This window comes from Equus asinus, chromosome 8, assembly GCF_041296235.1.
Source record: "Equus asinus isolate D_3611 breed Donkey chromosome 8, EquAss-T2T_v2, whole genome shotgun sequence".
Taxonomy (NCBI): domain Eukaryota; kingdom Metazoa; phylum Chordata; class Mammalia; order Perissodactyla; family Equidae; genus Equus; species Equus asinus.
In genome coordinates this window covers 36,269,472-36,341,560 of record NC_091797.1, presented here as the reverse complement: position 1 = coordinate 36,341,560, position 72,089 = coordinate 36,269,472, and the positions used below count along the sequence as shown (strand labels likewise).

Genomic DNA, 72,089 nt, shown 5'->3' with positions numbered 1-72,089 from the left:
AAATTAGTATATTGAGAAGGAGATCTGATCGGTGGTTACCAGGGAAAAGGGGGGGTGGGGGGAGGGTACGGAGGGGGAAGTGGTGTACCCACAACATGACTAACAAAAATGTACAACTGAAATCTCACAAGGTTGTAATCTATCATAACATTAATAAAAAAAATAAAATAAAATAAAAATAAAAGATCAAAAAAAAAAGAAATAATTAAAACGGCTAAGAAGAAGATAACTATCAATAGATTATTAACAATGAGGTAAAGAAATAGCTCCTAATCTTATACTACTAAATTCCAATCTATTATCACCTTCAGTAGGGCAGTAGCATATAACAAACCCTTTTTTTTTAAATCTGTGTGTGGTCATTGGTTTGACCTGTGTCCAACTTTTAATTATTATAAAAATAAACTCCTGGGTCAACTCCAATGGCTTGGTGGTTGGATTCAGCATGCTCTGCTTTGGTGGCCCAGATTTGGTTCTTGGGTGTGGACCTACACTGCTGGTCGGTGGCCATGCTATGGTGGCAGCCCACACAGAGAATGGAGGAGAATTTCCAAGGGATGTTAGCTCAGGGTGAATCTTCATCAAGCAGAGAGGAGGATTGGCAATGAATATTAGGTCAAGGTAAATCTTCCTCAGCAAAAAAAAGTAAAAATAAAAATAAGTAAATAAAAAATACACTCTTATAGCATCAAAATCAAGCCCAAGTTAGAACAACTAACTTCCATATATTCTACTATCACAAATTGTATCTTTAACAGAGGCAAACATTTCACAGATGTGTGCTTTCCCAATCATTTAAAAAAACATACAAGAAACAGAATGTAAAATGTTTCACTGTAAGCTATCATTTCTACTCTAACCTCCAACTAATTGTCAATATATGCCATTATTGTCAACTAAGAATAGGTTTATACAAGTCCTTCATTCCATGCATGCCACTTTCTTCCAGCATCTAGAGAGTAATCCTTCCTGATTAAATAATAAAACAAGAAGGACCATATCTGCCCTTTCAGATATTAAGATCAGAAATAGTAAAATGGAAGAAGATTTGGATCAATACAAGGAAAAACTATAAAGAGTTTTCGCCCGTTAAATCACAGAATGTAGTGTCTTACAGACATATTGAAGGTCTCCAACTAGAATGTTCAAGAAGCAGATAGATGACAAGCTATATAGAAATGGAAAATAGATTTAAAATTTGGTAGGATGTGGACCAAGTTGTTCTCTAAAATTTCTTCTCTAAGATTCTATGAGTTATAGTAATATCTAAATTATAAGGATGAGAATCATAAAATCCAAGTTACTTTTGCTTTGCTGTGATACACAGAGGGAATACAATTCTTCTAAATATACATTTACTTTGAAATGAACAAATTGAAAAATGGAGTTAACTCTTGTTGTTGGGTTTTCCTGAATCTAAGCCACAAATTACAATGTGTTTCAATAGTTTAATCCAATGAACACAAACAGAAATTTCAGATAACTATGTATAATCATTAACTCAAATCAACAGAAAAATACTCCACAGGAAAACTCCATATAATTGCAAGTTTTGGTCCCAGGGTATTTTCAAGAAGCCCAAATACCCAAAGCATCCAAGGATGCTGCTCATGCCAGAGGAGCTATATAGCCTAATCTCCAAAGGACAAAGAATAATGGAAATCATCTTATTTTTCCTCTCCACAGGCCCAGATTTTACTCAAAGTGGGTGAATTACAAAGATCTGGACCTTCTGCTATGTGGTGGCCATTTACACTGGCAGCTTTTCCCTGTTTAGAGAGGAAGTTCCTGCATATGCTCTGGTGAGTTTCCTTGTTCTCTACAAAGGAAGATTATACTGAATAATGGAAAGCCAATTAATTATAGGATTTCAGCGGGTGGGATAAAACCAGACACTGTCATTTAATTCATAAAAGCTGAAATTAAAAATTTATCAACCATGGATTTTTTTAAAATAAAAATTACTAATCCAGGAGATAGAGGTTTAAACTCTATGTTTCAGAAACATTTTGTGTAATATAATTCCCATCTCCTCAGCAATTCCTCCTTTTGTGCAACTATCAAAGAAGAAATTTGGTGTAAATGGACTAAAGGATGACACCATTTGATATTCCTTCTATTCTTATTATCCATTGACCCTAAGAGTAGTTTGTAAGAGATTTGAGATCCTTCCCATATCAGAGATCCCAGATATATTGTTCAAACAGTGTAGAAAAATGAAAAAGAACTGAGGATGTATCAAAATATTGTAATGTCAGCAAAATAACCATATTTTCCATTTTCACAAAATAAGGATCAATAAAGACCCCATAGAGAAAGATTATAAGGACATGAAGATTGTGTGAAGCATGTAAGAACATTCTTCTTGTCACAACGAGTCATCCAGTTTTCTGGTCTCTTTTATTTCATAGGGATGAAATACAAGAAAATCCAGTATTTGTCAAGTTTATGGCCTATATTTTGAGAAGCATAAAAAAAGAATTTTATAACTGAAAATAAGTGGTAAAAAATCATTAAATTCTTCATATGAGGCTCCTTGTTATGTTTTTAAAACACTAATATTCATCTAAACAATACAGAGGCATGGGAATTTGAATACCCCCTTTGTTAAAAGACAATGAATAAGTTATAGAGAAAAAATTTTCAGTTTAAAGAAGTTTAAAGAAGAAAAAATAATGTAAAATTCTGGGTAAAAACTCAAAGTAGAAAGCTATAAGAGATTTGCAATTTCATTAAAGAAGAAAAGTGGCCCTTTTTTTTCTTCTTAGTGAAGAAGGTGAGATCAGATATTATAATCTTTACCACTCGAATGTGCAGATATCTTGTGAAGAAAGAGAAAAATATTTTGGTATGGTACCTAATTACCAACCAATGACACATTTGAATTCCCTTCTTTTATTTTTCTGCTTCTAACCAAGGTATCAAAGATTGATGTGACCATCAATGGATTAAATAAAAATTTAATAGACATTTATACCATATAGCATAATAAAATTATTTTCAAGTAGAGAAATTATAAATATGTATTTATTCAAGAGAGAAAATAGGAACATACAGAAAGATATAACAAAGAAAATAAAAACTGCACATAATTCCACTATATGACTACTGTATTAATCAATGTGAATAGTGCTGTGAATTAATAGAAAGACTAACACAGATCTTTTGAAGTAAATCAAGAGTATTTTCATATACTTGGAAGGAAGTCCACTGGGTTGGGCTACTTGACAGAAAAATCAGCAACACTTTCCAGGAAACAGAAATGGAAGCTTCCAGAGTCCCCAGAAACCTCATGCAGGGAGTTACAGTTGCAAGAGAATGTCTAGCTGAGTACATGTGACACTAAAATCTCTAGAAGCATAAAGTGTCATCCTCTATGTCTCTGATTGAGGCATGCACACACACACACGCTCTAATGCTGTGTAAGTTTTCACACAAGTAAGACAAGATGTATGCTGCTTATTATCTCTTCAGAGCCTGATGTCCTCCTTCCATCTCAGACTCAAACAATTTATATTATTGAATAGTGCATTAGAGAACACAGAAGTATCCATCACCCTCAGCTATGCAATCCATTCCAGCCACATCTCTGAACTTTGTGTGGAGGAACAAAAATTGAGATCAGTTTCCCGTGTGTCTCTAGGAGTCAGGAAATAAACCTTCAAGGCATCTAGAAATTATCACTCTTGCCATGTGTTATGTTTCCTTAGATTCTTTCTTCTATGCTTCTTCCTATTATTTACATGCAATGTATGTAATACATCATAATTTCCTTTAAACTAACATAGTGATCATTATCTTATTTCATGAAAAATGCTTCATAACTATAATTTTTAAAGCCACCTATGATACAATTGTGTAAATTATTAATTCGATAATTCTTGGTTTGAACATAAGATTTGCAAATGTTTTTGCCACCATAATTATTCTAAATAAACGTACTATTTTTCAGATATCCATTTTTCAGAAGATTGATTAAAATATTTAATACAAAATTAATGATTTAAGGTACAGACTTTTAAGTTTCTTGTTGAATAAGTTGTTGATTTTCAGATAGTATTCACAAATTTGACCATCTTAGCTGCGTATTTAAGATTTTGTCTTATTTCATACTCAATAGCTCTGAAAACTTTATTTTTTAATGACAAATACTATGGTTGGTACAAAAAATATATATGACTGTTGCTTTAATTTTTATTTAAGAATAAGGATAAGGGGATGGCCTGGTGGTGTAGTGGTTAAGTTTGTATGCTCCACTTTGGCGGGCTGGGGATCACTGGTTCGGATCTGGGGCACAGACCTATGCACTGCTTATAAGGCCATGCTGTGGCAGGGTCCCACATGTAAGGTAGAGGAAGATGGGCACAGATGTTAGCTCAAGGCCAATCTTCCTCAGCACAAAGAGGAGGCTTGGTGGTGGATGTTAACTCAGGGCTAATCTTCCTCAAAAAATAAATAAATAAAATGAAATAAAAAAATAATAAGGATAAATAATTTTTAGGTGTTTCTTAGCCATTTTATTTCATTTTTAAAAACATACCAGGAAAGGTCTGGCCTTTTGCCATTTCCTAATGGGGACTTAGTATTATTCAGATCAATTTATATGCCATTTTATGTTAACAGTGATGATTCTTTGACTATCATAATACAAATCAGATACTATGAAACAAAATGTATTTTTAGTGTTATTTATTTTTCAAGAAATTTTTAGGAAAAAATTGGGAATTTGTTCTCTCATATATAAAACAGAATTATAAAATTGCAGTAGAACAACCTGTGTGGTGGTGGTATATTCAGATATAATAATTAACGGAAAAGAATAGATACCTCTGGTCCAGCCCCATGGCCAAGTGGTTAAGTTCGCGCGCTCTGCTTCAGCAGCCCAGGGCTTCGCTGGTTCGGATCCTGGGCACCAACATGGCACAGCTTGTCAGGCCACACTGAGGCGGCATCCCACAGGCCACAACTAGAAGCACCCACAACTAAAATATACAACTATGCACTGGGGGAACTGGGGGAGAAAAAGCAGAAAGGAAAAAAAGGAAGATTGGCAACAGTTGTTAGCTCAGGTGCCGATCTTTACAAAAAATAAAAAAGAATAAAAGAATAGGCATCTCAAAAACTTCTTTATAAATATGTGTGTAAACTGAATGACACTTTTAATGTATACAAAATTTTGATCCACGATATTTTCCATTAATAAAATATTTTTCCTTTCCTTTGATTGAAATGAATTACATTAAAATTTCTAATCTAGTTTACACAGTCTTTCTTATGACTGAGCCAAGGTTATTTAAAATTGCTCAACACAAGTATATAAAGCTATGTCACATTTACAATGATGAACTGGTGATCTTGTCTTCATGCTTTAACTTCACTGAATAAGTGGATTAGATTGGTAAATAACAAAAACATTTATTTCTATGGGTTTCTATCTTGTCTTGCAGCTAAATTGAGAAGGCTCATGGCTAATTTTACTACATTGAAAGGATTTCTTCTCATGGGGTTTTCTGCCAAGCCTGAGATAGAAATAGTATGTGCTTCTGTGTTCTTAGTCTTGTACTTGGTGGCTTTAACTGGAAATATTCTCATTATCACTGCAACCTCTATCGACGATAGTCTTCACTCACCTTTGTATTTTTTCCTGAAACATCTCTCCTTCTTAGATCTATGCTATATTTCTGTGACTGTACCAAGGTACATTTGCAACTCTTTCATGCACAATGGCAATATTTCCCTCTGGGAATGCATTTTACAGTGTTTTGCTTTCACTCTCTGTGGTTCTTCTGAGATGGCCATGCTCACAGTGATGTCCTATGACCGCTATGTGGCCATCTGCCTCCCACTGCGCTATGAAATCATCATGAATGTCAGTACCTGTATTCACGGAATCTTGGCTGTCTGGATCAGTGGGGTCATCTCTGGAGTCATGCACACAGCTGCTACTTTCTCCATCCACTTCTGTGGTGCCAATATTATTCACCAGTTCTTCTGTGATGTCCCCCAGCTCCTGAAATTCTCCTGTTCTAATGAGTATGTCGGTGAGCTTGGGGTTATTCTCTTTCTGTCCTTGGTGGCATTTCTTTGCTTCATCTGCATTGGGCTCTCCTACATGCACATATTCTCTACTGTGCTGCAGATCCCATCTGCTGAAGGTAGAGCTAAGGCCTTTTCCACTTGCCTGCCCCACCTGTCTGTTGTCATGCTGTTTCTCTCTACTGGTGTCTTTGACTTTCTAAAGCCACATTCTGACTCTCCAACTGCATTAGACTTTTTGCTCACTGTTTTTTATACTGTTCTGCCTCCAGCACTCAACCCTATGATCTACAGCCTCAGAAACAAAGCTATGAAGACAGCTCTAAGAAAAGTTTTTAAAAGAAGAAAAGTGTAGCTCTTTTTTTCAGTCACATCTATTCATTCCTCATCAGGAGACAAACCAAAATAGATTGGAAAAATGTAACAGAGTCAATCAAGAAATTAAAGCTCAAAAAAAACTCATTGCAGGGAAAGTCATATGCATGAACTGTCTCTGAGCAAGTAAAACAGTGGCATAGAGTCATATAAAAATTGCTGTTGTAAATATATTAGATTTAAATTTCACTCCACAATGCCAAGTATGGCACAACAGTAAATTAATTTAATTGTAAAGATTCCAACTTAATTTTCCTTCCTGGCTCATTTCTATCAAAGTGAAAGAAAATTTCTCATTTTTTCCTGAGTTACTATCAAGTTTGGGATATTATATAGTACCCAAGCACTTATGAGAACCACCCGACTCTCAATGTTCTCTGACTCTTTAGGGGTCTACTAATGTTCTATTAATTTTTCAAGGCTTCAATTGGTAATATACAATGGTCACCATGGGAAAGTCCCATTATATCATTTGTGTTACATCTTTGCCACTCATGTGAGTGGGATGTTTAAATAATACAACAATCATATTGACTCAGAAAATGAATAAAAGACAATTCTTCTTCAAGCGCAATTTGAAATATGTGTGGCTCTTAAGTTTGTAATAAGATTATTCAACATAATCACCACTTCTATTCACATTTAGCCTACAGTTCCCAGCTAGCACAAAAACAAGGAAAGTAAATAAAAACACACAGAATTAAAATAATATGTTTTAAAAGGCAGATTTGAAAAATAAGCAAAAAATCTTATCTAAATATAATATATAGTGACTGAAATTTAAAACTAATTGGATAGTATAAACAGCAGATAAAACGCAAGAAAAGACAAAATTAATGAGCTGACAGTTAAGTCCAAGAATTTCTCCCAGAATGAGAAAAAAGAAATAATTTTTTAAAGATATGAAAATGATATTAGGAATATTAAAAGATAGAAAAGAAGAGTTTACTATATGTCTAATAATAGTTCCAGAAAGATCTATTAGCCATCTATTGAAGGAATGTATTACAGGCAATATTCAGAGAAAAAACTTTTAAGTTTTTTTTCCAGAATTAGTAAAGACACAGATACTCAGGTTTGAGAAGCACAACAAAAGTTGGTCAGTATAAGTTAAATGAATGAACATGTAGTCATATCATCCTAAAACTATAGAACACTGAAAACAGAAATTTTTAAAATCTTAGAACAATTGATTTAAAAATAATACCAGGGGCCGGCCTGGTGGTGCAGCTCTCAAGTTCACACGTTCCGCTTCTCGGCGGCCCGGGGTTCACCGGTCCGGATCCTGGTTGCGGACATGGCACTGCTTGGCAAAAGGCCATGCTGCGGTAGGAGTCCCACATATAAAGTAGAGGAAGATGGGCATGGATGTGAGCTCAGGGCCAGTCTTCCTCAGCAAAATGAGGAGGATTGGCAGTAGTTAGTTCAGAGCTAATCTTCCTGGAAAAAAAAACTAATACTAATAATACCAATATTATAACCTAGAAATTTTGCTTTACCTTTCATAGTTTCATAATCCATTGAAAAATAATTTTAGTGATGCTATAATGTAAATGTCATTGTTCATTTTACTCACCAAAGTCCAACTAACTAGTCTTATTAATTGGAAACCAACTTTTCCCTCAAAGAACTGCAGTTGGTGTCTTTGTAATAAATCTGGCAACTGCGTATGTATGGGAGTCTCTCATCGTTCAACTGATCTATGTATTCATGCTTATTCTATCAAGCTCTATTAATTGCTGTAGCTATATAGTAGTTTTTATATTGAGTAGTGTAAGTTTTGAAACTCTGTTCCTTCACATTTCCTGTTCTACTCTAGGTCTTTGGCTCACCCATTTAAGTTTTAGAACCAGGTTTTAATTTTTTAAAAATACCTACTAATATGTTGACTGAAGTACATTGAATGCGTAGAACAAATAATGGAGAAGTGTCTTCTTAAAAGATTGCATCTTCTAACTCATGAACAGGGTACTTTCTGCATATTTTTAGGTCTTTAAAAATTTTGTCCAAAATGATATATAACTTTGAATGTAGTTGTTTTGCATGTCTCTTATTAGATTTATTTCTATGTATTAGATGTTATTATAAATTGTAATTTTTTAATTTAATTGTCTAATTTTGTGGTCAGTTTTTAGAGATACAATTGATTTTTGTATATTAACCTTACATTCAGTGACCTTCCATATTTACTTACACATTCTAATAGATCTTTATAGATTCTTTTGAATTTCTATTTCACACTGTTATCTGTGAATAAAGAGTTTTATTTCTTACTTTCTAATATTTAAAACTTTTATTTACTTTCCTTGTTTTTGTACTGGCTGGGAACTGTAAGCCAATGTGAAGAGAAGTGGTGATTATGGTGGATAATCTTATCTTATTCCAAACTTAAGAGACACACATTTAACACTTCAGAGAGTTTACTGAAAAGGTTTTTATTGTTGCGTCATCTCCAATGGGCTCAGGAATGTTCCCAAAGAGAAAGTTGGCTTTAAATATCTGATGTGGCCAGGGGAAAGCTGCTAGAGAAAGTTACTCTGCTAGTTAAATATGACCATTCACACTCCTCAGATTCCCTGTCTATTAGCTTCAACACTGACAGAATCACAACCAATCTAGAAAGTGTGGGAAATGGCATAGATGCTTGAGGTTGGTAAATATAGAAGATGTGGCAATGAGCCCTGCACCCTCTGAAGCCTTCCATTCTGGAATAGGCCTACACTGGTTGGGGAGAGAAGCTTAACTTTGCATTACATTCAATGTTTTTTGATTATTACATTGAGTTTAATATGTAAATTACTAACATGATGCTATTCTTGTGACTAACAGCGATTGTAGGATTTTTATTAAATATGAGTGAGAATGTTAACTATAAGGGTCCAAACAGCACCATACATATTAATACCACACAATATTTTTAACTGCACCAGTGCATTGTTAAAAACAATATAGAAATCAGAGAATGGAGGCTAAGAGCTCTACATGATACCAATAAAGATAGACCATCCCAGAAGCTATCCAGGAAGGAAAGAGACAGTAAAAGAGAACCCAGCTAACATCAAAGTCATCCCTGGTTGTCCAAAAGACTGGGCATACAAAAAAGGCTGTACCCTTTGAAGAGTAACCAGAGAGAGAACTTGTGGGTTATTTAACCCTGGCTGGATACAAGGTAAACTCATAAAATCTCTGAATAGGAAAAGTCTCTAAGTTTCTAACATATTCAACAAAAGTCTGTGAAAACCTTTCTCGTTCAACAGGCTTAAGCACAACTTCTGACCAATCAGTGACTGAGCGTTAAACTGTGCTTACCTAAGTGGGGAAATCCTAGAAAGACAAACTTAAAAATAAAAGGGGAGGCCAAAAATTATCAGGGACATTAGAGTCTTTACACTATGTGGTAAATAGATGACTAAATTAGTCCAGTCAAATCAATAAACAAATAAACAAGCAAAAAAACAAAAACAAGAAGACCCAGGGTGAGGGGAGAGGGTCAGTATCCAGAGTTACTACAATGTTTATCTAGAATCTGATTTTCAACAAAAGATTTTGAGACACGCAAAGAAACAGGAAAGAAAGTGTGACCCATATACAGGAAAAACAACAGGCAAAAGAAAGTGCCTATGAGTGGCCCTAGTCATTGGACTTAACAGACTAAACCTTCAAAATATCTGTTATAAATGTATTCAAAGAACAGGCATAAACATGTTTATAGAATTAAAAATTATACGATGGCAATGTCTCATCAAATAGAGAATGTTGAGAAACAGATAGAAATTATAAAAAAGAACCAAGTTAGTATTTTGTAGGGAAAAAATGCAATCAACAAAATAAAAAATTCATGAGAAAGGCTCAGCAGTAGATTTGAGTTGGCAGAAGAAAGAATCAGCGCACTTAAAGACAGATTGATAGAGAGAATGCAATCTGTACACAGATAATGCGGAGAGGAAAGGAGAATGAAAAATGATCAGTCTCAATAACCATGCGACATCTTTAAACACACTAATATATACATAATGGAAGTAGCAAAAGAAGAGGAGAAAGAGAATGGGAAAGAAAAATATTGAAATAAATAATACCTAAAAATATCTAAAAAGTGATGAAAAACATTCATCTACACATCCAAGATGGTCAAAAAACTCCAGATAGAAGAAATACAAAGAAACACAAACCCAGACGTGTTATAGGTAAAGTATTTAAAAACGAAAGAAAAATCTTGACAGAAAGAGAAAAATATCTCATGCAAGAGAAACCCAAAAAATTAAAAGCTGAATTCTCCTCAGAAACAAAGAATATCATAAAGCAGTGAGATGAGATTCAAATTGCTGAAAGGAAAACCTGTTAAGCCAAGAATCTTACATGCAGCAAAACATTTAAAAAATCAAGGTGAAGAGGACATTAGCAAATGGTTAACTAGGGGGCTCTAGCTTTCATATATCCATAGAAACATCATATTTGACAATTATTCATGAATGAGAATGTCTTTGTGGGAACCTGAGAGCCCAGAAGAAACGTTCTGACACCTTGGTGAAGAAAAGAATTGGAGAATAAAGGCATTGAAAATGCGTTTAATTCTCTAATAGAAAGATGTAGGATGGCTGAATGGATTAAAAAAAAAAGCTCCAGTGTTATGCTGCCTACAAGAGACTCACTTTAGCCTTAAAGACACATATAGACTGAGAGTGAAGGAATGGAAAAAGACATTTCAAGAAAATGATAACAAAATAGAAGCAGTGTAGCTATACTTATATCTGACAAAATAGACTTTAAACTGAAAATGGTAAAAACAGAAAGTTCATTGTATAATGATGATGGGATCAATCCATCAGGAAGATATAGCAATTGTAAATATTTATACACTTAACATTGGAGCACCTAAATATATAAAGCAAAAACTAACAGAGATAAAAGAAGAAACAAATGGCAATATAATGAGAATTAGATACTTTAATACCCCACTCTAAAAAATATATAGAACATTAAGATAGAGAATCAATAAGGAAACACCAGATTTGAACAACACTGTTGACCAAATGGACGTAAGAGACATATGCAAGACATTCTATCAGACAACAGGAAACACACATTCTTCTCAAGTGCACATGGAACATTTTTGTAGGATAGACCATATGTTAGGCCACAAAATAAGTCTTAGCAAATTCAAGAAGGTTGAAATCATATCAAGTATCTTCCTTGATCACAATGGTATGAAACCAGAAATCAGTAACAGAAGGATAACTAGAAAACCCTCTCTAAGCTGAAGGAAGTATTGTTCAGAAGAGATAAAGGAGTAGGGGAAGACCTAATCCTGTACAAGAATGGGAAACTTCCAGTTCCCAATAAAAAAGGATAGGGGAAATGAAAATGAATGGAAAAGAAAGAGTCATAAAGGTAATAAAAGAGTATATTATGCTATATATTTTGAATTCTATTCAGCAAACTAGCAGCACCCACATCACCTGATGTCAGAGCATGCTAGAAATGCAAGTTCTCACATCCCACCCAGAAATTTGTGTGATTTCTGGCAGATGCTTGCAGCATGAATCATAGTGAATAGAGTAAAATCGGTGAAGGCAATTAAGCTGCTGATGAAATAAGCTAGAAGTGAGTTGATGAAAGAAAGTTCAATGAAAGTGATTGTGAAAATAGTGAGAAATGGACTGAAATGAGGAACATTTTATAGGAAATAAAAGTTATAGCACTTAATCTGGACTTGAAGGATAAAGAAAATGGATGAAGCAATATTTCCAACCCATGATGAAATATTGATGAATATTCTTGAAATATTGAAATGGAAGGGGACTGCTTAAAGGAGCATAATATATTGCCCTCTCCTGCGTTCAGTATCCACTAATTAATTTACTCATTTAGTAATAAATAATATCCTTTGTACACTAAGCAGTGGGGATACAAAGGAAAGGGAAAAAGGACTTAATCTCTGCCATAATGGTACCTTAGGGCCTTGTGAGGGAGACCAACGTTAATTAATGACAAATAAATATTTACACAAATAAATATGATGACTTCTTCCACATTGCAACTATGATAATCTATGAAGGTGCTATGACAGCATATAAAAAAGTAGGATTGCCTTAATCAAAGAAGCAAAGGAAGATTTTTCCAAGAAACTCACCAATAAATCTGATATAAGAAAGATGAGCAGGAATTGACCCAGAGTGAAGGGAATGAACGTGGCGCACATGAGGGAGTGCAACATAGCCAGTTTGGTGGGGGACATGAACGAGTGGACTATAGAGCAAGATGAGGCTGGTGTGCTACTTTGAGGTCAAAACACATTAAACATTGTTAGACATGGTAGGATTTTGTATTTTTTATAAAAGCAATGGTTCTCCAGAGACCTATTTTTAAGCAAGTAAGTGACATGATCAGATTTTCTTTTCTGAAAAGATTACTCTGGCTGTAGTGTGAACATATTGGATAGGATAAGAATGGACATGTTCAACCAGTTAAGAGGCTAGCAGTACTCTAGTCAATCAACAATAGCTTGAACTAAAGTAGTACTGTAGAGCAATTTACTAAAATGGTGAATATTAGATGAGAAACAAGGAGGAGGAAAGAGGTTGGAACAAAAATTCTCATTTGGATAGAATTAAATTTGTGATACCTGTCAGATATCAAATGGTAAATGACGTATGAGAAGCCTGAATATTTCAATCTGTATTTATTTTATAAGGGCTACTTAGAGTGTATATATCTGTATAGGAGTAGTTTCTATCAAGGGTCATGAAATGTTATGGCAATACATCCACGTCTTCAAGTTATTCCTGCTTAAAAGAGGAAGAGCAGTAACTAGAGAGAGGTTGTGAGTTTTAAGTACTCTTTCTGATCTTATTTCTAAGTCATTGTAAATATTAGACTTCTGCTTAATTGTTGATTATATTGCTCAACATCTTTTACAGGCAATTTTCTCAATGGAAAATTCTTCCAGATTTGCCTCTAATGAGTATCTCTGGGAACTGGATCTCCAAAGCCAGCAAAGTTTCCTGATGCAAGCAAACCTCTTCTAGTCCCAAGAGAGATGAAGATTGATAAAGCCTAACTCCCAAACTACATCTTCTCTGCCTTTGGACGTGGTCTCACCAATGTAGGCAAAGGATCTGGATTCTCTAGACTGTTTCACCTGCTCCATAGGAGTATTGAATAGAGCACATATTTCTAAGGTCATCACTTGGGTGGAGATTAGGGAAGCCAGTAGGTAAGTGTGGAAGGCAGCATTTGACAAACAGAGGAATGGGCTCAGATTTCAGAGTGGAACATAGTGGATGGAAGTTCTTCACTTGAGGGGCTAGATCTGTATCTGTTTCCAAAGCAGTATGTGTCAGTCTCATTGTAAGAAATACCTTACATGGTAAAAGTTCTAACAGACATTCATGGGGACATATCTAGCAGGAAGTTAAATATATGAGTCTAGAGTTCTTAGTAAAGAAGATGGAATTGAAGACATAATTTAAAATTATCTGCTTATGGATATTTAAAGCCTGGCACTGGGAAATACAAAAGAGATCCCAATTTTAATAAAAAGAATGAGGAGGAACCTGTCAAGCACACTAAGATGGCATCTTCAGTGAGACCATTGGAAGCTTAGGAGAGTTTAATGGATATCCTGTTAGTAAGGAAAAGAAAGTGTTTGAAATAAGAATAGAGGAATCAACTGTGTTAAGTCATGTTTAGAGATCAAGTAAATTAAGAACTGAAAATTGAACTTCGATTTTGACAAGAGTGATTTCAATGGAATGATAAGGGCAAAAATTTGATTAAAGAGGGTTTAAGGTATCATGGAAGGTAAAATCACAAATTTGGAGAGTAATGGACAATGAGCGTTAGATACAATTAACTCTTTGAAGGACTTGTCATACAGAGCAGAGAAGTGGAGGAAGTGGAGAAGGCTGTAGGAACACATTAGGATAGTAGGATATTGTTCATCTGAGGCTAAAACTTTAGATAGCTAAGACCTCACAATTTCACATAGTTAAGACTTTGTATATTTTAAATACTGAAATATTATTCAGATAAACTTAGTTCTTAGCCACACCTGATCTGAGATCTGATACAAATTATATATTTTACAGATAAATTACCTGTAGGTGAATATAGTAATAGTGAGACTATTCAAGCAAAACCATCAAGAAGATCCAACCTGGGAGCAGATATAAAAACGTGAGAGGTATGTCCACGCCTGAGCTGAAGGAAGTACTGTTTTAAGCAATAAGGGAGTAAAAGAAACCTCAGTCTTGTAGGAGAAAAGGAATCCTCCAGTTTCCAATTTAAAAAAAAAAAACCCTACTAAAACAGAATCTCTTGAGTAAAACCCAGAAATCTGTGACTTAACTAACTCTCCAGGTGAAAGTTTCAGGATCTCTTTTCTCAAGTATTAAAATATGTTGTGCATAAAGAGGGAAAAGATATATGTTTATCCTAAATCAATTATCCGTTGGAACATTTAAAGATTTCTAGGAACTAGGAGGTAATGAGTGTATAAAGGAAAAGAAAAGGAAACTGTGCCACATAATTAGAAAGCAGTCACTGAACAGTAATCCTTGGGATACATCATGTGGCCAACTTTTTAGCTCTTGCAATGGAGAACTTAAAAAAAAACCAAAACATGATTCCTACTCTCAAGGTATTTATAATATGATAAATAACAGAAAATTTAAATGTCATAAAAATTAAAAAACACCACAGCCAATATTGATTTAAGGGCTAGATCATCCTATCTATATAATCTGGAAGATACAAAATAATAACAGATAGAATAGTCTAGAAATGTGGTGGCAAACAAGGTAAATTTTTTATTTTTGGAATGAGGAAGATTGGCCCTGAGCTAACATCTGTACCAATCTTCCTCTATTTTGTATGTGGGTTGCCACCACACCATGACTTGATGTGCATGTGTAGGTCCATGCTGGGGATCTGAAACACAAACCCCAGGCCACTGAAGTGGAGCACGCAAACTTAACCACTATGCCACTGGGCCAGCCTTGAAGGTTTGGTAATATTTGAGTGATGAGGAAAGATATAAGGAGAGAAGAGGAGCAGGGATTAAAGTTTAGGAGAGTAAGTAGATGAAGGAAGAAATGAGCATATTCTTGGAGCTATGAGGCCACCAACTAAAAGAAAGAGGAAACAGAATACTAATGAGTAGTGGGAAATCATGTTTTATAGGTGGGTGGATCCAGAGTAGAAGTTCTTGATAGGCAGGCAAAGATGGGTATAGGTGATATAATAGGAAATAAGATATTTAAGGTATTTGAGCAAGGGAGAATCAGACCAAAAGGAGAAAGTTGTATAATTTCTGGAAAATCATTGCAGCACAAATCATAATAATTAGAATAGAATTAATGATGCCCATTAAACTGATGATGAAATAATCTGGGAGCAAGTTGATGAGGGAAAGTCGAAAGAAGGTAACTGAAAATAGTGAGAAAGAGACTGAAATGGGGAACATTTTATAGGAAAAATGTGTTACAGCACTACTCTGGATTTCAAGGATGAAAAAAATAGATGAATCAGTGTTTCCAACCCAAATTATTAGGAGAATATTTGAAGGAAAAAATTTTATTCATAAAATGTTTAAATGGAAGATTACCTGGGTGAGAGGGACAACATATTGCTCTCTTCTGCCTTTGGTCCCCATTAATTTATTCATGTATTTTGTGACAAATACTTAAATATTTCCTGACTTTTATATGACAAACTCTGGGGATACAATGAAGAAGAAAACTAGATGCAATCTCTACCATAATGCACCTTATGGCCTTATAAGGGAGTCCCACATTAACTAAATAGCTTAAATAATATTTAAACAAAATAAATATAAATTACATCATCCATATTACAACTGTAGTAAATTTTATGAAGGTGCTATGATAGCATATAAAATGTAGCCTTCACTTAACCAAAGACGCAAAGAAAAACTTCCCTAAGAAAGTCACCAATTGATCTGAGACTGGAAGAATGAGCAGGAGTTGACTCAGAATGAAAGGGAGGAACATGGCACTTGTGAGGGAATGCAATGCAGTTGGTGTGGCTGAGGAGCAGAGAATGAGTGTACTGTGGTTCAAGAGGAGGCTAGTGAAATGCCTCCAGGTCAAAACACATTGAGCTTTGTTAGACATTGTGGGGATTTTCATATTTTCATATGACTAATGGTTCTCTGGACACCTATTTTTAAACAAATAACAGACATAATCAGATTTTCTTTTTTGAAAAGATCACTCTGGCTACAACGTGGGGAAAATATTGGATGGGGCAAGAGTGGGCCTATTAAACCAGTTAGGAGGCTAGCAGTGTGCCAGTCATCAAGAATAGCTTGAATTAAAGTAGTGACTGTGTATATGGGTAGAAGCATTTATTGAGTTCTACTATGTGCCAAGAAGTAAGCTAAGTACTAAGATGAAGCCTCTGTCTTCAAAGACTTGTGGAATTGTGATGAAAACAGGTTCATGAACAAGTAATTATACTATCTCATGACACAAACTTTAAGAGAAATTTTACATTTAAGGAACTCCAGGAAGCCTCTGTTTCCTTCATTCCCTCATCTTTGTGTCTCTTCACTTAGGCTATCATTTATAAAGTTCAAATCTTGTCCCTCCCATTGCTAGTTTAATTTCTTTCCTCTATTCTTCACATTGATGGTATAAGGAAAACGCATTGCCAAGAGATAGGCTCTAGGTGCTAACCACCTCAGTAGCTGACGGTGACTGAATCCTCTTTATGCCGATTCCCTTCTTGCAGCACACCTAATCTCAAATGAACTGCAGCAAGAACCCTGACTTTGTCCTCTCGGGGCTGTCCAGAGACCCAGAGAAATGGCAGCTCCTCTTTGGTCTCTTCCTGGCGCTCTACTTGCTGAGCCTCCTAGGGAACTTGCTACTTCTGCTGGCTATTGGTGCTGACATCCGTCTCCAGACTCCCATGTACTTCTTCCTCAGCCAGCTCTCCCTGGTAGATCTCTGCTTTACTTCCACTACAGCCCCAAAAATGCTGGAGGATTTGTAGACCAGCAACGCATCCATCTCTTTCTCTGGATGTCTGACCCAATTATATTTCTTTGCTGTTTCTGCTGATATGGACAACCTGCTTTTGACCGCCATGGCTATTGACCGCTATGCTGCCATCTGCCATCCTCTGCACTATCCACTGCTAATGACTCCTTGCAGATGTGGGCTACTGGTGGGTGGGTCATGGGGAGTGGCCCACTCTGTCTCTCTTGTACATGCCCTGTTGCTATCTCAACAGTCTTTCTATATTAATCAAGAGATTCCTCACTTTTTCTGTGATTTTGGCCCACTTTTTCAACTTTCTTGTTCTGATGCTCACCTCAGTGCGGAACTGATGATGGCTCTGACTGGAATTTTAGGAATCAGCCCTCTCCTATGCATCATAAGTTCTTATGTTCATATTTTCCATGCTGTAGCTAGGGTTCCATCAGCACAGGGGAAAAAGAAAGCCCTGGCCACATGTAGCTCCCACCTCTCCATGGTCATCCTCTTCTACAGCACAGTCTTTGCCACATACCTGAAGCCCCCATCAACTTCTCACCCCCCTGGGGAGCTGGTTGCTGCTGTCGTGTATACCCTGGTAACTCCCACTCTCAACCCTTTTATTTATAGTCTGAGAAATAAGGATGTGAAGAGTTCACTGAAAAGGGTTCTGGGTATGGAGAGTTTGTGGAATTAGGAATAATCCCCATAGCCAAGCATTTTGGGAAAAATCCTTTACCATCACATTTATAAAGTGAGTCAGTTAACACCAACATTGTCACAGAGCATTATACAATATATTGGAAAGAGCGCTATATAGAAATTAGGAGAACTATGTTCTAGGTCCCACTCTAGGTATGGGTTTATATATATGCCGTAAAGCTGATGGTGAGGATTTTTATTATTAAACCACTGATAGAAATGGCAACGGTAATCAAAATGGTGGTATTGATGGCAATAGATGATCAAGTTTCAATAATATTAGTATTACAAGGCAATTAAAGAACAGCTAATCCAATCCAGTTTTAAGTATATGTATACCCAACTGCTTTGTGAATACAAACATTTTTCTTTTTCTCTGAATGTCCATCCTCCAGTTGGACACCAGATGGCACTGAAAAACAACATATCAAAGAGTGATAATATATAAAGGCTGATGAATATATATATACATAATATGTAATAATTATATCAGTAACATGTCAAACGGAATATGATATATATTACATTGTAATATAATGCATATAATTATTTATATAATATAGATATAATGTACCTGAGGGTGAATTGGATGAACTATCTTTAAATTACTTAGTAACACTAATATTATTAAAACTTGATCATCTATTACTATCACTACCACCATTTTGATCACCATTGCTATTTCTATCAGTAGTTTAATAATGAAGATCCTTACCATCAGCTTTACTATAGTCAATATCATCTTTGTTATCAGAGTCACTATACAAATTACTATCTTCAATACTACCCCCATCTTACCATGAGTAAGAGAGTAGAAACTTGTTCTATGCAGTTTTTCTCCTTTGAATGCCTCATTTTCAAAATGTTTTATCTGTGTGTTTGCACTATATTTGAGGGTGTCTGTCAACCTTCTACCAGTCATTGCTGAGAATTGAAATATTGGTAACAATAGGAAAATTTTTAAGAAATATTCTTGTTTTTTCTAATAGAGTTAAAGAATATTTCCCAGTAAAGTTTGTGTGTGTTTGTTTTCCACACCAGCAGCCAACTTTATTGACCAGTTACTATGCATTGCAAATTCTTCTGCAAGCAGCTTTTTTTTATTGAGGTAAAATTGGTGTATAACATTATCTAAGTTTCAATTGTACAACACTAGAATTCGACAACCATATACACCACAAAGTGATCATGGCCAAAAGCCTAGTTACCACGTATCCCTATACAATTGACCCATGTAAGTTTTATTCATGACTGTTGTTCTTCAAAAGTAGAGTATCTATGTATCACTCGAAAACTGGATTCTTTTTTTCTGATACAGACTGTCAAAGAGTGATGCAGCGAAAAGATCAATTGCATTGTATTATACAGAAAATAGTCTATTTAACTTTTGATTTATATAAAATGCAAGTTATTAAGGATAGAAGTAAAACAAAACCACAAGTAAGCAATAAACCTAATTTGAAATATGAAAAATTCTACAGGACAGGTAACCCAACTTCTGCAGTAAGTCAATGGTGCAAAAAATAAAAGGAGAGGAGAACTGCTGAGAAATAAATAGACTAAGAAACATAACATAAGGTGCATTTTGGGAAGCTTGTTTGCATCCTAATTTTAAGACATCACTTAAAGATAATTGGGGAAATTTAACCATGGTTTGTACATTTGATGATATGAAAATATTGATAGTCATAAGTATCATAATAGCATGATGGGCATGATTTTTTAGTTTAAGAGCACACTAAATACTTATATGTGGAAGATGTACTTACATAATTTACACAACATCTAAAACTTGCTTTAAAATTTTCCAGCAAAAAAAAAAAGTGAACTGTAGGTAGTTGAAACAATATTGGCAAAATGTTGATGTCAAAACTTAATGGTAGCTACATAAGGGTTCATTACGCTACTCTCTCTACTTTTCTGCATGTTTGAAATTTTCTACAATAAACAATTAAAATGAATTAGGAAAATGCAGTCAGCTTTATATTTTTAAATATATACATGTCCTTAGACCTGACAGTTCAAGTACCAAGAATATATCAAAGTAAAATCTGGATATAAATGATGTTTTTACAGTGAAAGAATTGAATACAACTAAAAATTCCCAATAATAAAAGATTATTTAAACACATCATGTTTAGCTATACTATGAAGCCCAGAAGAATAAAAAAATACATATTTTATTGATCTTGAAAGATGGTCATGACATAATGTTTGCTGGAAAACTAACTTATGAACTCAATGATCCAACTTGCTTATGTAGAATGAAATTCTGCTGTTATACAACAATGATATAAATAGCCAATACTTCTAGTTTTCTTTTGCTGTTACTATTTTTGTTTAAGTATTTTTCTACATTAAATATCCATGGCCTATTTAATAAAGAAATAATAGAATTTAAGGCAAAATTTTTAAATCTAGCACTTCAAAATTGCCATACATCCTCTCTTTTTTTGGAACTGTAGAAGGGTTAGAGAGGAATAACAAAACAGACAAAGTTATTCTTCTCCAATCTTGGAGGACTTTGAAATGGAGAGCTCTGAACTACAAACTAAAATCTTCAATACCATTTTTCTTAAATCAACTGTTTCAACTTCCTTATGTAGAGACACCTTCTGAGTGGCTAATGAACCAACTTGTTCCAAAGAATGTAGATCACAGCATTGAAGATGGTGGCAATCACGGTGTAAAGCAGGGTAAAGATCTTGGAGAGGAGTTGGGAGTGGATAGCAGAAGGTGTAATGTACATGACCATGAGAATTCAATAGAATATGGACACTACAAGTGGGAAGAGCATGTGGAAAAACTATTTCACCTGCTAACTCCAGCAAGAGAACTCAGCATAGCCACCACAATCCAGGATAAGATGTCAGAATCAGTCCAAAGGGAACAGTGAGGCAGAACAGAAAGAGAAGGAATATTGTCACCTGGGCCACTCCGGGATCTGAGTAAGCCAGTACCACCAAAGGCATGAAGTTGCAGTAAAATTGGCCTATGTGGTTGAAGCCAAAGAACATCATATGGGCCATTAGGGCCACAACTAGTCCATCTACCATGAAGCCAGAGAGCTATTCTGCAGCCATCAGCTCCAAGAACTATCTGGGCCCCATCAGGAGTAGCTGATCTCCAGACAGCAATCATCTGCAGTGACAGCCAGCAGGAAGCAATCAGCTATCGTGAGGGAACAAAAGATACAGAACTAGCACAAACAACCAGCCACAGAGATGGATGCCTCCTACAGGAAGCCCTCCCACATTTTTGGCAATACGTTAGAAATTATCAAGAAAGGACAGATTGGTGTAGAGAGTCTCAAGGAAGGACAGGTCAGGAAGAAATACCTGGATGTGTCAAGACTCTAGCAGCTAACCATGGCCACAATAATTAGCACATTGCCTATGGTGATGTCGGCATAGTTGGCAGTGATCACAATAAAGAAAGGAGATGCTGCTCAAGTATGTCATAGAAACCAAGGAGGACAAATTCAGTAATTGTTTGGTTTGCTATTGAGACAATTTCCATGTGGACCATCCAAGTTTCTGCTTGGCAGTGTTGAAGGGAGAAATTTTAATGTGTCTTTAATCTTCTACGCCAAGCCTGAGATTAGTAGGACTAAAACAAAAGGGTAAAAGTGAGTCTCCAAAACAAAGATCACTTACACGCGTCTTCATTTGTCCTCCTTTTCAGTTGCTTATTCCTTCTCCCACTCCTATTCTTCCTTGCATTCCTTAACTATTCATATTTTTCAAGACGGGAGAATTTATCCAAAATTACAATTTCAGTTTTTTTCAAAACCCTTTACCTTATTATTTCAATCTAATATCTCTCTGATATAGTAAATTCCACCATCTTAATCTGTATAACCAGTCAAATATAGCCTTCATTGTGAGCAACCATGTAATATCCTCTAAGTGACTGTTAGGGATGGCCCATCATCAGCTCAAAATCAGTATGATTTAAACTCTTGTGTTTTCCCCAAGCACAATCAACTCTATTAGAGTGGTTTGAAAATTATTCCTGATACCTAAGCTTCGTATATCAGAGTCATGTTTATTTTAATGATCTCTTTCATTTCCCATTCTCCAAGCAGTGAAATTTCATCAACTATTCCTTGGAAAATTCTTATATGCCTTCCTCTCTACCCTATGCCTATCTTAGCACAATGTCCTACTGCGTAGCCATTTAGTTTGTAGTTTTTCCTCTCCCTTATCACAATAATCTTCCTTAAATACTGCTTCATCAGGTCATTCAAGAGTTTATGGTAGAAATATGACAAATTATAATGTCAGGGGAAGTGTAGGTGCTGTGGGAGCAGTGAGAGACCAACCCTATACTGGAACTGTGATGGGATAGGGGGAAGACAGGGGAAGCAAGGTCAGAGAAAGCTTCCTAAATAAGGTAGCAAGTAGGCTAAGTTTTGAAGAAGAATAAACAATTGGCCAGGCAGAAGAGAAGTAGTAGAGAGGGCATTCCAGGTAGGAGAAGCATATGTGAAAGCAAAGCTGTGTAATTGAGCATGGCACTTTGAGGATCTAAAAATGAGTCTGTGTACCTGTAGAGAGGATCTGATCTGGAGATGTGTGTTTTATACTGAAAGAAAGTATAAGTAAATGTAGATGTAGCTATGTAGATACATATATACATCAAGTCTTAGTGCTTTTCTAAATTGTAGAATTAACAAAGGAACTACAAAACAGTCAGAAAATAATTAACAAAACGGTAATAGTAAGTCTTTATTTATCAATACTTTACATATAGATGGATTAAATTACCCAGTCAAAAGACTCTGAGTGACTTAATGGAAAAAACAAAACAAAACAAAAACAAAAACAAAAGATCCAACAATATGCTCCATACAAGCGACTCACTTTAGGAAACCTATAGGATGAAAGTGAAGGGATGGAACAAGATATTCCATGTAAATGATAACCAAAAGAGAGTAGCTGTGAATTTATAAGCATACAAAACAGATGTATCATATAAAATAGACTTCTTGTCAAAGTAACATAAAAGATCGAGAGATAAAGTATCACTGCATAATGATACATGAGTTAATTCATCAAGAAGATATAACAATTATAAGTATATTGGGGCATGTAATATATAAAGCAAATATTAAAAGAATTGAAGGGATAAATAGACAACAATACAATACTAGGGGACTTCAATACTGTATATTCAACAATGGATAAATTTTTATCAGACAGGTAATCAAAAAAGAAACAGTGGATTTGGGGCCAGCCCCATGGCCTAGTGGTTAAGTTTGGCACACTCTGCTTCAGCAGCCCAGGTTTGTGGGTTTGGATCCTGGGAGTGGATCTATACCACTTGTCAGCCATGCTGTAGTGGTGACCTACATATAAAGTAGAAGAAGATTGGCATGGATGTTAGCTCAGTTCTAATCTTCCTCAGCAAAAAAAAAAAGAAGAAGAAGAAAGAAATATATATATATATATTGACCTAATGGACAAAACAGACATATATAAAACATTTGAAACCACAGTTGCAGAACACAAATTCTTCTCAATTACACAGGGAACATTCTCCAAGTGTTAGGCACAAAACAAGTTTTCACAAATTTAAGAAGATTGAAAACATATCAAGTTACCTTCTGACCACAATAGTATTCAAATTAATGACCATAACAAGAATAAACATGGAAAATTTTAAAACATGTGGAAATTAAACAACACACTCCTGACAACCAATGAATCAAAGAAAAAATCCAAAAGGATATCAAAAAGAACTTTGAGGCAAACAAATACAGAAACACAACATACCAAAACTTATAGGATGCAGCAAAGTAGTTCTAAGAGAGAAATTTACAGCCATAAGTGCCTACATTAAGAAAAAAGAAAGATCTCAAACAGCCTAACTTTACACCTCAAGCAACTAGAAAAAGAAGAAGAAATTAACTGGAAATTTAGCAGAAGGAAGGAAATAATACAGATTAGAGCTGAAATAAATGAAAAAGAAACTAGAAAGACACAGAGAAAATTGATGAAATTGATTTGTTGTTTTGAAAAAATAAAAAAATTAAGAAACTTTTAACTAGATTAACCAAGAAAGACAGAGAGTCCTCAAATAAATAAAATTATAAATAAAATAGGAGACTTTCCAATTGATACCAGACAAATACAAAGGATTATAAGAGACTACTATCAACAATGATACACCAACAGACTGGATAACCCAGCATTAAAAAAAAAATTCTTAAATATTCAAACGTCCAAGACTGAATCATAAAGAAACAGGACATCTGGACAGACCAATAACGAGTAAGGTGATTGAATCAGTAATCAAAGCCTCTCAATAGAGAAAAGTCCAGAACCTGATGGTTTCATTGGTAATTCTACCAAACACTTAAAGAATATTTGACACCAATCCTTCTAATAGTCTTCCAAAAAACTGAAGAGGAGGGAACACTTCCAAAATCATTTTACTTGGCCAGCATTACCCTGATACAAAAACGACACAGAACAGAGCAAAAAAAGAAAAAACATAGGCCATTCCTGATGAACACAGATGCAAAACTCCTCAGGAAAATGCTAGCAAACCAAATTTAAGAGCACATTCAAAGGATCATAACTATGAACAAATGAGATTTATCCTTGGTATGCAAGAATTGTTTAACATATGCAAATTAATAAACATGATACACCACATTAACATAAGTAGGGATAGAAATAACATGATCATCTCAACAGATGCAGTAAAAGCATTTGACAAAATCCAATGTGGTTTCATGATAAAAACTCTCAAAAGATTGGGTATAGAAGGAGCATATCTACATAGAAAAGCCATATGTGACATGCTACAGCTAACATCATACTCAATGGTGAAAAGATGAAAGGTTTTCTTCTAATATCAGAACCAAGACAAGAGTGCCCACTCTTACCATTTCTATTCAACATAGTACTGGAAGTCCTAGCCGGAACAATGAGGCAAGAAAAAGAAATAAACGGCATCCAAATTGGAAAATAAGTAAAATTGTCTCTGCAGATGGCATCATCTTATACACAAAAAACCTTAAAGACCCCACTAAAAAACTATTATAACTAAACAAATTCAGTAAAGTTGCAGAATACAAAATCAACATACAAAAATCAGTCATGTTTCTATTCACTAACAACTATTCAGAAAGAAATTATTAAAATAATCCCATTTGCTATAGCACCAAAAGGAATAAAATACTTAGGAATAAATTTAACCAACAAAATGAAAGATCTGTAAACAGAAAACTGTAATACATTGATGAGAGAAATTGAGGTAAAAAATTAATGAAAAATATCCCATGTTCATGGATTGGAAGACTTACTGCTGCCAAAAAGTCCACAGTGCCCTAAGAGATTTCCAGATTCTATGCAATCTTTATCAAAATTCCAATGGCATTTTTCACAGAAATAGAAAAAAACAATCTTAAAATTCGTATGGGACAAAAAAGAAAACCCAAATAGTTAAAGCAATACTGAGAAAGAAGAACAAAACTGGAGAGCTTCCTGATTCCAAACTATGTTTGAAAGCTATAGTAAAAAACAGTACAGTACTGACATAGGAACAACCAAATAGACAAATGCAAGAGAATAAAGAGTCAAAAAATAAATTCACACATACACAATCAATTAGCCTTTGATAGTGATACCAAGAATACACAATGAGGAAAAATACTCTCTTTGATAGATGGCATTGGGAAAACAGTACATCCACGTGTGAAAGAATAAAATTGGACCCTTGTCTTAGACTATGCTCAAAAATTAACTCAAAATGGATTACAGACTTATGCGTAAGACTTGAAACTGTAAAACTTCTAAAGAAAACACACAGAAAAACCTCCTTGACATTGGTCCTGACAACGATTTTCTGGATATGACACCAAAAGCAAAGCAACAAAAGCAAAAATAAACAAGTGGAACTACATCAAAGTAAAAAACTTCTGCAAAATAAAGGAAACAATCAACAAAATGAAAAGGCAACCTACAGAATGGGAGAAAATATTTACAAACCATATATTTGATAAGCGGTTTATGTCCAAAATATATAAAGAACTTCTACAACTCAACAGCAAAACAAGCAAAGGAACTGAATGGAAATTTTTCCTAAGGCAATATATGAATTTTCTGTAGGTAGATGGAAATGTTCTGATCGCCACTAAGTATCAGGGAAATGCAAGTCAAAGCCACAGTGAGATATGATCTTCCTCCTGTTAGGATGACTATTATGAAAAAGTCAAAAGATAATAAGTGTTGGTGAGGATGTGAAAAAAAAGGAAACCCCTGTACACTGTTGGTGGGAATGTAAATTGGTAGAGACACTATGGAAAATAGTAGAGGAGTTATCAAACAATTCAAAATAGAACTACCATACGATCCAGCAATCTTCCTTCTGGGGATATATCTAAAGGAAATAAAATCACTATCTCAAAGAGATATTTGCACTCCTTGTTCACTGCAGCATTATATCCAGTAGCCAAGATATAGAACTAATCTAAAGGGAATATTATTCAGCCAAAAAAGAAGGAAATTCTGCCATTTGCAATAACATGGATGAACCTGGAGGACATTATGCCAAGTGAAATAAGCCAGATACAGAACGTCAAATACTGTATGATCTCAATTATATGCGCAATCTAAAAAGCCAAACTCACAGCAGCAGAGAGTAGAATGTTGGTTGGTGGGGGCTAGGGAGTGGAGGAAATGGGGAGATTTGGTCAAAGGGTACCAACTTTTAGTTATGAGATAAGCAAATTCACGGATCTAATGTACAGCTTTGTGACTATAATTAATAATACTGCATTTTATACATAAAATTTGCTGAGACAGTAGATCTTAAGTGTTCTCATTGCAAAAGAAAGTGAATAAGGTGGTGGATGTGTTAACTAGCTTGCTTGTGGTATACATCAAATCATCACCTTGTACATCTTAAGTATGTACAATTTTTATTTGTAAATTATATCTCAAGAAAACTTGAATAAAGGAGAAAAAGAAGACAAACAGTAAATAAATTTTAATTCAGTGTGAGTTTTTATTCTGTTAACTCTCTTCAAATATATTTGGCAATTACTCTACAATAAAGCAGAAAAAATATTTTTTAAAAAACAACATTAATTTAAGCATATCTCAGTTTTGTTATCCCTTAAGAGAGAAGAAGGACAAATTCTCACTATGAAAGAAATTAACATGAGGGTGCCCTAACTCCCTCTACTCCATAACACACCAACTGAAACTTAAAGAGCATGAAGATCCACTGCTCTCCATCTCCATCTACTTACTAAAGAAAATAAACTATGGTGCATTAGGAAAGATTGAAGATCGATCTTTTCACGGTCTGATCGAAGAAGTAGTAACACTAGAATTCCAGAGGAAAACTGTAGGATTTCCTGCAATGAGTTTGGAAAAAAAGATTTTTGACTGTATCAGTGGAAATGTGTTACTGGCTAAAGAAGAAAGGCTGTAAAGACTACTTTTTCAGGTTTTTTAAAGCAGCTGTGGACTAAACTGTAAAGAATTATACCTCAAGGACATTATGCTAAGTGAAATAAGCAAGTCATGAAAGGACAAGCATTGTATGACTCCGCTCATATAAAGTATCTATTGTACTCAAAATCAAAGAAACAGAAAGTAGAAAGGTGGTTTCCAAGGACTGAGGGGGAGGGAAGAGGGAATTCAGTTTTGCAAGATGAAAAAGTGCTATAAATATGTGACACAACAATGTGAATATACTTAACACAACAGAATTTTACACTTAAAAATTGTTAGATTTTATTTAGTATTATATGGTTTTTACAATAATATAGAAATACATATATATAGAACAAATTATATAAATACACACATATATATTTATTTATACAACAAAGCAGTTTGACTTTAGACAATTCTAATAATAATATAATTATTTTATCACCTTAAAAAAATTATACAAAAATAGGAAATTGACCTGGAATAACAAGCCTGCTCTCTAAAGATAGAACTATAAAGAGGAGAATGTGTGCTAATATTTCCTGAAGATTTGAGAATGATGGAGTTTCCTCCCTTTAGCCCCTTCCCTCCTTGTGCTCAATCTGAAAAAATGCAGAACATTGGGTAGAAATGTCATCCTAATCACCCTGCACTCCCCAGAGCAGACTGGGAACGTAGTGTACTTCTCTCCTTCACCCTCCATCCTCTTTTTTAGTTCCCAGACTCTTCTGTCCTTTCATGGTAAGTCCTTCCCTTTATCACAAAAGAGGGCTGATGATTGCCAAGAGGAGAGAGGCTCCTGAGAACCAATTATGGATTTACTGAAGAGCAACCTTAGATGAACTAGAAATACCAGTCCCTTGAGACACTGGTCTTCTTCTAGAGGAGGTTCCTAAACTGTTGGCTTGACCAAAAATGGTGCATAAACCAGAAGGGAACCCACCTTTCCATCCCTATCTGTACTAATAACTCTTCACATCACCAGACATCTCATTCCCCACTACCAAGTACCTTCCCCAGAACTTATCACAAAATTCTTCTAATTTTTCTGCAACATCCCTAACCGCCCCCACTACCACCACCAATAGTGGTCCTCTCAGAACACTGTTCTCAACCTTCACTCCCCACCCTACAGCCTCAAGACTCTTTCCCCATCCTAGGCAACTATTTCAATAGAAATTACTCTTGGTAGGAGTGTTTTGTATATATCATCAAAGGCTTGCCAATGCTGAGCCTGCTTTAAAGGGAAGGATGCAGGCCTGTTATTACAGAATAAAGTCCAAACTGCTATGTGGCCTTTCCATATCCTCCATGCCCCAATGCCTGCCCAACAACTTATCTCTCACTGTTCTCTCCTGTGAATGCTTCACAGAAATCAGGCTGATCCATTGACTTATCATCCCCAAATGTGTGTTCGGGTACTTCTCTGTCACCTGTCTGCATCAGATGCAAACTACAGCCCCACTTTCTCGCTGACTAACAGACCAACAGAGAAAACTCCTTTCTCTGAAATACAAGGAGCCTGCTGTCTGTAGCCTAGAGAAAAGGTCACATTACTTTTAAAATTTAATAGCTTAAATGATAAATATGATATATCCTTATTGTGACACTTCAAATATAATAGTAGTCTTTAAAAAGATGAATATTCTTTCTTCCCCTAAACTCTCCACCCAACTGATAAAGCTACTGTTAAGCTGTTGCTCTCTATCTTTATATACTTTTCCCTTTATTTATGCAAACATTCGAACTTACTACCTTATGAACTTCCCTAGATGCCAAAGATCTCTATGATATTTTGTTAAATGGAAAAAGTAAGATCAAAACAGTGTGCTTTAGTCTGCTCCCATTTGTGAAAAAGCAATATACCACTCACATGTTTATATGTACACAGTCAAGCAACTACAGTCATGCCCTGCAAAATGACCTTTCAGTGAAAGACGGACTGCATACGTGACGGTGGTCCTATAAGATTAGTACCGTAGGGGCCGGCCTGGTGGCGCAGTGGTTAAGTGTACATGTTCCACTTCAGCTGTCCAGGGTTCGCCAGTTCAGATCCGGGGTGCAGACATGGCACTGCTTGGCACACCATGCTGTGGTAGGCGTCCCACATATAAAGTAGAGGAAGATGGGCATGGATGTTAGCTCAGAGCCAGTCTTCTTCAGCGAAAAGAGGAGGATTGGCAGCAGTTAGCTCAGTGCTAAACTTCCTCAAAAAAAAAAAAAGAAAGAAAGAAAGATTAGCACCATGTAGCCTAGGTGTGTAGTAGGCTACACCATCTAGTCTTGTGTAAGCACACTCTAAGATGTATGCACAATGACTAAATGGCCTAATGAGCATTTCTAAGAATGTGTCCCTCTCATTAAGCAACGTGTGATTGTATTAACTAGGTGTACCTAAATTCTAGATAGGAGTACCAGTAATTTGAGGTCGTAGAAAGATGTAATTTTATTACATACATCTTTAACTTTTTACCATGTAAAATTTTTACTGCTTAAATTATTTTACATCTTTACCAGTTACCACATAAACTATTATCTTTGTAAATTTATTTTATATTTATAAAGTTACAAAAGTAAAAGATGCATATTGTAACAAGTGAAAAAATGTGAAAACAAAGCATAGCCCTCTCTCCCAACCATTATGCCTCTAATGCCTCCTCCCCTCCACCCAGGATAACCGATGTGAACCCCTGGTATGGATTCCTGCTTAGTTTTCCATACATATGGAATATGTATATATATATATATGAATATTTTAACATTAAAAATAAAAGGCTAGTCTCTAAAATAAAATAAATAGTCTCTGTTTATTCCCTCCAAACATTTCACCCAACTGATGCTACACACATGCAGCAAGACACACATGTACACACAGCGGGGAGTTAGCTCTGGCTGACTGATGGGTTGATTTGAGAGTTTGTTTTTATCAAAATAGACTTATAATATACATATTGCTGTCACATTTACTCTTGTCATAAACAATGTGTGTATACACATAAACACTTCATGAACACCCTCACAAAGCAGTATAGACCTCCTTATATTGAAACATATTTTTGCATAAAAATATACACAGATATAATTTTATATAATTGGTATCATAACATGAATAGTATAGTGGGAATTTAGAGCTAGGTTTTGATGAGTATTTCTACTTTTGGATTTCCAATGCTTTTCTTTTCCATTTCAGACATTTTCCTTTTTCCCACACACACCATCCACTCATCTATCAGCCTATTCTCATATAACCCATGTCTAGAATCAGTTGTGTATCCTTCTACACTTTTCTCCGTGGTAGAAAAATACACTTAACAAATACACATTCACACAAGTGAATAGCTACTGATATATTACTTCGTTGTTTTTAATAATAGTGTTGAATTTATAGCATATATGTACCATTTTAAATTCAACCATTTCCTTAAAATTGGACCAGTGTATTTTATTACAATGTTGCAACAAGCATTCTATTCAAAATATCTCTGCTTACTAATCTCCTTTTCAGAAATAAATTTCCAGAAGTGTGATTCCTGGATCAAAATACTTGCCGTTTAAAAATTTTAATAAATATTGCCATATAGCTTTCAACAGAAGCAGTAGTAATCTTCAAAGGCACATGAAAATATCTAATCCTCAGACTTTCAAACAGTATTTAATCTTAATACTCTTTGAAAATATTTGCCAATCTGATGTGGAGACATGTTATCCTATTGTTGTTTTAATATGCATTTCCTTGAGAAATAATGAGAACTTGAATTTCTCCCTCCATTGGTATATTTTTATTTTTTCTTCTGGGCTTTACATTTTCATTTTAATTTGGATTGTTTTTCTTATTATTTTAAGATTTTTTCCATATTAGGGAAAATTTTATCTTTTGGCCAACTAAAGTATAAGCTGCTTTAGAGAGCCAGATACGTTACTTTCAGCACCTAGAAAATTTGTCCATGTATATGAACAGAAAGCATGAACTTTGACAAGCTTGAGAGCAGTCATGACTCTGCCTTAACCCCATAAGGCACAAACTCACTGAAGAGTCTCAGTGTAAAAGTCTGGATTGGGGAACACAAACATGTCTTTGGGTATTTTATACTCTTCCATCAATTTCACATGCATTACTCATTTCTCACAACAATTTTCTGGTTGATGTAAGGAACCCCACTCTTATGAACAAAACTGTTTGGATAAAATCTTAATTGAAGGAAGTTTAAGTTTTTTGGTAGCAATTGTATGGTCCTAACGTGGAGTAGCTCTGGTCCAAATATGAAACTGAAGAGAAACACCACTTCAGAGAGGAATCAAGTTTAACATGGGAAAGTCTGAATAACCTTAACTTTGAGATATATTTGGCAAATATCTCTAAGGTGAGCACAAGAGAACTGATAAATTCAATTTCCTAATTATTAGCTCAGATTCTAGGCATAAATATTATGACATAAGCAATGACAAGCACAACCTCCTGTTGGAGAATAGGCAAGTCAGGGAAAGGGACCACTACATATTTGACAGCAAAACTAATGAAAGCATATAGACAGTCAGGTTGACTCTCCTTGCTCCTTCTCAATCCCTCCAATCCTGGAAAATAAAATAAAATTTAAAAACATCATGAATTTATACAAGGAAAATTAAAAATAAAGTTCATAATACTAAATCTAGGGTTCAAAGAGAAAATATAAATATGCCCCTATAAGTTCAGATTCCAGTACAGCTAAGAAGAAATGTGATTCTTTCTTCCAGAGAAAAGAATGCCAAGAGGCTGCTAACCTGAGCTTATCCAGGCAGCTGTATAAATGCCCTGAAATAACCATGGGAAAGAATGGTATTAGATACAGGGGAAGTTGATGGAACAAAATCTGTTAATCAAGAAACGAGTGAGAACAAGTCTCTGTGGAGATTTTCATGTTTTTGATATAAGTGATCTGTACTTTTTCTTTTACTCAGACAAGGTGGAGAAGTATGGACAATATAAATTATTACATTTCCTCTCCATCAATAGAATTCTCTAAGTTAGCTCAGTGGAAAGACCTGAATTTCAGTTCCTTCAACATAAAACCATTTGGCTTCACCATTTCCATAGCTGTGTCAATCACTGAGCAGCATTGTCATAAAAGTTTGCAGTTGGATGCAAAGAGAAAAAGTAAAATTGAGGAAAGTGTAGAAATGTTCAGGTGCAACTCCATCCCTGCCATCCTGATTCTGGCAACATGCTGAAAACGTATACAAGGAAAAGGATATAAAGGTCTTATGAGACATGGGTGCTGAATGTAGAGTTCTACTGGAAAGATCAAATTATTCACAAGAAAATTAAAGGCTTCAAGACAGGCAGTGGACCTGTAAACCAGAAGACCAGAAGGCTCCAGTTACCACATTACCATATACAACAAGGTGACCTTCCACAAGCCCTCTCATCTCAAGGCTGCAGTCCACTCATTGTAGATGAGGTTATTGGATGCGGATATCCAGGTCCAGGTGCTGCTCTGAAAAACTGTATGGCCCTCTCTGAATAATAAGAATTCAGGACTAGTTCTCTAGTCAGTGGACTAGAACATTTGGCTAAGTCCTCATAAATTAATAAAGAAGAATGGTTGCTAATTTACAAAATGCAGAGGAGGATGCCAACTATGAGCAAAGGCACCAAGGTATGAAGGAGCCTAGACTCAATGTAAAATGAGAAAAGCTCCATAAACTGACCACAGCCATTAGATTCTCTAAATGTTGAATGTTATTATCAGAGATAATAACATATATAGTTTACTGAGGAGTCTCAATGTATGAGGTGTAAATGCGAAATGGTTTTATTTTTGTGGTTACTGCTATAAACTGTGCTCTGTTTACTCCCTCTCTTTCCACTGATAGCCAACTTTCCAACTCACCTTGAGTCAGATTCCCTAATTTGTCATTCACTTTAAGGTTTTAAAAGCATTACTCTGCTTATTAAAATGTTTACTATTCCCTTTTCTTTGTATTGAAATATAGCGTTGCACAAAGGTCTATTTATTTTTAAATTACACACCAACACTATTTTTTTATTATCCAGCACTAGATTTGGTCCAGTAGCTTGGAGTAAAAGAGAGAGAGCCTTGTTTGCCCCTCACAACCCCTCTTCTTCCTCCTCCTACTTCTTCTGGTATTGGGAAGGTGAGAAAGGAGAGGAAGAGCATGCTGGTCAGATTGCATCCTCTTCTTGGTTGGTGGTAACTTCTGCTCTAGCTCTTTGTGTGACTAATTTAGACAGGCGTGACCAGCTCCCCCAAGCCTCGGCCACTCACTCAGCTTCATTTTGCAGCTGGCCCCCAGCTCATGGCCTTACTGAATTCCTGATGCCCAAACATCTTTGCCCAATGATCCAGTATAGTATGTAGTATCATCTTGCTTCATGACCCCAACTCTGGGGCCTGTACTCCTGAATGGGATCCATCACCATATCCTTGGTAAAGCAGTCATTCCAGGAAGTATGGTCTGTCTTACCCCATCAGAAGGTAAAAGATCGGAATAGTCTGTCCGCACACATCCTGCCTTCCCTATTAGGGTGGCCCACCCCTCCCTCCCGGCCCTCCCCTTAAATGAACTGGGGCTGGAGTTAGTGGAGAGGTAGTCCTGTTTCTTCTAACATAACCTCACAGCAATCCTGGTTGGGAGAGAGCAGGATCTCTGAGAAAGTTTGAATCTAGAATGAGCCCAGGGGAAATAGGAAAATTCCCACTGGTAAATTTAAAACTCCACTTTTACAGACAGATGCTGTGGCACAGATCTTTCAGGGTCTGCAAAGGAATACGAAGCAAAGGAACTGGAACTTGATATAATATGAATATATTTAACATTTACATTTTTAGAGACACTTCGAAGTAAGAAACATACAGGATTGGATGTTTATGTAAAATTCACATTTTGATCATCATCTTCCTTCTACTCAATGTTAAATTTTAACTGTGCAAGTCTGACTATCCCTGAAGCTTACTTTTTTGATCAGTTTGGGTTGAAGCACATATCAATAACAGTTGTTTTCCTTTCAAAGATCCAATCTATCCCAAAATTCCCTCCTGGATATCCAAGCATGAATTCACTTTTGCTCTAAGGCGTATTACCCTCCTTGCCTTACATTGAACAAGACCTCTCCTACTCTGTCAATGATACTCAGAATGAAGAAATCTCCATGAAGTTCCTCTATCCATTCCTATGCTAGAACCTGTACAAAAGAAAATACACTCACTTTATGCCCACCTTCTGATATCTGCTGGCATTCGGTTACATCTTCCCAGGAGATATTTTTATTTTTAAATTTCAGCACCTAAGCTACAACAGAGGAACTTTTTGTAATCTTCCTCTATGTCTGGGTAACTTTTGTCTATCACACACCCCTTTCAGTACAATATCATCTTTCAAGAATCCTGGCTTTACCTAAGGATATCAATTTTAACCCACTACCATGTGCTGGCTTTAGGTCTCTGTTCTATAAACAGAGTTGCCTATAACATTGAAATTACCTAGGAAATGAGCTCCCAAAACTCTTCAATGCATTTTTACTAAAGAAGACTAAAGATTGGATATATTCTACAAGATATTAAGACCTAAAATAAAATAATATTGCTTGAAATGCAGCTGAACAAACAATATGTATTTAAAAAATGGAGGAATAGACCATGTACTGGGGTGAACTTGGAATTTTACACAGATGGCATCAAGCATCTATGAAGAAAGAATAGCTAGTCTGTCTGTCTGTCTACACAGAGACTAAGTTGAGCCAATTCTGGCTATTATCTCACAGCGTGTAAACATAAACTCTATAACACTGTACTTCTAAATAGCAAACGTGAAACTCTAACTCTAATAAACAAAACCAGTTACATAATTCATGGGGTCCAGTGAAAAATTAAAAATCAGGATCACTTGTATAAAAATTATTAAGAATTTCAAGATGGTGAAAGCAAACCATTAAATCAAGCATGGGGCACTACTGACCATGTAGCCCTTTGGGATTGCATAGGTCACATGCACATGAAGCTTACCTTTTAATAAAAGAATATTTAAAACAATTTTATTTTGAATAGAGGAGAAAAATAATTATAAACAAGAATTTGGAAAGACAAAAGGTAGAGAGGAAAATCACTGCTCATGACTTCATCAAAATGATGGGGTGTTATACAACTGAGGAAACTGTAGATAAAATTCAGATGGATGAGAGCCAGCCCTGATTGCCCAGTGGTTAAAGTTCAGCATTCTCACCGCTTCAGTGGCCCAGGTTTGTTTCCAGGTCTCAGAACCATACCATTCCTCTATCAGATGCCATGTTGTGGTGAAGGCTCACATAGAACTAGAAAGACTTACGACTAAGATATACAACCATGCACTGGGGCTTTGGAGAGGAAAAGAAAAAAAGAGCAAACTTGTCAACAGATGTTAGCTCAGGGCAAATCTTTCCCCACACACAAAAAAAATGATATTTTGAAAGAATGGAGACCACATCGCAGTTATCTCCAAAAGTAGAAAGCCTTGGTTTGAATTCTGGTTTCACTACTTATTGTAAAACAGGGAAATTTAATGATGACTATAGTTAATTATATGGTATTATATATTTGAATGTTGCTGAAACTAGATCTTAGGCATTCTCACCACACACACAAAAAATTAACAATGTGAGTTGATGGATGTGTTAATTATCTAGATGGCGATGATCCCGTCACAATGAATATGTAAATCAAATCAACATGATGTACATTTCAAATATATAAAACTATATTTGTCAACAGTTTCTCAATAAAGTTTGGGGGAAAAAACCAACAAAATATAATTAAGTCCTTTGAGCTTTAGTTTTCTTGTGATAAAGTAGGAATGATTTTAGTATTTCCTACACTAGGGGTTTGAAAGAACTAAATGAGCTAATACATGTGAAGAGCTCAGAATAATAACTTACACAATGAACAGACAATAAATGTTACTTGTTTCTATTATATTTTTAGCATATTGTGTAACAAAGAATTATTAATTTCATGAATTTATAATCCTTCAAAGCAACAAGAATGGACCTCAATAGAAAGATGGACAAAGTACAGAGCATTTATAAATGTTATTAAAAGCTTGTCAGATGGCATATTGATATTCTTGGATGAAGTAGACAGAATATTTTCACCTAAAGGGTACAGCAAGAAGGGTACACATTGGGCCTGCCCAGTGGCACAGTAGTTAAGTGCTCATATTCTGCTTTGGTGGCCCATGCGGACTTATGCACCACTTGTCAAGCCATGCATGGCAAGTGTCCCACACGAAATAGGGGAAGATGGGCAGGATGTTAGCTCAGGGCAAGTCTTCCTCAGCAAAAAGAGGAGGATTGGTGGCAGATGTGAGCTCAAGGCAAATGTTCCTTAAAAAAATAAAAGAAAGAAGGGTATACATTGGAGAGACCAACTTCATTCTCCCAGAGAGTAATGTGAGGTTTGGGATCTCAAAGTTCAAGAAAATAATTTAGTGTTATTACCAACAGTGAAGAGTCATGTTAGAAGGAATCAAAGCATTTCTCTCTATTCCTCTTTTCTTTTTTTCCATAGAACCACAGTAATATGTGAATAGACTATTTAAAGATAATCACCTTTCTGTACAGATCAATGAGATGTAACTGCCCCCCATTTCTTAACTGTCATTGCCAAATTTCTTCCCACTTTACACACAGAGTTTTTTTCAGGGAAGTCCCCACGATGAGCATATGTATCCATACATCTTTCCCATGAAATAAAAGATATTTTAACTCAGAAAACATATGAGGTCATTGAGACTTGTGCTGTTTGTGGTCCTGAAAGTAAGGAAGATACATAGTAAGGAAAGAAAATAGGAACAATGAAAGGAAAATGGAACACAAGGTAAGCATTTCCCAAGAAGAATTCCCTCATATTACAGGTATGGAAATGTATACTGTTTATTCTTACAACAATCCTTCTCACCCAGGAGATATGCTGTCTCAGGATTTCTAGGTGTAGAGGTCTGTGGCTCACAAAAGGCGGGCAGAATTTCAGAAAGAGAGGAAGAGGTTTTTGAAGATGAAAAGCTTATGCAGCAATCTCAATATGAACTATCATTTCAAATATTTTTCTACCATTATAATCAGTGGGAATGTAAACCTGAAAAACTTTCTTAGCTGTGAATTTGAACACTCAGTCAGGCTCGAGAATGGTATAGAAGACAGGCTGAGCAGTTGCCCATATTTTCTGTCTGCTTGCTAGTATTAAAGTTTAGTACCCGTGATTCAGAGCTGGTTTCCCTGACTTCTCATTGTGTTTGTGAATTACAAAGGCATTTTAATTCCATAGCCACCATGCTGTATGTTAAATCCTCAGACATTATTCATCTTATAACTGAAAGTTTGTGCTAACTCCCCATTTCATCATTCCCCAGCTGCTGGCAACTACCAATCTACTCATTCTATGAGTTTGACTTTTTTTTAGATTCCACAAATAAGTGAGATCATAAGTATTTTTGTCTGACTTATTTCACTTAGCATAATGGCCTCAAAGTTCATCCATGTTGTCACAAATGGCAGGACTTCTGTCTTTTTTATGACAGAATAATATTTCATTATGTATATAATATTGTGTATTATTATTTCTATGATTTTCTTAATTATTAATATATAATTATATATTTTATTATATATCTTATATCATTATATATAGTCACAATATACCTTTTATATATGTAAAAATATGTATTTTAAATATATATATATATTTATCTCACATCTTTAGTGATTCATGCGTCAATGGACACTTAGGTTGTTTCCATGATTTCGCTATTGTGAATAATCCTGCAATGAACATGGGAGTACCTTCAAGACAGTGACTTCATTTACTTCAGATATATATTCAAAAGTGGAATTGTTGGATCATATAGTAGTTCTATTTTTAATTTTCTGTGGAACTTCCATACTGTCTTCCATTGTGACTCTGTTTACATTCCCACCAACAGTGTACAAGGGTTCACTTTTCTCCACATCCTCAGCAGCACTATCTTTTGTCTTTTTGATAATAGTTAACTGTAATACATGTGAGTTCAGATATCTAATTGTGATTTTAATTTGCATTTCCCTGATGATTAGTGATGTTGAGCACCTTTTTGTTTACCTATTGGCCATTTGAATATCTTCTTTGGAAATATGTCTATTCATGTGTCCTTTGCCAATTTTTAAAATGGGTTATTTGGTTTTTTGCTATTGAGCTGTATGAGCTCCTTATATATTTACATAATAACTCCTTATCAGATATGTGATTGGCAAGTATTTTCTCCTATTATGTAGGTTGCCTTTCCTTTTTGTTGAACGTTTCCTTTATTGTACAGAAACTTTTAAGTTTAATGTTGTTGCACTTGTTTATTTCTACTTTTGTTAGCAGATCCAAAAAATTATTGCTGAGACCAATGTCAAGGAGCTTCTCGACAATGTTTTCTTCTATGAGTTTTACAGTTTCAGGTCTTACGTTTAAGTCTTTAATCTTTTGAGTTGATTTTATGTACAGCGTAAGATAAGGGTCTAATTTCATTCTTTTGTATATGGACATCCAGTTTTCCCAACACCATTTGTTGAAGAGACAAGAGACTATCCTTCCCCCATTGTGTATTCGTGATGCCCCAGTCAAAGATTAGTTGAACACATATGCATGGGTTTATTTCTTGGCTCTCTATTCTGTTCGACTGGTCTGTGTGTCTGTTTTTATGCTAACAACATACTCCTTTGGTTACTCTTCCTTTGTAATATAATTTAAAATCAGGAAGTGTGGTGTCTCCAGTTTTGTCCTTCTAACTCAAGATTACTTTGGCTATTTGGAGTCATTTATGGTTCTTATGAATTTCATGGTTGATTTTTTCTTTCCTGTAAAAAGTCACACTGGTGTTTTGATGGGGACTGCATTGAATCTGTTGATTGCTTTGGGTAGTATGGACATTATAACAATATTAATTCTTCCAATCCATGAACACAAGAAATCTCTTTTACTTACTTATGTCTTCAATTTCTTTCATCTATGTTTCATAGTTTTCAGTGCATAGATCTTTTACCTCTTTGGTTAAATTTATTCCTAAGTATTTCATTGTTTTTCACACTATCGTAAATTGGGTTGTTTTCTTAATTCTTTTTTCAGATAGTTAATTAGTAGTGTATAGAAGTGCAACTGATATCTGTATGTTGATTTCGTATCCTGCAAATTACTGAATTCCTTTCTTAGTCTCAACAGTTTTTTGGTAAAATCTGCAGTGTTTTCCTTATATGAGATCATGTTATCTGCAAACTGAGATCATTTCACTTTCTGCCTTCCAATTTGGATGACTTTTATTTATCTTTCTTTTCTTATTGCTTTCGGTAGTATGTTTAGTACTATGTTGGATAGAAGTGGTAAGAGTGGGCTTCTTGTCTTGTTTCTGATCTTCAAGGAAAAATTGTTAGCCTTGCACTTTTGAGTATGATATTAGATGTGAGCTTGTAACATATGGTCTTTGAGGTACATTCCTTTAATACCCAATCTGTTGAGAGTTTTTATCATGAAAGGACATTGAATTTTGTCAAATGTTTTTCTGCATCTGTTGGAATGATTATATAATTTTATACATCATTCTGTTAATGTGGTGTATCATATTTATTCATTTGTGTATGTTGAACAATTCTTGCATCGCAAAGATAAATCCCATTTCATCATGGTGAATGATTCTCTTAATGTGATGTTGAACTTGGTTTGCTAGTATTCTGTTGAAAAAATTTGTGTCTATGTTAACCAGGAATATTGGCCTATAATTTTCTTTTTTTGCCCTTTCTGGATTTGGGATCATTATAATTCTGGTCTCATAAAATGGTTTTGGAAGTGTCCCCTCTTTAATTTTTTTGATAGTTTGACAAAGATTTGCATAACTCTTCATTAAATGTTTGATAAAATTCACCAGTGAAGCCATCTGATCCTGTGCTTTCCTTTGTTGGGAGATTTCTGATTACAGAGGTAATCTCTTTATTAGTTATTGTTCTGTTCATATTTTCTATTTCTTCATGATTCCATCTTGCTAGTTTATATATTTTATGAATTTATACCTTTCTTCCAGGTTATACAATTAGTTGGCATATAATTGTTTATAGTAGTTTTGTTTGGTCCTTTGTATTTCTGTGGTATCAGCTGTAATGTTTCCTGTCTAATTTCTTATTTTATTTGTCTTTTTTTTCTTGGTCTAGTTGACAGTTTTTCAATTTTGTTTATCTTTCAAAAAACCAACTCTTAGTGTCATTGATCCTTTCTATTGTCTTTCTAGTCTTTATTTAATTTATTTCTCCTAAGAGTGTTATTTCCTTCCTTCTACTAACTTTGGATTTTGTTTGCTTTTCTTTTTCTATTGCTTAAGCATCAAGTTAGATTGTTTCTTTGAGATCTTTCTTTGTTCCTAATGTAGGAACTTATCATTATAAACTTCCCTGCTAGAACTGCTTTGATGCATTCTATAAGTTTTGGTATTTTGTGTTTCTATTTTTGTTTTTTCAAGTTTCTTTTTTTATTTCCTTTTGATTCTTCTTTGACTCATTTTTTTTAGGAGTGTGTTGATTAATCTCCATGTATTTATAAATGTTCCAATTTTCCTCTTGTTATTGCTTTCTAATTTCATTCCATTGTCATCATAAAAGACATTTGATGTAATTTTATTTTTTATTTTTTTATTTTTTTTAAAGATTGGCACCTGGGCTAACAACTGTTGCCAACCTTTTTTTTTTTCTGCTTTATGTCCCCAAATCCCCCTTGTACACAGTTGTATATCTTAGTTGCAAGTCCTTCTAGTTGTGGGATGTGGGATGCCGCCTCAATGTGGCCTGACGAGCAGTACCATGTCCGTGCTCAGGATCCTAACCATGGGCCACCACAGCAGAGTGCATGAACTTAACCACTCAGCCACGGAGCCAGCCCTGACGTAATTTTAATATTCTTAGATTTCTTAAAACTTGTTTCATGGAGATCTATCCTGGAGAATGTTCCATGTGTACTTGAGAAGAATATGTATTCTACTGTTGTTGCATGGAGTGTTCTGTATATGTTTGTTAAGTCCACTTGGTCTAATGTGTAGTTCAAGTCCAATGTTTCATTGTTGATTTCTGTCTGGAGGATCTATCCATTGTTGAAAACAAGGTATTGAAGTCTCCTACTATTATTATATTACAGTGTATTTTTTTGCTTCATATCTGTTAATGTTGACTTTACATATTTAGGTGTTCCAATGTTGGGTGCATCAATGTCTACAATCTTTATATCCTCTAGATGAACTGATCTCTTTATTATATAATGACCTTCTTTATCTCTTGTTACAGTTTTTGACTTAAAGTCTATTTTTTCTGATATAAGTATACTCACTCTTCTTTTCTTTGTATTTCCATTTGCAAGGAATATCTTTTTCCATCCCTTCACTTTCAGTGTGTGTGCCCTTAAAACTAAATCGAGTCTCTCATAGGTAGCATATAGTTGGATTATTTTTTTTCCAGCCATTCAGCCACAGTTTGTATTTTTATTGGATAATTTAGTCCATTTACATTTAAAATGATTATTAATAAGTAAGAGCTTACTGTTGCCATTTTATTGATGGTTTTATGGGTGTTTGTAGGTAAGTCCTTTGTTTCTTTTTCCTTTCTTGCTGTGTTCCTTCATGTTTTGATGATATTCTGCTTTGATTCCTTTCTCTTTGTTTTTTGAATGTCTACTAGAGGTTTTGCTTGGTAGTTACCATGAGAATGACATAAAACATCTGATAGATATGATAGTCTATTTTAGGCTGGTAACAAGTTGACTTCAATTACACACATGCACACACACACATTTCTGCCTAGGAAGTAGCATTATTATCAAAACAAATGCAGCTCCAGGAGGTGACACTGAGGATGAAAGCCATATGCTAGGAAGTGAGAGGGATCTTTGGTATCTTTTAATCTCAAGGGTCCACCACATCCTCCCTAGACTACCTACCTCTGGACATTGCTTGCATGAGAGAAAAAATAAACTTATACTTATTTAAAACTCTGTATTTCTGGTCTGTATTATTAACAGGTAAATGTGACACCTATCTAACTTAAGACAATTGATGAATCATAAAGCCATTTACTAAAATGGTGAATATTAGATGAGAAACAAGGAGGAGGAAAGCTTGGAGTAAAAGTTCTCATTTGAATAGAATTAAATTTGATATACTCACATGTATCTCAAGGATTGATGGTGTAGGGGCACTAGCCAATGTGCCCTGTTAAAAACAATGTGTCCTTGAGGCTCTTTGCCTGGGCCATGCACCAACACCCACAATGATAACAGTCCTGGGCTTGGCCAACCCAGCTGCTTTCTTGTGGGATAACTAGCACAAAGACCCTCATGGTCTGAGAGAACACAGAGGCCCTCCAGGGGGGCTCTGGTCCTTGGAATACCAATCATACAGGGATGACTCCCCTTGGCAAGTACACAGCCTTTGTTCTTCTGTCTACTTAAGCAAGCTTCTCTCAGGGGGCAGTAGTGGGTGTGCATTGCCTGTCCAGCTGGCTGCCACTCTACCTTCACTGTAAATAACTCCCCAATAAACCCATATGTCTCATTAGCTGTTTCTGGGTTTTTTCTTTGATCTCTACAAAACCTATCTCTCACTGCGCAGCTGGTCGTGTGGCGGAACAGATGGCAAATGGACAGCCTGATTATGTGAATCTGTATCTAGAAGAGAGCTACCCAAAATGTGTGGTCCTATCTATAATTTTAATATTAATAATTTAATAATTCTAATTTTACTTACAGAATGTTAATATTAATTTAATTGTTTAATTAAATTGTTTGATTTAATTAAACAATTGTTTAATTGTTTATTTTATTTAATTGTTTAATTGTTTATTTTATTCCTCAATATCATCTATAGGGAATTTTCTCAATGGAAAATACCTCCAGATTTTCCACTAATGAGTAACTCTGGGAACTGGATCTCCAAGGCCAAAAAGATTCCTTCTGCAACTCAGCTCCCTCTGATCCCAAGAGAGATGACGATTGATAATGCTCAGTTCCCAAGCTAATCATCTTTACCTGTTCTCATCAATGTATTCTAAGGCCCTGGATTCTCTGGTATGTCTCACCTACTCACCAATAACATTTGGTAGAATGGATATTTCTAAGATCATCATTTATGGGGTAGAGATTAGGGAAGCCAGTAGTAAGTTAAAAATGTCATTTGACAACTGGACTAATGGGATAATATTTCAGAGTGGACGATAGAGAGTGAACGTTCTGCACTTCATGGGCTAAATAAATTGAAAATCAATTTGATTTGTGTATTTGTTTCCAAAGCAGTATGTAAATTGGTCCAGCTGTAAGGAAATATGTTACATTGCAAAACTGCTACTGTGGAAATTTTTGTAGGAGGTTAAATATATGAGTCTGGAGTTAAGGGAATAAGTTGGAATTAAAGACATAATTTGAGAGTTACCTGCTTATAGATATATAAAGCAAGGAATTGGAAGATAGAGAAGTACAAAAGTGAATAATGAGGAGGAACTGACCAAGGAGACTGAAAAGGAGTAATCAATGAGATCTCTGGGAACCCAGGAGAGCATGACTGGTGTCCTGAAAGCAAGGCAAAGAAAGAGTTTTAAGTGAGGAAAGAAGGATCATCTGTGGTAAGTCTTGTTGAAAGGTCAAGTAACTTAAGGACTGGGAACTGAACTTTGACGTTGACAAGACTGATTTCAGTGGAATAAGAGCAAAAGCTTGATTTATTTGAGTGCAAGAGATGACGCAAGGCAAAACAATGAGTTTGGAGAGTAAGGGACCATGAGTTGTAGAGACAATGAGCTTTTTGAGGAGTTTGCCTTGAGATCAGAGAAGTGGACCATTAGCTGCAGAAGGTTGCGGGGGTCTCACTAAGATTAGGATATGGTCCATCTGAGGCCAAAATTTTAAAGATGGATAGAAAGGACCTCACAACTCAAGGTGTTTAAATAGCATTTAGAGTATTTCAGTATTGAGCCACACATGTCCTGAGATCTTATGTGAACCATATACTTTCCAGATGAATAACCTTGAGGTGGATATAATAGCAGTGAAAATATTCAATCACAATCAACAAAGCACAATCTGAGAGAAGATTTGAAAACATGAGAGATATGGCTCTGTCTGAACTAATGGAATGTTGTTCAGAGGAGGTAAAGGAGTAGGGGAAACCTTAATCTTGTACCAGAAGGTAATTCCTCCAATTCCCAATAAAAAGGATAGGGAAAATGAAATTAGAGGGAACAGGAAAGAAAGAGTGATAGCAATAATAAAAAAGTATACTATGCTATTATTTTGAATTCTACTCAGCAGATTAATATCATCCACATCATCTGAGTCAGAGCACGTTAGAAAAGCAAATTCTCATGTCTCACCTCAGACCTATTAAATCAGAATCTCTGGAGTGGATTTCAGAAATCTGGAAATTCACTGCTCACTAGGGGATTATTAAGCATGCTAGGATTTGAGAATCTCTTTTCTCAAGTATTTAAAAATGTTCTGCATAAAGAGGGAAAAAGTTATGTCTTTTTATCCAAAGTCAGTTGACATTGGAATATTTACAGATTTTGAAAAACAAGGGGGTGATGAGTAGATAAGTATAAAAAGAAAATTTAACTGTGCCTATATCATGATCTATTATAATATTTTGGTTATCGTCACTACAGGCTGCAAAGGATGTTGAAAATCATCTACGTTTTGCAACTCACTATTAGCAAAACCAAATGAACCTTTTATTCAAGTGTGATCGATTATTTCCAAAGAGCATAGCATAGCTCAGCTCATCCCTTCATGGTAGTTGATACAACGGGCGTTTTCTCCCCCACTCACACTTGTAAAATCGATAGGTGTCCTCATTATTAGAGAGCAGTCATTGAACAATAATCTTTGGGACCACCCGTGTGCTCAGCTGTTTGGCTGTTGCTATAAAGTAATTTTAGAAAGAAACCGTGGTCCCTATTATCAGGAATTTATAGTATAATTGAGAAAAGAAGTTTTATATGGCAGAATTTTTAGAAAATATCATTAAACAATAACCTATTAAAGGCTAGATGATTCAGTCTATATATTTCAGAGGATATAAAATAATGAAGGATAGAATGTTTAGGGATAGCTTCATGGTGGGCAAGAGGATAAATTTTAACTGATCCCTGAAGGCCTGATAGTATTTGAGTGAAGAATTAAAGACATAAGGAGAGAGGAGGAGTGGCGGTTAAAGTTAATGAGAGTAAGTACGTGAAGGTGGAAATGAGAACATTTGTGGAACTGTGAGGCGATCAGGCTAAGGAGAGTGGAGACTGAATGCTGATGAGTAGTGGGAAATGCTGTTTCATAGGTAGGTGGATTCAGATGGAGAAGTTCTTGATAAGCAGGCACAGATGTATATTTATGATGCAGTTGGAAATAAGATGTTAGAGGAATATAAACAAGGGAGAGTCAGGCCCAAGGCAGAAAGTCCTATGATTTCTGGCAGATGCTTCCAGCACGAATCCTCATAACTAGAGGGTGGAGGCAGTGAAGCCAGTCAAGCTGCTAATGAAATAATATGGGACTTGCAAAGTCCAAAGGGGATAACCATTAAAAAAGGGAGAAAGGGACTGAAATGAGGGATATTTTGTAGGAAACAAAATTTACAGCTCTTAGTCTGAACTTGAGGGATGAAGGAAATGGATGAATCGATATGCCAACCCATGTTATCAGGACAATATTTCGGAAAAAACATTTTATTTTTGAAAAGTTGAAATGGAAGAGGACTACTTGGGGAGGATAGCATATTGTGCTCTCCTGCCTTCGCTCTCCATTAATTAATTAATTTATTTTCTGACAAATACTTACTGTCCTTTGTACGCCAAGCACTGGAGGTACACTGGAGAGGAAAACAGATTCAGTCTCTGCCATGATGTACTTCAGAGCCTTGTGAGGGAGGCCATCACTAACTAAATAATTTAAATATTTAAACAAAACAAATGTTATCACATCCTTCATTTTACAGCAATGGTAATCTACCAAGGTACTATGACAGCATATAAAACGATGAGTTGCTTTAAACAAAGAGGCAAAGGAAAACTTTCCTAAGAAAGTCACCAATAAATTGGAGATTAGAAGAATGAGCAAGAGCTGACTCAGAGTGAAGGGAAGGACCATGGCGCATGTGAGGGAATGAAACCCATCCAGTGTTGCTGAGGAGCAGAGAAAAAGTGGACTGTGGTACAAAATGAGGTTGGTGAGATACCCTGAAGTCAAAACACTCTGAGCTTTGTGAGACACAGTTGGAACTTTTGTGTTTTTCATAAGAGGAATGGTTTTCCAGAGACCTGTTTTTAAGCAAGGAATTGACGTGATCAGATTTTCTTTTTTAAAGAAATATCTCTTGCTGCAGTGGGAAACATACAGGAAAGGGCAAGACACATCTTATACCCATTAGCAGGATAGCAGTACTCCAGTCAATCAACTATACCTTGAACTAGAGTAGTGACTGTGTAGATGGTTAGGAGCACTTTTTGAGCTCCTACTATGTGCCAAGCATTAAACTAAGTGTTGAGATGGAGCTTCTGCCTTCAAATACTTGTGATCTTGTGTTGAAAAGAGAGTCACAAACACGTAGTTATACCATCCCATAATACATACAAAGTTTAATTAAGAGAACTCTTTTACACTTTAAGAACTCCAAGAAGCCTCTGTTGTTCCCCTAACTCTTTCATCTTTGTGCCTCATTACTTTTACCATCCTTTATGAAGTCCAACTCTTGTCCCTCCCATTGCTATTTTAGTTTTTTATCCATTCCACACACTGGTTGTGTAAGGGAAACCCATTGCCAAGAGATGGGCTACAGTTACTATCCACTCAGTTCCTGACGGTGAGTGAATCCTCTTCATGCTGATTCCTCTCTTGCAGCACACCTAGTCCCAGAATGAACTGCAGCAAGAACCCTGACTTCATCCTCTTGGGGCTGTTCCGTGACCCAGAGAAACAGCAGTTCCTCTTTGGTCTCTTCTTGGCCCTCTACTTGCTGAGTCTCCTGGGAAACTTGCTATTTCTCCTAGCTATTTTTGCAGACATCCATCTCCACACTCCCATGTACTTCTTCCTCAGCCAGCTCTCCCTGGTGGATGTCTGCCTTACTTCCACCACAGTCCCCAAAATACTTGAAGATTTATGGACCAACAACAGATTCATCTCTTTCACTGGATGTCTAGCCCAATTATATTTCTTTGTTGTTTTTGCTAATATGGACAATCTGCTTTTGACTGCCATGGCTATTGACCGCTACGCTGCCATCTGCCGTCCTCTGCACTATCCACTGCTAATGACTCCTTGCAGATGTGGGCTGCTGGTGGGTGGGTCATGGGGAGTGGCATACTCTGACTCTTTGATTCAAACCTTGTTGCTAACCCGACTATCCTTCTATACTAATCAAGAGATTCCTCACTTTTTTTGTGATTTTTACCCACTGTTACGGCTTTCCTGCTCTGATACTCACCTCAATGAGGACCTGATGATGGTTCTGACAGCACTTTTAGGAATCAGTCCTCTCCTCTGCATTGTAAGCTCTTATGCCCATATTTTCCATGCTGTAGCTAGGGTTCCATCAACTCAGGGGAAAAAGAAAGCCCTGGCCACATGTAGCTCCCACCTCTCCATGGTCATCCTCTTCTACAGCACAGTCTTTGCCACATACCTGAAGCCCACATCAACTTCTCGCTCCTCTGGGGAGCTGGTTTCTGCTGTCATGTATACCCTGGTAACTCCCACACTCAACCCTTTTATTTATAGTCTGAGAAATAAGGATGTAAAAAGTTCACTAAAAAGTGTTCTGGGCATGGAGAGTTCTTGGGATTAGGGATAATCCCTGTAAACAAACATTTTGGGAAAAATTTCTCCTCGTCGCAACACCACATTTACAAAATGAGTCATTTAACACCAAGGCTATCACAGAGCATCACATAATCTATTGGGAAGTACACTGATAAAGAAATCAGAATAACTAGGTTCTAGGTCCCACTCCACTGGATGTTTTGGTTAGTGTTTGCCTTCTAATACTGTTATTGAAATTTGATCATCTGTTGCCATCACTACTGCCATTTGGACCACCATTGTCATTTCTATCAGTGATTTAATAATGAAGATCCTCACATTCAACTTTATTATGAGCAAAATTACCTTTGTTGACTTGAGTCACCATACAAATTACCATCTTCAGTACTATCCTGATTAATACCACCAGTACCATCACCATAAGTAAAAGAATGGAAACTTGTCTTATATGTTTTTTCCTTTTAATTCCTCATTTTTCAGGATGATTTTTATATACGTATACTTGTGCTATGTTTGAGAATTTCTGAGGAGGTTCTGGTACCTATGGTTGACAATTGGAAGATAGGTAAAAGCAGAAGAATTTTTAAAAATATTCTCTTTTGTAATAGAACAAAAGTATTTTCTGTATGTTTATTTATTAGTTTTGTTCTGCAAAAGAAAAATGGTTTAAGCATCGATCAATGAATGGATTCTTCTTTCAGATAGTTTGTCACAGGGTGATGCAGAGACATTAATTGCATTGCATTATAAAGATAATGGACTCTAATTAGATCAGTCACTCTTATATGTCTGACTTGTCTTTCTATATATGTCATGTATTATTTCCAAGCAGAGACTTTGTATTGTGTTTATTTGAACCACTTCCTATAGTTCACATTACTGTACACTATGCATGATATGGTCTGGCTAAAGACCTGATGACTAATTCAACTGAACTATATTCATGGGTTAGATAGAGCTCTGACTTAGCAAGAGCACTTCTGAGACTCTCAAACTGGATTGTCTGTTCAGCATCTGCATCTGACCTATGCTCATCACAGACTTTCTTCCTGGATCATCTAGAACTAAATACTTCTTTTTGAATTCTAATCTAATGATTTCTTATAACACACGTTCCAAAAAAATTATTTTCAAATGAATGACTTCAGTAGCCCCTCCTTATCTGCAGTTTCACATTCCACAGTTTCACTTGCCCCAAGTCAACCATAGTCCAAAAATAATATATAGAAATTTCCAGAAATAAACAATTCATAAGTTTTAAGTTATGCACTATTTTCACTCCACAGTACCCAGGTTATGAATCATCCCTTTGTCCAGCTTATCTACACTGTATATGCTACCCTGACTTACAATACATACAATAAGATATTTTGAGAGAGACAGAGACCACATTCATGTAACTTTTGTCATACTATATTGTTATAATTGTTCTATTTTATTATTAGTTATTGTTGTGAATCTCTTATTGTTCCTAATTTATAAGTTAAACTTTATCGTAGGTATGTATGTATAGGAAAAACAGTATATTTAAAGTTCAGTGCTATCCATGGTATCAAGTATCCATTGGGGGAATGTATCCACTTAGAACATATACCCCATAGATAAGGCAGACTACTGTGTTGACTGGATAATCCAAGTTCATATGTCCTCTGGTCCTAGAAGCAGTCTCTCCTATTCCTCAGGATCCAGTGACTACAAACATTTTTCTCTTTCTCTGAGTGTCTATCCTTCATCTGGATTCTGGATGCCACTGACAACGGTGTATCTAAGAGAAGCCAGCTTCTATGTGTTGTAGAAGTGAGCAACAGAGGTCAAACATCCAAAAAGTAATCAGGAACCCAATGATGACAACAATAATTTATGGCATCAGTAGCAGGTTAAGAGGTATACCAAGTCCATTCAGTACCTCATTAGAAGATATATTATGGGGTTCCTGAGGACAGAAACCAAAGGTCAGATTTAACTAGCCTGAAAATAACAAAGAAAGATAAGGGAAATCATATAGATATAGAAAAGATTTTCCCCATAAAAACTAGTTTCTGAGAGAGAATGCAAGAACTCTCTGTCTGGAGTCTTTAGGGTGAGAATTGTTATAAATACAGATGTTCAACTATTATTAATAGTTTATAATACCTTGACCTAGAACAAGATAGCAGAGATAGACTTATGTATTTTGAATTAAATACACACACACACACACACACACATATATATGGTTGTGCATCTTGCTACTTTGGTTAGCATGTATAAAGTACCATAGTTACAACTTGGTATTTTGGAACAAGGTCTTGACCCATAACTATCACTAAGCACTTCTCATACCTGTCTACCATCATCAGTACTACAATTCTCCCCACCCTCATTTTTCTTAACATCGTTCAATATAATTTAATCCAATTCTGAAAGTATATATTGAGCACCTACAATAAGAAAGGAATTGTGAGAAGCACTAAAGAGGATGATCAGCCTTCACCAATGAAAAACTTAGATTCAGGTACATAATTTCTTATAATAACAGTCTAATAAGGTATTTGCTACAAGAAAACCATTTTTCAAAATATGAAGCACTCTACTTCTGGGCATGATGGACTAACCAGTACCGGACTATCCTCTCATCATACATAACTATAAAACAGGACAAAACATTTGGTCAGTTGTTCAGGCAATCGGAAGCAGGTAATACAAGCCTGTGAACCCTGAAATAGAAAGCTCACAAGGTGGGGCATAATCACCCAGCTCTCTACCTGGGTACAATTTCCTGACTATGGTCCAAAGAAATGAAATGCAAGCAGAGAACAATGGTGTTGGAAGAGATCACTGAGAGAATGTGACTGCTGGTTCATCTGCAAGCTGGCCCTGGGCAAGGGGAGGCTCCTTACCTCCATCCCTATCCCTGGAATGTGTGTTCTGCCTAAGTTCTGCTCACACTAGTTGCTTTTTCAAGGATGCAGCCTTAAGAGAGTAAAGTGTTGTTGAGATCATCTAGTCTATGTACATGACTGAATCCCATTAAGCCTCTATATAATCTTTTAAAATTCTGGCACGTGGGTGTGTAGATTACCTGTCTTGTGGTTGCCCAAGATGGATCTTGTATGTAAGTTATAAGGCTTGTTAAAATTGCCACCTACCAGTCTGGAGTGGTCTGCCTCTTCCTTCAGTCTCTCCTTGCCCCTACTGTGTACAAGTGCCAGTTTTTAATTTCACCTGGGGAACTGCTGAGGTTGTCAATCAACACATGGGCAATCCCACTGAACTAAGAAAGCAGAAATCAAAGTTTGGGGCCCCCGAAGCAACTGAAAGTCATAGGACAGGACATCAGAGAGAAGACGTCTCTGCAGAGGAGACCCAAGATACATTTGAATGGGGTGAGATGACTGTGAGCTGTGACTTTTCGAAAGATCATTCGAGAATTATCAGAGAGAAGCTGCTATAGGATCAAAATTAAACAGACACTAGAAGTGGAGCAAGGCTAGAGGAGGAGTAGTACCAGTAGGGGATGTTGTTCTGGCTCTGCTAAAGTGGGGAAATTCCACTGAAATCTCATTAATTCCCCTGTCATCAACCTGATGCAAAATCCAAGCCTTAAGAGTAAAAACCACATCCTTAAGTAAGGCCTACTCTAGACCTGGCCTAAGATGGGCTAAAGCCCAATCCTAACTATGCCTACCAGGAGGAGAGCATTTGGAGAGTGAGTCATGGCACAGTAGACATGCTTCCAAAGCACCTTGCACTTTCCACAAATCTATACTACCAAAGAATAAAACCAAGCCTACTCAAGTTCAAGATGATCCTCCCTGATTTGAAATGTCTGCTAGAACAAAACCTAATATTCTTCTATAGAAGATAACAGAATTCAGAGTTTCTACAATGATCTGTATTCAGTCAAAAATTGGTCATACAAAGACACAGGAAAATCTGATCAATATTCAAGAAAAAAGGAGGTTAATAAAACTAAACTTGATGTGGCCCAGATGTAGGAATCTACAGACAAAGATTTTAAACAGCAATTTACATATTTAAAACATTAAAAGAAAAAAATGTTGAAAGGATTAAATCACTTTAGGCATTAGTCACCAACTTTCATGATGGATGCTAAAAATATTAGGTGAAAGGTTGATTGGGAACAGAAGAATACATGGATCACAATGACACCACTTGAATCCACTGGTCAATAGCATAAATAGCATGACTAAACATGGGGCAAGCAAACACTGTGTGCCTCACGAGATGATGCATTAGAAATAATACCAGTAGGGAGCTGACCCAGTGGCATAGTGGTTGAGTTCTAAGCGCTCAGCTTTGGTGGCCCAGGTTTGCAGGTTCAGATCCTGAGTACAAACCTACACCACTCATCAGTCATGCTGAGACAGTGACTCACATACAAAGTAGACGAAGATTGGCACAAATGTTAGCTCAGGGTGAATCTTCCTCACCAAAAAGAAAGAAAGAAAGAAAGAAAGAAAGAAAGAAAGAAAGAAAGAAAGAAAGAAAGAAAGAAAGAAAGAAAGAAAGAAAGAAGGAAGGAAGGAAGGAAGGAAGGAAGGAAGGAAGGAAGGAAGGAAGGAAAGAAGGAAAGAAGGAAAGAAAGAAAGAAAGAAAAAGCACCAGTAACTTTGGGATATCCTGTTAAAAAGTTAACTAAGATCCAAGGAAGCTTCTAACTCAATATCAGTTTTGTAGTGTGCCTGAGAATTAGCATTTTTTATTATAACATAAGTACACAACATTAACCTTTTGATTGCTGGGGCATATATTTCAAAGACTTCCACCTTGAAACATATTGCCAGCTACACAATTACATAAAGAGCCGGGCCACCCCACCCATGAAATTCCCCTTTAGAAAGCTCTGGGCGACCTAACTAACTGTGTAAGTGACTCTGCTTTTCCCTTCTTGAGCTTTAATTCCCACTCATGTTTTAAATTCACCAACAAAGAGTGAACCTGAAAAACCCTAGGCACCACACCCTTGACCCCAGTGAAGGGAGAACCCCAGGTCCATGCTCTCTCTCTCTCTTCCCAACACCTCTCTATGTGGCCCCAGGCATGCCATGTACCTTCTAGGACTTATGAGTAACAAATCTTGTTTTTTCATAATTCCCTAGTGGGTTTGCTGAAGTGTGTCTTGCAATCATAAGAACCACAAGGGCCAGCCAGCCATAACATTGTCTCTGGTCAGGAAAATGTCTCTGAGGGCTCACCAGAGGTAGTACCAGCCTAGGTGAGTGCCCGAGGCATTCCCATCACTATTGATAGGCTGAGATCGACACAAAACAAGTTTATATAAAATGGAAAATATGAGAATAGATGTTAAGCAAAACTATAAGTATCAATAGGTCTAACTTAGAATGTGGAACATTCTACAGGACAGATAACCAAGTTTCTCCAATAACTCAATGATGTGAAAACCAAGACAGGAAGAGGACTACTCTGAAATAAGGCACTAAGAATCATAAGATACATTATGTGAACCCTGTTTGCCTCGTAATTTTAAGAATTTACCTAAAGATAATTGGAGAAATTTGAACATGGCTTATGTATTAGATAACACTGTGGAAATAAGGATAATTTTCTTAAGTATAATGGCAGGGTTGGCACATTTTTTAAAAATGTCTTTATCAGTCAGATGGCATAGTAAATACTTGCCTATGGCATACACACTTAACACAACTTACACAAAATGATACTTACACAACATCTGGAATTTGCTCTAAAATTTTACAGAAAAAGGAAATATAGATAGTCGAAACAAGATTGACAAATATTGATATTGAAGCTGGATGACGGTTACATGGGGGTTAATATATTCTCTCTACTTTTGTGTATGTTTAAAATTTTCTATAATAGAGAAGTTAAACATAAATAAAGTACATTCAGCTTTAAATGTTTTTAACATGTGAACCTCAGACCTGGCAATTTAACTCCTAGGAGTTTATTATAGGAAAATCTGGATGTAAACTATGTTCATACGGTGAAAGGATTGAATACAACCGAAAATTCACAGAATAGATCATTTAAACAAATCACATTTAGTCATACTAAAGAAACCCAGAAGAATGAATAAGTACATATTTCTCAAAATAGAAGGATGTTCAAGACATAATATTCAGTGGAAAACCAGATTACAAACTTCCATGAACCAACAAGTGTATACACACACACACAAACACACACACATGTAGCCAATATTTCTAGGTTTGCTTTGTGTTCCTATTTTTGTATATCTATTTTCTATATTAAATATCCATTGCCTATTTAATAAAGAAAAAAATTAAAGATAAAAGCAAAAGTTTTTAAGTTATCATTAGAAAATTGTAGCTCTACCATCCTCATTTTTAGAGTAAATGTAGAACATTTCACAGGTAAACATCAGAATAGAACAAAGTTATTCCTCCACAACCAACCCTGGCAGACATCCCAATGGAGATATGCAAAGTCCAAAGAAAATCTTCACCACCATCCTCCTTCAATCAAGCGTCTCAGTTTGCTTAATCTAGAAAAGCCTCCATAGTTCGTGATGAACTTCCTTATTCCTCAGTGTGTAGATCACAGGATTGAAGAGAGGGAGAACACAGTATACAGCAGGACAAAGACCTTGGAGAGGAGCTAGGAGTGGATAGCAGAGGGTGCAATGTACAAGACCATGAGAGTTCCCTAGAATGTGGACTCTACAGCTCAATGGGAGGAACATGTGAAGAAAGCCTTTTGCCACTGGCCCCAGGAGGAACTCTCAGCACAGCTACCACGATCTTAGCATAAGATGTCAGAATAAGTCCAAAGGGAACAGTGAGAGAGACCACACAGAGATTGAATATTGTCATCTGCACTATGCTGGGATCTGATCAGTCCAGGCCCATCAAAGGCGCGAAGTCACAGTAAAAATAGTCAACGGGTTTGGGGCCACAGAATCTCAGCTGGGCCATCGGGGCCACAACCAATCCATCTACCATGAAGCCAGAAATCCATCCAATGGCCCCAGCCCCAAGCATCATCTGGGCCCCATCAAGAATGGGTAGCAGATTGCCAAGTAGCGATCATATGCCATGACATCCAGCAGGAAGCATTCCGCTGTGGGAAGAGAACCAAAGATAAAGAACTGGAGCAAGCAACCAGCCACAGAGATGGCTGCCTCCTGCAAGAAGCCCTCCAACATTTTTGGCACCACTGTGGAGGTATAGAGGATCTCCAGGAAGGACAGATTAATCAGGAAGAAATACATGGGCGTGTGGAGTCTCAGGGAACTAACCACTGCCACAATGATTAGCATATTCCCTACGATGATGGAGGTGTAGATGAGAGTGAACACAATAAAGAAAAGGAGATGCAGCTCAGCTACGTCAGAGAAACCAAGGAGGACAAATTCAGTAATAGTTTGGTTTCTTATGGAGACAATTTCCATGTGGATCATCCAACTTTCTACCTGGCAGTGATTAAGGGAGGAATTTTAGTGCAGTTCTATACCTTCTACACAAGTCTGAGATAAGCATGGCTAAAATGAAAAAGGGAAGAGTGAGTCTCCAAAACAAGTCACTACACAAGTCCTCATCCTGTCCCCTTTTGAATTGGTTTCTGTTCTCTAACTCCTATCGTTCCCTGCATTCCTGAATTATACAATTCTTCAAGGCTCAAGAGAGTTTATCCAAATTCACAATTGCAGTCTTCAGAGCCCTGTACCCTATTACTTCAATCTACTATCTCTGATATAATAAATCCACCACGAATCCTCCTCTTTCTGTTGAGGAAGACTGGACCTGAGCCAACATACGTGCACATATTCCTCTACTTTTACATGTGGGATGCTTGCCACTGCATGGCTTGTCAAGCTGCTAGGCACTCAGGATGTGAACCAGAGAACCCTGGGCTGCTGAAATGGAACATGCGAACTTAACTACTGAAATAGTTTTCACTATTTTCACGTCATAACATAATCCTGGCTTTTCAGATGACTGCATCCCCAACTCTATTTTTCAAGGAGTTGGTAGAGTGTCAAAAAAGAGGAAAGTAAAGAGAAGGTAGTATGATGTGAGGATTATAGAGAAATGGCAAAGACATAGCAACAGCAGGGTTAACTGGAGAAGAGACCATTATTCCCTTAAAAACAGAGCAGTCATGGAAGAGGGTAGGGGCTGAATTTAGAGTTGGAGGACTCCAGAAAATGCAGGAAGAGTTTGAAATCAAGATGAATTTCACCATACTAACAGATATGGAAGAGAAAATAGTGCAAAATATCTGTATAATTTCTGAAAAACAGCCAATCACAGACTCAGCTCTATACGTGTAAAAGTTATAGCAGGGAGCCCTCAATTAAAACTATCACCATTTCTTGAAAAGAAATTCAAAGAACGCTCCAAGAAAAAAATATTTGAGGCAATATACGAAACTGAATTTTAATTTATCTTTGGGAATGAGAAAAAATTATTCTCATATATTTTTCAATGTCTGCTTAACATGCTATTTTTATAAACAAAAAGCAAATAGTGAATAAATCTTAATTTAGTTTGAATTTTTAACCTGTTAACTTTCTTCAATCCTGTTTGGAATTTACTCTATAATAAAGCAGAAAAAAACTAAAAAAAAATTCATAGCAAACCTCATTTAAGCACGTCCCAGTTCTGTTAGCCCCTAAGAAAGTAGGAGGATAAATTCCCACTATGAAAAAATCGCTGTGAGGGTGTCGTATTCTATAACATGCTCCAGCTGAAGCTGTCCTCATGAACATCTACTGTTCTCCATCTCCAGGGAGAATAGCTAAAGGAAAGATGTTGAGATGCAGCAGGAAAGATTGAAAATCAACTTCTTAAAGGCTCAATGGAAAAAGTAGCAACAGTAGCATTCCAGAGGAACACTGGGATTTCCTTAAGTATCTTTGAAAAAGAGACTTTTTAAATCCCTAGGTTAAAATAAATGTTACTGATTCATCTTTTTTCCATTTATTACAACATGTCTACATTTTCATAATTTGAAAAGTAGAAAAAGAAAACAGTTTACCTGGTACCTGGGAAACACATAAAAAATGTGAACTGGTAAAATTTTTACATGGTAAAAAGTTAAAAATGTATGCAGTGGAAATTATATCTTTATAAAGTCTATAAAGACAAAATCTAGAGTTTTTATTTAAAGGACCTTTGAACTAAGTTATAAAGAATTATACAAAAATAGGAAACTCATCTGAAATAGCAATATTAAAGAAAAAATGGTGAAGAGAATATGTGCTAAGATTGACTGAACACTTCAGAATATTGAAGTTTCCTGCTTCAACTCCCTCCCTCCTTGCATTTAATCTGAAATAATGTAGGATATTGATTAGAAATGTCATGCTTGTCACCCTCCACTCCACAGAACCATTCTATCCTCCACTCTGAAGCTCCTTTTCTAGCTCCAAGACTCTTCTGTCCTTCCGTTGTAGGTCCTTCCCTTTATCACAAAGGAGGGCTGACAATTTCCCAGAGGGGAGACACCCCTGAGAACCAATTACAGATTTCCTGGAGAGCAGCATTAAATGAACGAGAAATATCAGCCCCCTGAGACACTTGGCTTTATCCAGAAGAGGTTCCTGAACTGTTGGCTTGACCAAAAATGCACCAGAAACCAAGAGTCATATGGAACTACAACTGCAGTGCCCAGTACTCCTTCTTCTTCTCATTGGCTGGCACTGAGCTCTTCATCCTTACCACCATGGCCTTTGACCGCTATGCTGTCATCTGCCAACCACTCCACTACCCACTGCTACTCAGCCGCCAATCATGTGGTATTCTGGCTGGGGTTTCCTGGTCTGTGGGATTTCTCTGCCCCACGTTCCTCTCATTCCTTCTTGCACAAGTCTCCTTCTGTATTCCCAACCAGATCAACCACTTCTGTGATGCTGATCAGATTTTCTGCCTTTCCTGCACAGACACATATGCCATCCCAGTAGTGGGCTATGCTTTTAGCACTGTCATTATCTTAGGAGCCCTGGTCTTTACCATGGCTTCCTATGCCCAAATCTTGGCCACAAATCTAGCCATGGTTTCCACTGCTGCCCAATACAAGGCTTTTTCCACATGCAAAGCTGACCTTTCTGTGGTGACTATCTCCTTTGGCACTCTCATCTTCATGCATGTCCACCCAGCAATAAAATATGAACCAAATATCAAAAAGATTGTGGCTATCTTCTACTCAGTCATCACTCCACTTTTCAATCCTCTCATCTATATACTCCACAACAAGGATGTGAAAGAAGCTCTGAAGTTCTTAGTGTCCTAGACCCAAAGAATCTGCCATTCAAACAGGGAGACTCAATGATGATGACACACAAGAAGCCAGAGAAAGCAAAGCTGGTGGAATATCCAAATAGAAAATAATTCCTAACCACTACCTTTCACCTGTGCAATGTATCTTTTTAAATCATTAAGTTCATATATTTGGTTTTAGTGAGTTATCTCATTTTACAGGCATGTTTTAAGTGAAAGACTTACTTCCCCTGCTACCCAGTGTGTCTTACTGCCTGTTCCTTCAGTTGTTCAGCTTCCCCAGAAGGGTGGATAATCTCATGCTAATATCAGTGCAGGGAAATGGCACAGACTTTGTAGTCCATGCATCTGGATTGGAAATCCAGCTCTCCCACTTGCCAGCATTGGTTAGGTAGGACATTGAGAGTTCTACATAGATAAACAAAGAAGAGTAAATTCTTTTTATTTCTCTCAGAGGGTTGTTCTTACATTCAACTGACCTAATAACAAGTAAATAATGAACAAGTTGGTTTATTTGACTACATTAACCTCCGTCAAGAACGATTACAAAGATCAAAATACTTATTTTTTCACAGCACAATTTTTTCCTTATAATAAAGACAAAGCGTTCTCATTACACAGAAGTGAAATAATACAAAATTGCATGATATAGAAAGTAGGAGGTCATTCTCTAGCTTAATAAAAAAAAAAACAATTTTCAGTGGTGTCCATAATGGTGACTGCAAGGCTTTCAACTAAAAGATTTTTTTTCATTTCTATGGTTAAAAATGTCTGCCAGATAAGCCAAATCTAGATAAAAATATTTATTCTGGAGTGTCCCAAATGTGACAGTTTTGTTAAAAGAAAATAGATTTCAGAAAGCCAGACAGATTCTAGATGACAGGCAAGCTCTTATTATGACCCCATTTCATGACAAAATCTTTTTTAAATTCAGTGCTACAGAGCTCTGATTCTGATAACTTCTGATGGCTATTCTCACTGTGGATTTTCAGTGTTGTTGGAAACATTTGTATTGTTGGAACATGCCCGTGTAAAGTACAGTGAATGAAAAGAATTCAGGAACTCCCTCCACCACTAAAGTATCAAAACCAGATGCGTCACCAAACATCACAGAAGCTCCATCTGAGCAAAGTGTGAAACTTTTCTTTACAAAACCTTGTTTCACAAAAACCAAAATCTTTTATAATTTCCAAAACTTCAGTGACCTTAAGAGTTTACAAAGAAAATTCATAAAACAGGAATTCTCTGATAACATTAGCTTGAGCAGAGCAAACAGACAAACAGATCTGGTACATTGAGAGATGTCTGCAGTTTCACCCAATTGTTCACTGAAGAGAAACATCAAGGATGTTGCTCCTCAACAAGCTACTTCAAAATGTTTAAAGAAAGATCAACTACTCCAGATTAATTTTCATCTTTAACAAAGAAGTCTCCTCCAGTTTTTCCTCAGTTCCCTTCTATAAGCCATCTGCCCCATTTCCAGGGCACTTGACTTCACTAAATTTCCTCCATCAAGCTTCTTTTGCTGGCAATTTGAAAGCAACTTTGCAAATCCTAGTTTATAAGTGTCCTAGCTTTTTCAAGCTGAGTTCTCTTCACATTGAAAACATAAACATCAAACCTTGTTTTGATGCATTTTCAGAATAAACAGATCTGAGGTGCTTTTTCAATTTGTCAGACTTTATATTTTTAGTCACAAGAATTTTTCCACCATGTAAACACAAAATTTAATAGGAAATTAAACCAATTAATTACATGACATTTCACTTAACAGATTTTTGACTTCTTTATGAAGAGATTGAATATATACATTTTTCACAGTATAAGAACTGGAAATTTTAATAAACTTATTTCAGTTCAACAGAAGTTGGTACAAGTTTCAGCTACAAAAACAGTATTGATTATGTCAAGAGAAATTCTATAGTGATTAGTTCACAAGTAGCCTAGTGACTACCAATTTAATGGGAAATTTGTGGGCAAATTTTTTGCTGTTCCCTGTGTCAAATTATGGAAGAAACAGAGCATCATTCACCTAGAGGCAGTCATAAGAAACAAATGAAAAGGGAGGAAATCCTCTAAAATCAATGAATTATTTGGAAATTATTCAAATGATTTGAACGATAATTTATGTGTGTAATTATATCATCCAGGAAAGAGCTCTACAATACATTTTTTTTTTTTTGAGGAAGATTAGCCCTGAGCTAACATCTACCACCAATCCTCCTCTTTTTTGCTGAGGAAGACTGGCCCTGAACTAACATCCCTGCTGATCTTCCTCTACTTTATACATGGGACGCCTGCTGCAGCATGGCTTGACAAACGGTGTGTAGGCCCACACCTGGGATCCAAACCAGCGAACCCCAGGCAGCTAAAGGGGAACATGCGAACTTAACTGCTGCACCACCGGGCCGGCCATATACTATATATTTTTATTCAGTTAGAAGATTATATGATACATAATAAATAAGTTATTTAATATATTGGTTGTTAAATATTCTTTAGGGCATCCCTGAATGTATAACTTCAGATCTATTTACTTCAGCCAGGAGATCCAGGGATATAACCATCCTAAGAACAATGTTTATGTTAAATCTTGTCCTGAGAGTTTCCATAAGATAGAGTGGTATAAATTCAAACTGTAAACACTATGAAGGGCAGGCAATTACATTTTCTCATTTATTTTTAAATTTCAGAACCTAAGCTATAGCATAGGAACTCTTTGTAATCTTCCTTTGCATGTCAGTAGACTTTTGTCCATCATACACTCCTTTCACTACAATACCATCTTTCAAGAATCCTGGATTTACCCAAGGATCTTGGTATTAACCCACTACCATATGCTTGACTTAGATGTCTCTTCTATAAACAGAGTTGCCTATAACATTGAAATTGCTTGGGGAATGAGCTGTCAAAACTCCTCAAGGAATTTTTACAAAAGAAGAGTAAAACTTGGATCCATTTTATAAGATATTAAGAGCTAAAATAAAATAATACTAATTAAAATATATCTTGTTCAATTTTTTAAAACAGAGAAATAGACCATTCACTTGGGGGAACCTGGAATTTCCTAGAAATGGCATGATACATCTGCGAAGAAAGAATAGCTAGTTTGTCTGTCTACGCAGAGACCAAGTAAAGCCAATTCTGGCTGATTATCTCACAGCATGCAAACATGGACTCTATAAGACTATAGCTCTAAATAACAAATATAAAACTCAAACTCTAATAAACAAGACCAGTTACATAATTTATGGGGCTCAGGGAAAAAGGAAAAAGCAGGGTCTCTTGCTCAAAAATTGTTAAGAATTTCAAGATGGTGAAAGCAAAGCATGAAATCAAGCATGGACTCCATTGAGCATGGACCCTGTGTGACTGCATACATTACATGCCCATGAAGTTTGCCTTGTAATAAAAAAAATTTAAACAATTTTATTTTGATTGAGGAGAAAAATAATTTATAAACAAGAACTTGGAGAGACAAAATAGAGAGAAAAATCACTGGTCATGACTTCATCAAAATGAAAGATTGCTATACAACTGTAGATAAAATTCAGATGGTTTAGGGGCCGGCCTGGTGGTGTAGTGATTAAGTTCACGTGCTCTGCTTTGGCAGCCCCTGGTTCAGAGGTATGGATCCCAGGGCGACCTAGCATGACTCATCAAGCCACACTGTGGCAGACGTGCCACATATAATAGAGGAAGGTTGACACTGATGTTAGCTCAGTGCCAATCTTCCTCAAGCAAAAAGAGGAAAATTGGTAATAGATGTTAGCTCAGAGTCAATCTTCTTCACACACAAAAAAAACTTCAGATGGGTGATAATTTGAAAAAACGGAGAACACATTGCAGTTTTGGTAAAACTAGAGAGTCTCAGTTTGAATTCTAGTTTCACAATTAATTGCAAAACAGGGAAATTTAATGCCACTATAGTTAATAGTACAATATTGAATACATGATAGTTGCTGAGAGTAGATCTGAAGCATTCTTACCAGACACACACAAAAAAGAGTCAATGACATGAGGTGATGGGTGTGTTAATTATCTAGAAGGTGGTAATCATTTCACAATGTATATGTAAATCAAAACATCGTGTTATACACTTTAAGTGTATGTAACTATATTTATCAATTATTCCTCAATAAAATTTGGGGGAAACAACAGCAAAATTTACTTAACTCTTTGAGCTTCAGTTTTCTTGTGGTAACACAGAAACAGTTTTAGTATTCCTTTCACTGGTTGTTTGAAAGAATTAAATGAGCTGATAAATGTAAAGAAGTTAAGAATAATAACTTCAACAATGAGCACATAATAAATGTTATTTATTTCTATTATATTCATAACAAGCAATTATTAATATGATGGATATATATTCCTTCAAAACAACAAAAATGGACTTTAATACAAATATGGACAAACTACATGGTATTTATAACTTTTATTAGAAAGCTGGAGTAAATGTCAGATGGCATATTAATATTCCTTGGATGAAGCAGATAAGATATTTTTCCCTACAGGATGCAGCAAGAAGTAAGAATACACATTGGAGAAACCAGCCTCATTCTCCCAGAGAAAAATGTGAACTTTGAGATCACAAAATTAAAGAAAATAATCTATTATTATTACCAACAGTGAAGAGTCAGATTTAGAAAGAACAAAAACAGTACTACTTCTTTCTATTTCCCTTTCTTTGTTTTCCGTAGAACCACAGTAATCAATGGCAGAATATTAAAGACAATCATCTTTCTTTACAGATCAATGGGTTATGACTGATCACCATTCCTTAACTGTCATTGCCAAATTTCTTCCCATTTTATACTCAGAGTTTTCCCAAGAAAGTCCCCACGGTGAGAATGTGTATCCATATTTCTCTCCCAGGAAATAAAAGATAATTTAACTAAGAAAACATATGAGGCCCCTGAGACTTGTGCTATCCATGGTACTGCAACTAAGAAGAAACACAGTAAAGAACAAAAATACGAAGAATGAAAAAATGAAACCCAGATAGGAATTACCCAAGAGGAAGTCCCTCATATTGCAGGTAGGGAAAGACATCCTGTTTATTCTTAGAACAACTCTTCTCAGACCCAGGGGACATGCTCTCTAAAGATTTATGTCTAGAAATTTGTGTCTCATAAAAGGCCAGGAGAATTTTAGAAATAGAGGAAGAGGTTTTTGAAGATGAAGAGTTCATGCTGCAATCCCAATATGAACTATCACTTCAAATATTTTTCTACTATTTATAATCACTGAGAATGTAAACCTGAAAAGCTTTCTTAACTGTGAACTTTATCACTCAATCAGGTGAGAGAATGAAATAGGAGACAGCTGAACAGTAGCCCATAATTTTTGTCTACTTGTTGGTATTAAACTTTAGCATCCATGACTCAGAGATGGTTTCCATATCTTATGACGGCCTCCTCATTGTGTTTGTGAATTACGAAGGCTCTTTTTACTTCCTATATTTTTATTACCAGGTCTCATTCATCATTCAAAATGCCTGGTTCTCTAGATATTTTCCAAAATAGATATGTAATCTCGAGATATTGAAATTGCAGTGAAATAAATCATTTAGCACAGACAAGTTGGATTGCTAATTTTCTTTAAATGTTAGGAAAAAGTTTATTTCCCCCAAATTAACTAATTATTTTTAATGAGATCATATTGACTTATAACATTGTGTAAATTTCAAGTGTACATTTTTATTTTTCAGCCTCTTTATTGTCTTAAAAGAGCTCATCACCAATAGTCTAGTTTTTATCTATCACCATACATATGCGCCCCTTTATCACTTTAGCCGTCCCTTGATCCCCCTCTCTGGTAACCACTAATCTGTACTCCTTATCTATATCTTTGTTTATCACATGTTAATTTTTGATACAATTTTGTTTTGTTTCAGAGAACCATAAATTATATTTGGCACACCATTTGTATCTTAAACGGAACTGAGGTAAATGTTAACAATATACAAAATATACACAGCTATCAAAGACAGCTACTCTGAATTACTTGAAGCTGGTATTTCATGGAGATGCAGTAGAGGTTAGATAATTTCCCACAATTTCTTCCAGCTGTAAAGCCTAAAATCCCATGGGCTCCCTAGAAGTGTTCCCTAGTTAAATTTCTTTTCTATTCTAGTCACATCAAATCATTTTCTTCCCCTCTCAGGGATTTTCCAAATTTTGAATGATTCTTCTTCTATAGGAAGCACTCCAATGTCTGAATCTCTATCAGATTTTTTTATAGTTATTGTTCTATCCTTCTCTATATTTCTTAAGTAAAATCCTTCAGATGGTCCCTTACCAGGTCAAGAGATAGCAGTATGATGCAGAACAAAAAAATTCACCCTTGTTAGAGCTGACTTAGGAGGATGAAAAGAAAGTTATATCAGAAGGTAGATGTCCAAAGTCAGAGATGATAGGCTAGCAACGTGCTCCAAATCCCTGGAAGATAGAAACATATCAATGATAAATTTACTAATGAAAACAATGGTTGAGTCACAGTCCCTAACCAACATGTAACCTTAATATTTAATAGTCTAATGATCTAAAAATACTTACAACCTCTGAGGTTGGGACTATGTAAGCCCACAATGCTCTGCCTCAAAATATTGTTGTCTAGGTGGGAAAATCCTAGGCTGAAAGACTATGATTCCCGTCAGAGAGAGCTTTTCATGTATTATTTTGTTGTTGTTTTTAAGTGATGCTGAATCAAACCTCAGTCACTGAATTTCTCCTCTTGGGAGTAACAGACATCCAAGTACTGCAGACTTTTCTCTTCGTGGTTTTCCTCACAATTTATTTTGTCAGTGTGACTGGGAATGGAATCATCCTGATGGTTGTCATCTCTGATGCAAAACTCCATTCACCTATGTATTTCTTCCTGGGAAATCTGTCATGTCTAGATATCTGCTATTCCACAGTTACACTGCCAAAGATGCTGGAGAACTTCCTCTCTACACACAAAGCAATTTCTTTCTTGGGGTGTATCAGCCAGCTCCACTTCTTCCACTTTCTGGGTAGCACCGAGGCCATGTTGTTGGCTGTGATGGCCTTTGACTGCTTTGTGGCTATCTGTAAACCACTTCATTACCCTCTAATCATGAATCATCAGCTCTGTACCCAGATGGCTATCATTATCTGGATCATTGGTTTTTTCCATGCCCTGCTGCACTCCATAATGACCTCTCGCTTGATCTTCTGTGGTTCCAACCATATCCATCACTTCTTCTGTGATGTTAAGCCATTGCTGGAGTTGGTATGTGGGAACGTTGAACTCAACCAGTGGCTGCTCAATACTGTCACAGGGACGATTGGCATGGGCCCATTCTTAATAACACTTATCTCTTATTTCTACATTATCCTCTATCTTTTCTTCAAGACCCATTCTTGCAGCATCCTTCATAAAGCACTGTCCACTTGTGCCTCTCATTTCATGGTAGTTATTCTTTTCTATGCTCCTGTTGTCTTTATTTACATTCGTCCTGCTTCAGGCAGCTCCATGGACCAGGACAGGGTCATTGCCATCATGTACAGTGTGGTCACTCTTGTACTAAATCCACTGATCTATACTTTGAGGAACAAGGAAGTAAAGGGAGCCTTGAGTAGAGTGATCAGGAGGCTCTGACTTGAAGAAATCTAGAGAACTCTTCTGAGGGATAAATAAACAGGCAATGAGAAAATTGAGATCTGAAATTGTACTGCTTCTCAAATTATATACAATATGTATAAAAGAGGGACTGAATAAAGGGAAAATAAATGGGAAAGTCCAGTCCAGTTGTGTCTATCAATGTATTCCTAGGTAATATATGGAAAACTTGAAGAAATGGGACATTAGCCATGGAATCCTAATGTGAAATTTGTTTTTGAAATATCAGTTGATACAACTGATTCATTACGTATTCTTGTGTGTTCTTAAATGAAATCACTTGTAGAAATATGTCTATGCTATCCATGTATTTGGGTAATTGGATGATACTGAGGCCTGTTTGTCTGTTTAGTCCCTCCATGTTAACATATTAATTTGAGCAGTTAAATTATTATACTACTATAAATTAAAGATTTTAATTTAGAGCTATGATTATTCAATTGGAAAAGTAAATGTTTACTCATATATGAGTTAAAGGAAGTGATTCAGCAATAGGTCATGATTCTTTTTCTCCATGCAGGGAGGCAAGTAAATAGTTAAACCAAATAATATTGTAATCAGTAATTAACAGAGATAAAATAAAGAACGGTTTATATAAGAAGTTTTGGAACCTCTATCTCCATAGATGTTCAATAAGTCAACTGGACAAACTGTCAAAGATTGCCATAAATTGTTAAAAGAAGAGGCTGGTTGAAAAAAAATCTCAGGAATCACTTTCTAGCTCCTTAGTTTGTCATTTTCCCCTCAGTCTTTGATCATGGAAAATGATCAGTTTGAAAATGCTTCCTATTCTTTTGTTTTATTTTCCTACTGCTACACTTATTTTCACAGAATGTAATGTGGTGTAATATGGAATACAAATGAAAAGTAAAGAATGCATCAAAGTTTTGTGTTGTTTTCCTTACTAGTCACCAAACTCATACTGTGAAATCATAATTTCTGAGGCATTTTTGAAGCAAATACAAAAGAAATACTATGACCTTACATACTGTTTCTTTTTTTTTGCAGTCATTTATTTATTTGTTTATATTCCCTTCCTCATATCTACATATATATTTGTTGCAGAAACATTGGTTTAAAACATTATTTCAGGTGTACATCATTGTATTTCAATTTCTATGTAGATTACATCATGTTCATAGCCAAAGACTAAGAACAATCCATCACCATAAACATGTGCTTAATCACAACTTTCACTCTCCTCCCCTCTCCTGTCCCCTCTGGTAACCACCAATCCAATCTCTGTCTTTATGTGATTGTTGTTGTTGATTTTACCTTCCATTTATGAGTGAGATCATACAGTATTTAACTTTCTCCCTCAGATTTATTATGCTTAGCATAATACTGTCAAATTCCATCCATGTTGTCAAAAATGGCCAGATTTCATCATATTTTATGACTGAGTAGTATTCCATTGTGTATATATACCACAACTTCTTTAGTCATTCCTCCCTTAATAGGCACCTAGGTTGCTTCCAAGTCTTGGCAATTGTAAATAATGCTGCAATGAACATGCAGGTGCATGTATCTTTACACATTCTTGTTTTCATGTTCTTTGGATAAATACCCAGTAGCGAAATATTTGGATCATGTGGTAGATCTAGTCTTAATTTTTTGAGGAATCTCCATACTGTTTTCCATAGTGGCTGCATCAGTTTGCACTCCCACCAGCAGCGTATGACAGTTCCCTTTTCTTCACAACCTCTCCAACACTTGTTATTTCCTGTCTCGTTAGTTATAGCTATTTTGATGGGATTGAGGGGATATCTCATTGTAGATTTGATTTGGATTTCCCTGATAGTTAGTCATGTTGAACATCTTTTCATATGCCTGTTGGTCACCTGTATATCATCTTTGGAGAAATGTCTGTTCAGATCTCTTGCCCAATTTTTAATTGAGTTTTTAGTTTTTCTGTTGTTGAAATGTATGAGTTCTTTATATATTTTGGATAAAAACCCCTTATCAGATATATGGTTTACAAATATCTTTTCCTAATTGTTAGGGTTTTTTGTTGATGATTTCCTTTGCTATGGAAAGATTTTTAGTTTGATGTAGACCCATTTGTTTATTTTTTCTTTAGTTTCCCTTGCCCAGTCAGACATGGTACTTAAAAATATGCTGTAGGGACCAATGTTGAAGAGTGTACTGCCTATGTTTTCTTCTGGGAGTTTCATGGTTTCAGGTCTTACATTCAAGTCTTTAATCCATTTTGAGTTAATTTTTGTGCATGGTGTAAGGGAATGGTCTACTTAAATTCTTTTGCAAGTGGCTGTCCTGTTTTCCCAACACCATTTATTGAAGAGATTTCCTTTCTCCCTTGTATGTTCTTGGCTCCCTTGTCAAAACTTAGCTGTCCATAGATGTATGTCTCAATTCTGTTCCATTGATTTGTGTGTCTGTTTTTGTGATAGTACTATGCTGTTTTGGTTACTATAGCTGTGTAGTATATTTTGAAATCAGGGAGTATGATACCTGCAGCTTTGTTCTTTTTTCTTAGGATTCCTTTGGCTATTTTGGGTCTTTAGTTGTTCCATATAAATTTAAGGATTCTTTGTTCTATTTCTGTGAATACTGTTGTTGGAACTTTGATAGGGATTGCATTGAATCTATAGATTGTTTTAGGAAGTATAGACGTTTTAACAATGTTAATTCTTCCAATCCAAGAGCATGAAATATCGTTCCACTTCTTCATGTCTTTTTCAACTTCTTTCAACAACGTTTTGTAGTTTTCAGTGTACAGATATTTCTCCTCTTTGATTAAGTTTATACCTAGGTATTTTATTCTTCTTGTTGCAATTGTAAATGGGATTGTATTCTTAACTCTTTCTGCTACCTCGTTGTTAGTGTATAATAATTCAAGTGATTTTTGGATGTTGATTTTGTGTCCTGCAACTTGACCATATTCATTGATTACTTCTAAAAGTTTTTTGGTGGATTCTTTAGGGTTTTCTATATATAAAATCATGTCTTCTGCCAATAGTGACAGTTTCACTTTGTTCTTTCCTTTCTGAATCTCTTTCATTTCTTTTTCTTGCCTGATTGCTTTGGCTAGGACTTCCAATACTATGTTAAATAAGAGTAGTGAACGTAGGCATCTTTGGCTGCTTCCTGCTCTTACAGGGATAGCTTTCAATTTGTCTCCATTGAGAATTATATGAGCTGTGGCTTTATCACATATAGCCTTTACTATGTTGAGGTAATTTCCTTCTATACCCATTTTATTCAGAGTTTTTATCATTAAATGTATCCTGGATCTTGTCAAATGCTTTATCTGCATCTATTGAGATGATTGTGCAATTTTTATTCTTCATTTTGATAATGTGATATATCATACTGATTGATTTGTGGATTTTGAACTATCCCTGTATCCCTGGAATAAATCCCACTTGATCATGATGTGTGATCTTTTTAATGTATTATTGTATTTTATTTGCTAGTATTTTGTGTAGGATATTTGCATTGATGTTCATCAGTGATATTGGCTGTAATTTTCTTCTTTTGTGTTGTCCTTGTCTGGTTTTGGCATCATGGTAATGTTGGCTTTGTAGAATCAGTTAGGAATCTTCCCCTCCTCTTCAAGTTTTTGGAAGAGTTTGAGAAGGATATGTATTAAGTCTTCTTTGACAGTTTGTTAGAATACACCAGGAAAGCGATCTGGTCCTGGACTTTTATATTTTGGGAGGTTCCTGATTACTATTTCAATCTCCTTACTGGTGATTAGCCTATTCAAATTTTCTGTTTCTTCTTGATTCGACTTTGGTAGGTTATATGATTCTAAGAATTTATCTATTTCTTCTAGATTATCCAATTTCTTGGCATATAGCTTTTTGTAGTATTCTCCTATAATCGTTTGTATTTCTGAAGTGGGTGTTGAACTTTTCCTCTTTCATTTTGACTTTTTCTTCTTTTGAGGAAATTCAGCCCTGAGCTAACATCTGCTGCCAATCCTCCTCTTTTTGCTGAGGAAGATTGACCCTGAGCTAACATCTGTGCCCATCTTCCTCTACTTTAAATGTGGGATGCCTACCACAGTATGGCTTGCCAAGCAGTGCCATGTCTGCACCAGGATCTGAACCAGTGAACCCCAGGCTGCTGAAGCAGAACATACGAACTTAACTGCAGCTCCACTGGCCTGGCCCCTCATTTTGACTTTTATTTATTTGAGCCTTCTCTCTTTTTTCTTGGTGAGTCTCACTCAAAATTTGGCAATTTTGTTTACCTTTTGAAAGAACCATGTCTTCATTTCATTGATGTTTCCTTTTTTTTTTTTTTTAGTCTCTATTTCATTCATTTTTATTTTTATTGCATCTGATTTTTATTGCATCCTTACTTCTACTGATTTGGGGCTTGACTTATTCCTCTTTTTCCATTTCCTTTAGGTGCATTGTTAGATTGTTTATTTGACATTTTTCTTGTTTGTTGAGGTAGGCCTGTATTGCTATAAACATCCCTCTTAGAACTACTTTTACTGTATCCCATAAATTTTGGCATGTTGTATTTTCATTTTCATTTTTTCCCAGATATTTTTTTATTTCTCCTTTGATTTATTCATTGACCCAATTGTTGTTCAGTAGCTTGGTTTAATCTCCACTTATTTGTGACTTTTCTGATTGTCTTCCTGTAGTTGATTTCTAGTATCATCCTGTTGGGGTCAGAAAATATGGTTGGTATTATTTCAGTCTTCTTAAATTTATTGAGACTTGTTTTGTGGCCTAGTATGTGACTTACCCTGGAGAATGTTCCATGTGCATTTAAAAAGAATGTGCATTCTGCAGTTTGGGGATGGAATGTTCTGTATATATCTACTAAGTCTATCTGGTCTGATGTGTTGTTTAAGGCCAATGTTTCCTTATTGATCTTCTGTTTGAATGACCTATCCATTAGTGTAAGTGGAGTGTTAAAGTCCCCTACTATTATTGTGTTGCTGTCTATTTCTCCTTTTATGTCTGTTAGTAAGTGCTTTCTATATTTATGTGCTTCTATGTTGGGTGCATAGATATTTACAAACGTTATATCTTCTTGCTGGATTGTTCTCTTTATTATTATGTAGTGCCCTTCTTTGTTTCTTGTTACAGTTTTTGTTTTAAAGTCTATTTTGTCTGATATAAGTTTTGATACCCCGGCTTTCTTTTCTTTGTCATTTTCATGCAGTATCTTTTTCCATGCCTTCACTTTCATTTCCTGAGTGTCTTTAGGTCCGAAGAATGTGTCTTGTATGCAGCATATATATAGTTCTTGTTTTTTATGCAATTAGCCACTCTATGACTTTTGACTGGAGCATTTAGTCCATTGACATTTAAAGTAGCTATTGATAAGTATGTGCTTGTTACCATTTTGTTACTTTTTTTCCTGGGTGTTTTAGTATTTCTTCTCTAACCCTTTCTTATTCTCTTTCTCTCTTCCCTTGTGTTTGATGGCTTTTTTTTAGTATTATGTTTGAATTCCTTTCTCTTAATTCTTTTGTGTATTTATTATAGGTTTCCAGTTTGTGATTGCCATGAGGTTTATATATAATAACCTGAATATATAGCAATCTATATTAAATTGGTGGTCTCTTAAGTTTTACCTGTTGCTAAAAGCTCTACTTGTTTACTGCCATCCTCTCTTATGGAAATATATAATTTTAGTACTTTTGACTTTTGATTTTCATATTAGCTTCATAGGTGGTTATCTGCTATTTTTACTATAGATTTGTCTTTACCAATGACTTTACTTATTTATTTATTTCTGATAACTTCCTTATTCCTATTCGTGGTTTTTTCTTTTCCACTTAAATAAGTCCCTTCAGTATTTCCTTTAAGGCTGATTTCTTCGTGATAAACTCCTTTAGTT

At 35.9% G+C, this 72,089-nt stretch overlaps 4 protein-coding genes and 3 pseudogenes across 4 annotated transcripts; 5 read left to right on the top strand and 2 right to left on the bottom strand.

Moving 5' to 3' along the window:
- The first annotated feature begins 5,464 nt into the window (after positions 1-5,464).
- Positions 5,465-6,391, top strand: LOC106843459 (olfactory receptor 14J1-like). Its single transcript, XM_014860492.3, has one exon. The coding sequence runs from the start codon at positions 5,465-5,467 to the stop codon at positions 6,389-6,391; it is 927 nt and encodes a 308-aa protein (XP_014715978.3).
- A 10,787-nt stretch (positions 6,392-17,178) lies between these two features.
- On the top strand, positions 17,179-18,108 carry LOC106843458 (olfactory receptor 1f45-like; annotated as a pseudogene).
- Positions 18,109-20,688: 2,580 nt separating this feature from the next.
- LOC106843457 (olfactory receptor 11A1-like) lies at positions 20,689-21,632 on the bottom strand (annotated as a pseudogene).
- Positions 21,633-47,479: 25,847 nt separating this feature from the next.
- Positions 47,480-48,412, top strand: LOC106843456 (olfactory receptor 1f45-like). Its single transcript, XM_014860490.3, has one exon. The coding sequence runs from the start codon at positions 47,483-47,485 to the stop codon at positions 48,410-48,412; it is 930 nt and encodes a 309-aa protein (XP_014715976.3). The 5' UTR covers positions 47,480-47,482.
- A 6,438-nt stretch (positions 48,413-54,850) lies between these two features.
- Positions 54,851-55,783, bottom strand: LOC106843502 (olfactory receptor 11A1-like; annotated as a pseudogene).
- Positions 55,784-57,960: 2,177 nt separating this feature from the next.
- LOC106843455 (olfactory receptor 6N2-like) lies at positions 57,961-58,626 on the top strand. The gene has a single exon (XM_014860489.3). It carries the CDS (start codon positions 57,961-57,963, stop codon positions 58,624-58,626), a length of 666 nt encoding a protein of 221 aa, XP_014715975.3.
- A 6,686-nt stretch (positions 58,627-65,312) lies between these two features.
- On the top strand, positions 65,313-66,236 carry LOC106843501 (olfactory receptor 12D2-like). The gene has a single exon (XM_014860534.3). The coding sequence runs from the start codon at positions 65,313-65,315 to the stop codon at positions 66,234-66,236; it is 924 nt and encodes a 307-aa protein (XP_014716020.3).
- Positions 66,237-72,089: the final 5,853 nt, after the last annotated feature.

What these genes read in the sequence shown, in the direction of transcription:
- LOC106843501 (XM_014860534.3), top strand. Translation starts at nt 65,313, where the DNA reads ATGCTGAATCAAACCTCAGTCACTGAATTTCTCCTCTTGGGAGTAACA.
- LOC106843459 (XM_014860492.3), top strand. Translation starts at nt 5,465, where the DNA reads ATGGCTAATTTTACTACATTGAAAGGATTTCTTCTCATGGGGTTTTCT.
- LOC106843456 (XM_014860490.3), top strand. Translation starts at nt 47,483, where the DNA reads ATGAACTGCAGCAAGAACCCTGACTTCATCCTCTTGGGGCTGTTCCGT.
- LOC106843455 (XM_014860489.3), top strand. Translation starts at nt 57,961, where the DNA reads ATGCACCAGAAACCAAGAGTCATATGGAACTACAACTGCAGTGCCCAG.